General features: G+C 38.7%; 10 protein-coding genes across 10 annotated transcripts; 5 read left to right on the forward strand and 5 right to left on the reverse strand.

The window, feature by feature from the left end:
- Positions 1 to 34353: 34353 nt before the first annotated feature.
- On the reverse strand, positions 34354 to 34917 carry K441DRAFT_545318 (uncharacterized protein; the record flags this gene model as incomplete). The annotated part of the gene is made up of 1 exon (XM_067642806.1): positions 34354 to 34917. One exon carries the CDS (start codon positions 34915 to 34917, stop codon positions 34354 to 34356), a length of 564 nt encoding a protein of 187 aa, XP_067507367.1.
- A 982-nt stretch (positions 34918 to 35899) lies between these two features.
- On the forward strand, positions 35900 to 36674 carry K441DRAFT_545612 (uncharacterized protein; the record flags this gene model as incomplete). Its single annotated transcript, XM_067642817.1, has 2 exons — positions 35900 to 36407; positions 36517 to 36674. 2 exons carry the CDS (start codon positions 35900 to 35902, stop codon positions 36672 to 36674), a joined length of 666 nt encoding a protein of 221 aa, XP_067507368.1.
- Positions 36675 to 37513: 839 nt separating this feature from the next.
- K441DRAFT_654701 (phenylalanyl-tRNA synthetase alpha chain) lies at positions 37514 to 39585 on the forward strand. The gene is made up of 4 exons (XM_067647726.1): positions 37514 to 37901; positions 37932 to 37934; positions 38056 to 38507; positions 38562 to 39585. The coding sequence occupies exons 1-4, from the start codon at positions 37521 to 37523 to the stop codon at positions 39400 to 39402; spliced, it is 1677 nt and encodes a 558-aa protein (XP_067507369.1). The 5' UTR covers positions 37514 to 37520; the 3' UTR covers positions 39403 to 39585.
- A 158-nt stretch (positions 39586 to 39743) lies between these two features.
- Positions 39744 to 40623, forward strand: K441DRAFT_654703 (uncharacterized protein). Its single transcript, XM_067647727.1, has 3 exons — positions 39744 to 39832; positions 39969 to 40117; positions 40313 to 40623. Exons 1-3 carry the CDS (start codon positions 39825 to 39827, stop codon positions 40507 to 40509), a joined length of 354 nt encoding a protein of 117 aa, XP_067507370.1. The 5' UTR covers positions 39744 to 39824; the 3' UTR covers positions 40510 to 40623.
- A 1946-nt stretch (positions 40624 to 42569) lies between these two features.
- On the forward strand, positions 42570 to 44774 carry K441DRAFT_544957 (uncharacterized protein; the record flags this gene model as incomplete). The annotated part of the gene is made up of 2 exons (XM_067642788.1): positions 42570 to 42889; positions 42947 to 44774. 2 exons carry the CDS (start codon positions 42570 to 42572, stop codon positions 44772 to 44774), a joined length of 2148 nt encoding a protein of 715 aa, XP_067507371.1.
- Positions 44775 to 44861: 87 nt separating this feature from the next.
- On the forward strand, positions 44862 to 45483 carry K441DRAFT_337775 (uncharacterized protein). The gene is made up of 2 exons (XM_067641247.1): positions 44862 to 45214; positions 45270 to 45483. Exons 1-2 carry the CDS (start codon positions 44949 to 44951, stop codon positions 45388 to 45390), a joined length of 387 nt encoding a protein of 128 aa, XP_067507372.1. The 5' UTR covers positions 44862 to 44948; the 3' UTR covers positions 45391 to 45483.
- Positions 45484 to 46747: 1264 nt separating this feature from the next.
- Positions 46748 to 48487, reverse strand: K441DRAFT_545346 (uncharacterized protein; the record flags this gene model as incomplete). Its single annotated transcript, XM_067642807.1, has 5 exons — positions 46748 to 47047; positions 47107 to 48045; positions 48102 to 48210; positions 48263 to 48390; positions 48446 to 48487. Coding segments are annotated over 5 exons (1518 nt in total), but the record flags the coding sequence as incomplete, so codon positions are not given.
- Positions 48400 to 50334, reverse strand: K441DRAFT_629648 (uncharacterized protein). The gene is made up of 5 exons (XM_067646242.1): positions 50105 to 50334; positions 49661 to 50040; positions 49468 to 49603; positions 48983 to 49356; positions 48400 to 48904 (listed from the first exon to the last, which is right to left on the reverse strand). The coding sequence occupies exons 2-5, from the start codon at positions 49922 to 49924 to the stop codon at positions 48557 to 48559; spliced, it is 1122 nt and encodes a 373-aa protein (XP_067507374.1). The 5' UTR covers positions 49925 to 50040; positions 50105 to 50334; the 3' UTR covers positions 48400 to 48556.
- An 884-nt stretch (positions 50335 to 51218) lies between these two features.
- K441DRAFT_674570 (uncharacterized protein) lies at positions 51219 to 54239 on the reverse strand (the record flags this gene model as incomplete). Its single annotated transcript, XM_067650766.1, has 2 exons — positions 51219 to 53024; positions 53082 to 54239. 2 exons carry the CDS (start codon positions 54237 to 54239, stop codon positions 51219 to 51221), a joined length of 2964 nt encoding a protein of 987 aa, XP_067507375.1.
- Positions 54240 to 55418: 1179 nt separating this feature from the next.
- K441DRAFT_654708 (uncharacterized protein) lies at positions 55419 to 55781 on the reverse strand (the record flags this gene model as incomplete). Its single annotated transcript, XM_067647728.1, has 1 exon — positions 55419 to 55781. A coding segment is annotated over one exon (363 nt), but the record flags the coding sequence as incomplete, so codon positions are not given.
- Between the last annotated feature and the right edge of the window lie 12502 nt (positions 55782 to 68283).

Genomic DNA, 68283 nt, shown 5'->3' on the forward strand with positions numbered 1-68283 from the left:
GCACTCTAATCGCCATAAACGCTCTTATGCTGGTCTTACCCCGTGCTCCTAAAGGCCCTTCCTACTACTTCTTAATTGTAAGATTAAAGTTAATTAAGAATGCCGGCTAAGAAGGATTATTGTCTTCCTTATTTATTATAAGGTTACCTATTAAAATATTATATTAGATAATGCCGGCCCGCGTATATAAAGACTTATATCCTTTAATGCCACCCTTTAGTGTAGTAAGCATTATAGCCTAAGAGCTTGCCTTGTAAAGAGGCTTTCTATAGTCCCTAGTAATAATATGTTAATGCACTTAATTTAGGGTTATAAGGCGCCTTCCGCCTTTAAGTAAAGAGCCCGAATATATACGCTTGCTAAGTAGTAATAGGGCGTTAGTATAGCTGGACGACCTCTTTCTACTAAAACTTTGGCCTTACCTTATACTAATTTTTACTCCAGCCGGTTTTGGAGGCATTATTAAGTCTTCTAGCTTATAGTTTGTCGCTTTTATAATATCCAGCCCCTTATGGACGTTATTGTAAATATTATCTTCTTTACTGCCTATATAAACTGTCTCGTGGTAATAGTACCTGGCTATATTAACTACTTCTTTCTCTGTTACCTTATATAGTAGTTTGCCTTCTTTCTTACGCTATAGGTACTGCTACAAGTCTTTAATAATAAGGGGTATTTTAGAGGTATCCCCCTTATAGTATACTTTCTAGTAAGTAGTCGCTTGACTGGCGATATAGCGTGCCTACTTTATAGGTTCGTTAAGGATAAGACGCTTAGTCTAATTATTGCGTATAACTTTAATATATTACTTACTATCTAATATTAGAATAGTAGGGTTAAACCTAAGCTGCTTTTTATTTATCTAGAGAAACCCTAATATCGCTAAGGTAAATTATAGTCCGTCTTTATTAATATTAAATAGTGATAATATAATGCCTCCTACCTGGTTATACTCCTATAGCTATATAATAGATCTATAGAGGGTAAAGCTTAGGATAAAGCGATGAGTGTCCTAAGTGGCAAAAACTTCTCTTATATATTTTCCCAAATTAAACTATGCCTGTAAGGCTATATTAGTGTTTAGATTACTTTTTAGCTCTCCTAGTATAAGTATATACAACTAATAGCATTAAGAACTTTTGCTGGTTATTAGATTATCTATAAAACCGATATTTAGCTTTTGCTTTGCTGTAGACCCTTATAAGGGCTGCTTAGTATATGCGACGAGCGTTTGTTATATCTTTAGGGCAGACCTATACTCCTCTATAAAGCCCAAAAATGATTTAATTAGGTTATTAAACTACTCTAGGATATTATTTTGCTCTGCGCTTCTAGGCTAGTCACGCTAGCCGCCCTTAGCGTATAGTAGATTGTCCCCTTCCTTATATTTCTTAAAAATGGCGGCGCTTGCCTTTTTAAGACCTTCTACCCCTCTAAAGAATGCTTTATATAAGCTAGGAATCCCTATATAAAAAAGGCCTAGCTCTTCCTTTAGAATATAATCCACGTATTTCCTATATTTAAACGAGTTGGTAAAGCTGCTTATATTGCGTAGATATAGGGTTTAAACGTAGAATAGTAGCGGTTAGGGAGGAGGCGTAGACTCTATTATGGTGGTGTATACCTTTTCCTAGATAACCTTATTAGGTTTAATCTAAAGGATTGCATTTAGAAGAGGTAGGAACTGTTTAATATCGAAGTCATTAGAACCGACTACTGAATTAAGTCTTAATAGATTAATAAGAAGGCTTTTATTGCCGCCGTTAGATAGTAATAAATAAGAAGCGGAAAGGCCCTATAGAGCTAGTATTAGATTAAGCAAAATATTCTTTAGTTCTGTAAGCGTTAGATAGAAACTTATAATAGGTATATTAGTAATTACCTTTATTACCTATCTAGTGTAATAAGTCTAAAGAGCTTAAGATGTCTAAATCCTAATAAGCCAAGTTAAATAAATTGCGAAAGTTATTCAGTCCTTCTCTAATAGGTTTCGTTTTAATTATCTCTAATTAGGAGAAATTTGCTATTATAAGTGAACGCGCTAAGAGCTATATTAGGAGGGCTAATATAATAGGCGGGTAGGTAGATAAGAAGGGGAGATTAAAGAGGCTAGTATATAACAGATAATATGATGGCAGATAAGTATAGGGAGGTTAAGTATACGTTGAGCGCGTCTTATAATAAGGAAATAACTAAGGAGAAAAGTGTAAGGAAGAAAGCAAGGTACGAGCGAACGCGAGGATTAAAGATTAGGTGTGGAAAAGTTAAGCCAACCTAATATGGCTTAGACTAAGGCTTTATAGGGCTTAGTTAAATGCTAAGCTATAATAACCTAAAGTAGAAAGTTATAGGTAGCATTTATTAGTAATTATAGTTATTAGCTTTTAGTTTATTCTATAATATATAAGGCTTAAATAAAGTAAGGCTCTAATGCAGCGATACTAAAAGGTGCTAGGTAAGGTATAGCTGGCGACAGTGGGTTAATTATTAGGTTGGTTATGTAAGCACCCACGATCAATTACGTAGCTAGTTTTGAAATGAGCTAAACCTAATATACTAAATATAGATATAGCCAACCCTATTTTATAGCGCTTAATTAACCTATTTCCTGTAACTAGGATCTAGTTCTTAGAACTAGATCCTTTTTTAGGATCGCGCCCTTTTTATAGTAGTTAATTGGTCTGCTTTGTAAACCTAAATTAAGATCTTGGTTTTAGAATTAGATTCCGTTCCTAGAATTGTAACTTAAGCTATAACTAAAAATAGCTTCTTTCTTCCAAGACTATTAAACCGCTTGGCTTAACGCTATACCTTTTTAGCTATGTTTGGTACGTTTAGCTTAGAATTAGGATAGGATATAGTCTTTAGAATTGGATCTAGTTCTTAAAATAAGATCCCATTTTTAATATTAAAAGAGATATCCTGTATTTATCCTTAATATTCCTACCTTATTAATATAAAATTTAGAGTTAACCTATACCCTAGTTACCTATAAAAACGCCAGAGACTATAATATCTTGACTTTAATTCTTTATAGAGGCTAACTTATCGCTACTAAGTATATAAAGGTGGAGGACTTATAAGCTTACTATAAGCGAGTTCTTAATTTTAATTTAACGTACAGGTAAATGATAATGAGATACTCTTAATATAGAAGTAACTAGATAGAAAAACAATACCAAGCTAAGGAAATCCTAATTAGCGCCTTAATTCTTAGCGCTAGAAAATATAAACGTGATTGCAAAAATCTTTTTTTATAAGAAATTTCTCATTTCTTTGGCTTCTTAGAGGCTCTATTTATGGTGCAATTTACCTTTCTTTTACGTGTCCCTTTTATTAATAGATTTTTTAAATAATTATCTAGCGCCTCTCCTAGTTGGTCTCTTTGCTTATATAGTTTACCCCTCTAAGCTATCTCTATTATAACATCTTTAAGNNGTTTATATATCCTAGNATAANAATAAAGGTGACNNNGGTTNTTAGTATAGTATAATATAAGTCTCTTATGCGGTATACCCGCGGGTAAAACCTAGGTAGGATACTAGGATACTATTATAATAGGACTATATATAGATATAACTAATCTATATTTAAGGTTTTGAAGACGCTTTAAGTCCTCTATTATATAGCAAGTTAGTAACTATAATAAGAGATATTTTAGTTATCCGCCCGAAATTGTAGCATTGGAAATTGTTAACACTTTAGTTGGGGGAGGTATATCTCTAAGGAAGTTTGTAGGATTGGCTAAACTATTCTTTGCTTAATTATTAGTATTGCTAAATAATATAACGTATTCTATAAGCGAGTGAGCCACACAAGCGAGTGAGCCACCCTTAAAACTCACCAAAAATTAGAAAAATCGCACCTTAATATCTCGACAACCACTTAATAATAAATTCTAAAAATTCATATTTAGGCTTTTATATATACTCTATAGCTTCTATTAAGGTTATATAGTAAATAGTTTAGTAGTTTTTAAGATATAGTAGTTTAGCCTTAGTTTAGCCACTAAATTTTAATATCTTAAAAACTACTAAACTATTTACTATATAACCTTAATAGAAGCTATAGAGTATATATAAAAGCCTAAATATAAAATTTTAGAATTTATTATTCAGTGGTTGTCGAGATATTAAGGTGCGATTTTTCCAATTTTTGGTGATGGCTCACTCGCTTGTGTGGCTCACTCGCTTATAGAATACGTTATAGGTGTTTTATAAACATACCTAGAGGTATTAGTAAACCTTTAATATAAACCTCTTTTGGTTAAGATAAGTCTGTCTTAGCCTCGCTATAGCTCTCTATTGGCTTAGGTAAGACTATCTTAGTTTCACTACGGCCTTCTAGGCTCTTAAGGTAATTGGTATATATTTCCATATCCTCTTATATATTACCCTCCGTATTATTGTTAATTTTATAAGAGTTAACCTCCTTAGGTATTTAAGTAGGTGTATAAGGCATCTATTTCTGCATAGGGTCGGAAAGCTACAATTATTTCTCCTCCCCGCTACTGGATGCTGTGTCTTTATTATTAATACGATTTTAGGATAATTTAAGGTTTCTAATAGGTTGATAATTAGGTATATTATCTTTAGGGCAATAGTATATTGTGATGTTTTTATAAGCACTAATTGAGGACCTATAGGTTATGTTAGCAATATATTTAAGCTTAATTGAGGTAATATATATAATGTCTGGTATTTTTATAAGGATAGTAAGGGATATATAGTTAAGAGGTTAGATTTAAAGGTAAGTCGAATTAATGGTATATAAGAACCAGGAGTATAACGTTTATATTCCATTTCTCTCCTAAGGCGGAGTTAGGATAAAAGGTAGAAGGAAAAGGCGGAGTATACCAGCCGCCCCTTTTCACTTTATATGGTGTCTATAGTACAATATTTAGTGGCTGTAATTACTCTTAGCTTATATATCGTCTGTGCCCGAGACTATAGGTACCTAAAGTAATCTATAAGTAAGGCATTATTGGGGGTATCTATTGGCTAAGCTGCTGCTGAACTTAAATAGCTAATAATCCCTAACGGACGCCGCATACCTTAGTAGGGTTTAGAAGCATTTATATAAAGTTGTAAACTGGAATTAGAAGTTAACAATAACCGCTAATAACGCCTTTCTTAGTAGGAATAGCATTATATAATCCACTTCCAACGCCCGTTCTTCTTAGGGCAAGACACTACCTAAGCAGTAGACTTATCCTAGCTAGTTAATCTTATATATTAACCCCCCATCTATAGCAAAGGAGCTATTAGTGCCTTTAGGGTGGTTTAATTGCCATTTTGGCTAAGCCCTTTATAAACGCTCCGCCTTATACGGGTGGTAATCAACTCCTATTAATCTGCCTTGCGTTAGGGGGGATCTTTTACTTAAAGCGCTAAGCAGCCGGTACTTAGAGGTTTATAGGCTTGTTCTATATCCTAATAACATTAACCATAATTTCTCCTTAAGTAGTATCTGTAACCCTAAGTACCTATAAGCGCAGCGTCCCTAAATTATTAGCTAGTAAGTAGGCGTTTATAGATAAAGAAACTAACTTTAGAGATGACGGCAATGTAGAGGCGTTAGCTAGTTAGGAAAGTAACTTTAGTAATAAGGATTAAGAATGGGACGCAGAGATATTATATGATAGAGAAAATGGTTTTAGTACTAAAGATTAAGAAATAGGAGTAAACAACAATAAAGAGATGTTAAGTGATAAGGCTATATAGGCGACAGTTGGATACAGTGGCCTTAGCTTTATAGTCTTAAATTTATAAGTATAGGATATAAATATAAAGAAGATTTCTAATAAAAGCTGGTAAAAGGGTTAAAACTTTAGCCACTTTTTGTTTAGCCTATCGCGAAATAAAATAATATTTCACTATTCCTACTAGAGTCTCTGCCCGCTTGACTTATAGCGAGCTATAAAGCATTTACAATAATCTATGCTTTTACTTGGATAAATTTATTTACTACCTTAAAAGCGATAATGGAAGGAAAATCTATACTAACGACTTAGAATTTTTTAAATTTCTTATGGACCTAGGACGCATGCTACCTTAGCAACTATTAGTTGTATTTAAGACTACGGTACTTATAGATTTATATCTTAAGGATATAAACATATTTTTTTATAGTGTTTTCTTTTTATTTAAATTATTTCTCTGCTTATAATATATAGCGGTTATTTATTTATTCTGGTGTAGTAGGGAGGGATAGTTAGGTTACGCGAGAGGGCTTAGACTTATGGCTATGCTTATAGGGCTGTTTATATAGGAACTTCTCTAAGTATATATAAGGGGTCTTTATATAGGAACTTCTTTAATATTTCTAGATCTGGGACTTATATATTTCTTTTTTTTATAGTTTTAGTATTTTCCTAATATTTACTTCCTATTTATATGCTAGGCGTTAATAGAGGGCGCTAGGTCAGATCACCCTGCTTATACAATTACTCTGCTTGCATAATTACTCTACTTATATAATCGCCTAGCTCGCACAATTACCTAGTTTGTATAATCGCCTAGCTTACATAATTACCTAGCTCGCATAATTACCCAGTTTGTATAATTGCCTAGCTTGCATAATTACCTAGCTTATAGGATTGCCCAGCTCTTATAAGCACTATACTTATACGGTCACTTAGCTCGTATAATTACCTAGCTTATAGGATTGCCTAGCTCCCATAAGCATTATGCTTGCACAATTACCTAGCTCGTAGGATCGGCTAGCTCCTATAAGTATTTAGCTCGCATAATCGCCTAGCTCGTAGGATTAAAGCCGCGAAAGTTATTAAACCTATTAATACCCTATTTACACGCTAGGTATTAATTAGAGGGTGCTAGGTTAGACTATTATACTTGTATAATTACCTACCTTATAGGATCCCCTAGCTCCCACGAGCCCCTAGCTTCTATAACCTCCTAGCTTATAGGACTGAAGCTATAGCCGCTAAATCCGCTAAGATCCTAGCTATATATTTGGAGGGCGCTACGCCTAATTACCTAGCTCGCTCTTTTTATAAAATTCCTTAATTAATTAATAGTGCCTTAAAGGAAATCGTTATAGAGGAAGTAAGGAATAATAGTTGGAGTAGTGGAATATAGATATAGGAGTATTCGTAAGCGCGCATTAAATTTATCCTCTAATAGCTAGCACTATTTAATTTTGATTTAATAAACTACGCCGAATATATAGTGCTCTTTAACTCTAAGACTAAAGATAAACCATAACTAGATCCTTATTACTACTACCCCTCTTATTTACAGCTCCCGGTATTAGTATTATAGCTACCTTCCCTAATAAAACTTGTATTCGTACCTAGAATAATAGGGGTACGTATATTTATAAACTTTAATAGGTCCTTTAATAGGTCTATATCTAGCTTGATATTGACACTCTCTTATTATTAGTAGTGCTATATAAATATAAGCAGGTATACTTATATAGTACCAAGTTTTTATATCTAATATATCTAACTCTTTATACGGTATGCCTATAACGCACCAAGTTGTTATATCCGACTCTATATTTAGCTCTTTTTCTATTTCCACCGGATAGTCTGTATAGGCTTTATGTTTATATATATATGTTATTCCACGTTTTAGCAGACCATCTCCGTAGTAACACTAGCAGCGATTATAATAAGCTTAATAATTAAAAAGGCCAGACTTATATAATACCAGACTAGATAGCTAGATATAGGAGACTAAGAGTGGCTAGCTTCTGTAACTTCTGTTACGGGAAATCTATATGGCCTATATTAGCACCACTAAAATAGTAATAGTGGTTGATTCTTATATAGGTTTACACTATACGCATATTAAATGCCTATAATTGGGGCACCTTTCTCTAAGTCTAACTCCGTTATAACAGTGCTATACCTTCTATTAGACCATTTAATATTATTATAGAAGGATATATATACAAGTCTAACGTTTCTATAGCGGCTGAAATTGTTATTATAGAGCCTATAGAATTACTTAATAGCAAAACTTATAATATGTGGTTTATAACTCTTAGGTTTAACGAGCGTATTTTTTTCCTAGTTAGATCTGGTACTAAGATTAAGCTTTTTAAGTTATCCTAACAGTTGCGTATAATTTTCTATACTAGATATTCTTTGCTAGGATTAAGAATAGGAAGGCTAAAAGTCTAGAACTTATAGGTGGATATATAGGGCAGTTTAAAAGGCAGAAGTCTTAGTATATTATATAAACTTTTATATTTGGCGGGCTGTATATTATTTATAGCTACTAACGTAGAGATCTATAAGGCGTACTATACTCGCTATAAGGCGTACTAGCTATCTATAAGGCGTATATGCTATCTGCAAGGCGTATATACTAGCTTCTAACCCCCTCCGTTTTGTTTATATTATCTATTACTATCTATATTTCGTAGTATAATCTATATTAGTTAAGCAACTTAGTATGACTTCCCCTTTCTTTTATTTCTCCGTTTTCCAAGAAAATAATTTTATTAGTACCCTTAACTATACTAAAACAATAAGCAATAGTTAAAATTATTTAACCTTTCCCTTAACTTTTAAGCGATTCGCGAATTAATTTCTCCGTTATATTATCTATAGTAGATGTAGCTTTGTTAAGAAGTAAAATCTTTAAATTTTTAAGAAAGGCCCTTGCGATAGTAATATGTTAATACTCGCCACTTAAGAGTTTAATACCTCCTTCCCTAACTACTATATTATATCTAGCATTGTAATATATAATCCGTTTATATATAGAAGCGGCTTTATAGCTTTCTGTAATTTTAGTATTATTAGCATGGAGCCTATACAATACGATTTCCCTAATTAACTTATTTAGTACTTTAAGATTTTAGGGTATAACTGCTATATTTTCTCGCAGACTTTTTAGTATAACATTACTAATATTTTAGCTATTAATTTTAATGCTCCCTTTATTAGGGTTAATGAACCGCTTTAGGAGATTAAGAAGTGTAGACTTGCTGCTCCTAGTTAATCTAATAAGCGTAATAGTCTTTCCGCCCTTAACTATAAAACTAATCTTCTTTATCGTTGGCTCCTCGTCGGCGTAAGAAAATAAGATATTGTTAAATTTAACGCGACCGGCGGTAACCTTAAGGTATATTACTCCTTCTTTGTTAATAATAGATGGCTTAGTTTAAAGAAGTTTGGAAAAGTATTCTCCTATATTAAGGTAACCTATTAGCATATTATACGTTTATATAAGATAGCCTATAAATGCAAATATGTTTAGCCAGGAACCGATTAAAATAAATAAGCCGCCTATACTTGCGGTATCCTATATAAGGCGAAGAAGTAAGACTAGTACTAAGATTGCTAGGCTAATTGCTTTTAATCCCTCTCCTAATAGATTAGTAAAAAGTTATAGATACTTTATCTATAATCCTAGTTTATTGCTGTCTATTAATATAGAGGAATATCCGCGCCACTCCTGATCTTAATAATTAGCTGTTTTTACTAGATCCTAGTATATAACTATGTCGTACTTAATCTGGCTTTCCTTATACCTATTTGTACTATAGTCTTAATATATCCGAAAAAGCTTAGGATTCTTAATGAGCTCAGTCTAGATATAAATGACGATTACGTTAATTATAATAAGTCCTATGTATGTATTAATAAAGTGTGAGAAATAAACCATAAAGGTGATAATATTAATTGCGGAAGGTATTAAATTAAGGATTAGACTGTCCGTAAGATGGATATACCGTTCTCCTAAGACTATAACCTCTAAGACTTCCCTAGAGCTATTATTACTATAAAAGTCTATTAAGAGTGTTATGATGTGTCTTAAGGCGTACTCTTTCAGGTTATGTATTAAACATTCTATAACGTGCCCCTTTATATATAAGTTAAACCGGTTTAGAATAAAGGTAAGTAGCGTTATTACCTATAAGACAAATTCTTGAACAGAAATGGAACCTTTAGCGGTTAGTTAATACTACTTAGAAAGGATAAGAATATAAACTAGATCTATCTATAGTAGCATCTATAAGTGCACCCGTTTATATTAATGGCAATATTATTAATAGCCTAGCTAAGACTTATAGGACACCTACTAGGTAAAGCAATAACTATGTTTTTAAGTCCTTTGGCCGTAGGTACGGTATAACTACTAAGAGATCCTCTATATAATCCTGCTAGCTTTTAATATCACTAGCTTAAGGCTGCTTAAGTAGCGGTTCCACTTTACTTGCTAGGTAAGGTGTTTTATATAGGATAGAGAGCCTAACTAATAGAAATATCCTCAGAATTAGTATTGTAAGGCGTATAACTTAGTAGACATTAATTAATTAGTTAATGGCGAGGACGATAAAATAGGCGACTTTGAGGGTATAGGTAATTAGGTAAGAGCCAAAATAAGAATACCTTAGGTGAATTAATTCGAGTTAAAAAAGGATCCAAATAGTACTCTATATAAGTATTAAACTTTCTATAAAGACCTAAATATCTAGTTAATATAGAACAACAATTTTATATAGGGACGTTATATATATACGTATAGAGTAATTTGCTAGTATACGGCCTAGAGAATACCTTTTGTACCCTGCCTATTATTAAATAAGCTTATAGTTGCAGAATTTAAACACTTATATAGCTGGCTATAATTCCTACCACCATCTATAATACCTAAGTTAGCCGCTTCCTACGTATAACTAGTAACAACTATAATCTTATAGATTACACGGTATAGTAAAGGAAAGAAACAACTAGAAGGACGGAATAAATATAGTTAATAGTCTTAAATAGCTATATAATTTATGGTTTTATAGAATAAGATATATTCACTATTATAATTTTTTAAGCAAGACAGCTTGCTAGATCTTTTGCACTTAGTTTTCCCTAAATAGTTAAAGAACTAAAAATAAGATAAAATTGTTACTAAAACCCGATATTAGATTGGGGCCTAGATACCAAATAAGAACGTATATGGAGCAAAATTATCCAATAGATAGGGACTAGGATAGTAGCAACTCTTAGTTAGTATCTGGTAGAGCGTGGGCGTGTATAGCAGATTCTATATATGTTAGGGGAGTTGGAATAAGGTGGATAGAGGAGGGCTATATAGTAAACTAGTATTAGGTAGTATTAATCTAACGCTTTAGGATAGAATCCCCCTTCTACTAAATACCCGCTTTATGTTGGTTCTTCACCCACCTTATATATCCTTGCCCTAGCTATTTATTACTTATTCCCGCTCTTTATAGGATCCTAAGGCAGCTTATATGGTGTTTTGGGTTTAATACTTAATTAGTTTATAGGATCCTAAGGCTTATCCAGCGTCTTAGATTAACTATTTAATTGGCTTGTCTCTTATTATACTAAAACTTAAATAAGTATTTATATTAACTATTTATAACTAAAACTAACCAGATGGAATTGTGCCCTAGGATTGTGCCCTAGGGAAATTGCTTTTAATAGCCTATAATATACGCTATTAAAAAACCTTATTATGTATTAGGGATATCTTCGCTTCCCGTAGCTTGTCTACTATATGGTTTTAAACCTCCCCCTAGATAAGTGGAGGAACCCGTAACTAAGAGTTATAGGTTTTAGTAAGATCCTTAGCTTTGTTACGCGATAAGAGCTGCCTAGTATTAACTAAGACTTGTAGTGCGCACAATATATAGCTTACTAGGAAGTATCTCCATTCTTTCTCTATATATCCTGTAGCGGTATATACGTCTAGGCTGGACTTATAAGATATAGTGGCGTTAAAACGGAAGATTAGGATAATGTAATATAACTTAAGTAGGGTTATAAGACGAAGACCTAACTATTCTAACTAATTATATTACTTTAACTAATCTAACTATTTTAACTATCTTAACCATTCTAACTATTCTAACCGTTTTAACCGGTATAACCCGCTTACTGTCCCCAGACGCCACCAATAAAGCCTTAAGTTAGTGTAAAAATCCTGCCCTTGGTAACTTTCGCCTTAATACGCCTTTTTATATCCCTAATGCTTGTAAATAAGGGATAACTAAGCTGTAGAGGTTAAGATGCCGATTATAGCCCTATGACAATATAAGCGTTAAATTTAGCTTGATTGATTGGCTAGTTTTTATTAATAATCGTTAGACGCGAATTGATGGGTTAAGGGATAAGTGCGGTTTTGATATAAAATGCTCTTAACTAATCGCCATAAACGCTATAAACGCTATAATAGATACTACCCTAGCCTAAGTACTAGTGTAAAGAAGCGGATATTTAAATAGCTTTAGATATTAGAGTTTCTATCTCTAATCCTGTTACTTTCCTATAATTTATAATTCTAAAAACCTATATATTTTAATAAAGATATTACCGTAAACGTTGCAACGTATACCCACTACCTTATATTAGAGGATTTCTTTAGAGGTTAGATAATTTACTTATTAAAAGGTAATAATCTATCTAAGACAAGATAAGGAGAATTAAACTTATTATAGCTAGAAAAAAGCTAATAGTTGCACTAAGTATAATTATCTGCGATGCTTTATCTAACTAGATCTGTTTTACTATAACCTAGGAAGATATATTATAGTCTAAACGCGTATACTACTTTTACTCTATAACGAGTTAGGCTGTAGTAAATAGAACCTATACTAAGACGCTTCCTAAAGCTGTTAAAACGCGTACTAAAAGTTGGCTTAATATTAAGAATAATAGCACTATACCAGAAGGCTAAAGTAGGGAAGGGAATAAAATGGCGATAATAAGCACCTAGCGTGCTAGGTGGGGGCTTTAGTAGTATTGCTTATAGGAGTTCCATAAACTTATAACCTAGTTCCCTATTAGTGGATTTCTTTAATATAGTGGCCTTATAAACCTGGATAACTAATATAAGTAATAATAGAGACTCTAGTAACTAAGTTATTGGCTATAATAAGTCTTAGGGTAGGTAGACTTTTTAGAGCTTCTTATACTGCTAAATAAGAAGCCTAATAGTAAGTTTAGGAAAAATAAAAAGGAGGAGTACCTAAAGCAAAAGATGCTCCTAGAAGTGGCTTAGCTGGTAGTACTAATAAAGTATAATATGGAATAGTATAAAGTAATAAAAGAACTGTATATAGAAATACGTAGCGTAGGCAAACTGATAATTGTGTATTTTATAACCAAAATAACTAAGAGCGGTAAAGGGAGAAGGTAACTGTATCCTTGCCCTGGTTAACCTGCCGCCCTTATATCTATACTAGTAATACCAGAACTTATAGGGAAGTGGCCTTGGATATCCTATTGCGACTTATGGAAAAACTAATATAATATTAGAAATGCTTTTCTAGGGGGTTGTATACTATTTCCTAAGGTAAATAAAGTTAGTATAAGACTATAGATATATTGGGGCAGGTGGGACGGGCTGACTTTAGGGGGCTAGGGGAGGTATTTTATGCGGTAACTACTAAATCCTAGACGTAGTGTACCGCGACTATTAAATTATAGACGCCTTTGTACTGTAACCACTAAATTATAGACACCTTTATACTATAACTACTAAATTATAGGATATACTGAAAATTAGAGCCGCTACTTACGGCTAATATAGTAATCACCACCTTTTTTAGCTAAGTATATTTAAATCCAAATCCATAGCTTCAATATAGTTGTTATCCCTTAATTAAAGATTAAATGAGCTAGCAATTACAAACAAGGATTAAAATCTATAAGTAAATATTAAAGTAATACTAAGTTATAACTAAATCCGGCGCCTAGGATAAAACTCTATAATATCTAGAAAATACTAATTAATACTAGTTAGAGATATGGTTAGATAGCTGCTATTAAGTAGGAAAGGTTATATAAAAATAAGCTACCGCCTTATTTCTAAGCAGTTAAATTAGTATATAATAAGTCCCGCTTAACCTTTAATCCTTCTTATAAGTTAGGTGTAAGGCTTAAAGGCTAAGTTCTATTAATGGTTACCTTATATATATAAGAGCTGTCTACCTCTTTAGGTACACCATTAGGCTGACTTGCGTTTTAAGTACATATATATAAAGTGGACGCAATAATGAATTTAGTGCTTTTTAGTTATTGAGCCTTTATTATACTAATACCCTAGATTAACTAGATATACTATAGAACTAAAATAAGGTTAGTAATATATATATAGCTAGATAATTACGGAATACTAAGCTAATTACTAGAAAATGCTATTTTAAATAGTAATAAATGACTCCGCTATAAGTGTTTTTTAGTAGTCGGATATAATGCGCTAGGTAGTTATATACCTAGTATATAGTAATAAGAACTAAGAGTATATTGCTGAATATATAGCATATAGGGAGCGCCTTATTATTAGATAAATAAAAGCTTTATTGGGGTATGGGCTGTTTCTTAATTAAATTTTGCTCTTATTTACATATTTAGTTTTCTAGTTCTCTTAGCATTAGTAAGGCAACTGGCCCTAAATTTAAATCGCGTTATATAAAGGTTAAGATTTTTTCTAAGTTAAAGATATAAGTTCTTTTGCCCTTAAAGTCTATAGATACTAAGAGGAGTAGTCGCTAGACCTATTTAATAAGAACTCTACCCGTTTTATCTTGCAGCTTCTGTGAGATTAAGGTATTATAGTCCTTAAAGGCGCAACCGATGCTATTTTAAAGTGGCTGTAAATTAACGACAATAAGGTTATGCTAGTTTTCTTTCCTTTAAGAAAAAAAAGCTCTGCTTATTGATACCTTTAAAGTTTATAAATGCCCTTATTAGTTCTACTAGGGATGGTAGTTTTTAAATCTTATATGTTAAAGAATACGATTTCCCTTAATATGCCCTATTTTTAATTGGATAATTACTAGATTAGAAGCAGCTAGCTAATAATGACAATATTATTGCCATCAGTTGCTATCACCTTAGAGGAGACATTAATTAGAGATGGATTGTGTAGTACAACCTAGCCCTTTAAAAGGAAGAGACTAATAGTATATCTATTATTAAAGCATACGGAGGGGATAAATAAGTAATTGCGCCTACTAATTAAGCCAGCTCTTATTAAAATCAGTATTATTTAAAATAGGTAGCTGAGACAATTAAATCTAACTCCTACTGTTAGAGAAGGGAAAGTAATAGTAGTTTATTATATGTAGAATGGGAATAAGCCTATTTAATAAGTAGCAAGACGTAACTTATTTGCGTTATTTAAGATATATTTTATCTAATCTCTTTACTAAGAGTCCTAAAGCTGTAACTATTAACCCTAGCCCGCTCTAAATATAAGATTATTAAAGGGAATGTTAGCGGCGTAAGGTTCTATCCTAAATTTAAAAATTCCCTTACTATAACCCCCTAGTTTACCTGCTGGAAACTCTATATATAGAGCTATATATCTAAAATCCCTTTTAGCACCATTTCTACTAAACCTAACTATAGCGGCACTTAGTAACCTTAACCTGAAGTCCCTTCTAGCTTTAGGTTTAATAGAAAAATTGGTCTATAGATCTATAGTAAATCTAAAACCCTCTTTAGTAGTGCTCGGTACTATAGAGAACTTAAATACCCTTTTACCCCCTTATACTTTAGGTTTAATCGCATATAGTATAGTACTTGGTACTATAGTGAATTTAAAGTCTCCTCCTATAAAAGACGTTGGGATAGGTATCTAAGTGCTATCTTTAGCTTTTAAAGTTAAGGGGCCTATTTTAGCGCTTAGAGGAATGGATTCTCCTTAATTACCACTATTAAAGCTAGGTTTTAGCGAGTCTATATAAGGCGTATAAATAGTAAAGTCTTCCATTTATTTTATTTAATTACTAGCCTCCGCCAATTGTAAGTCTATATCTTATAAGCATTTCTAAAATAATATAATCTTATAACGTACTCTTCTTAATATACGTTATAAATAGTATAAATATTTAAGTTTGTAATAAAGCTTCTATACTATAAGCTTTCCACTTATATTAAAGAAGACCAGCAAAAGAGTTAAATTAGTGGCCGTATAGTAGGCACGTATCCTAGTTAAGATAACGCTTTAGAATCTTATACCTAAACCCCTCTATAGTTTTAATATGCTTATGATATAAATCTAGACGCTGGTAAATTCTATTGTAATCTTTAATAGGATAATCCCACCCTCCTTTTAACTTTAAGGGTTGAAAATGTTTAGCTCCTATATAATGCTTAAGGGTAAGAATATAACTGGTGACGGCCTCAATAAAGGCGGCTTCGTCTACTTATATTATAGGCGATAGCCTAAATATCTCCTCTAAAACGCTAACTTATGTAGTGAGATCTTTATATAATATAAATAAACGGTATTATAGGTCGGCATTTTTTCTCTTTAATAGATATTAACGTTTAGCACGTCAGGGGTAAGGTAGAGGTGTTTTAACGGATGTATTTATTATATATATTAGTTTCTTTATAAATGTTAGTATATATGCCGTCTATAGCGTACAAAGAGCTACTTACTATTATCTCTATTTAAAAGCTATTGGATATGTTTAATAGGTGGGCGGTTAGTAGAATGTTATAAGTATATATACTAAGGTTTACCTAGCCTATGTCCGAGGTCTCACTATCTAGGGGCTGAGGCTTAGTGCGTTAAGTTAGGTGGAATTTAGCAGCGCTAACCGCCTAATTTTGGCTATAACTAAGCTATAAGCCGGATATACACAATAACTAGACTTATTGCTAGGTTTAGAATATATTAAATGCTTTATTAGAGATAGTTTGGTTTCTTTACCCTAAATACTTATTTATAGTGTATCTATAAAGAAGAGAGTTGTACACGCCCTTTACCAGTAATGCGCAGCCCCCCTCGCGTTCGTTAAATAATTTCCTCCTTTGCCTTCTTATGTATATTTAAGTAAGCCTCTTAGTTTAATATATCTTTACAGTCGCCTAAAAGAAATTCTTATATAAGCTTTTTGGGCCTTTATATAGACCTATAGAGGCGCACCACAGTTTTTATTAAGCCTATATTTACTATAATAGAAAATTAGTTATGTATTAATGGCTTAGGTATTTGCTTTTATATTACGACAACGTTTACTAGATATCTTTTCTGTGTCTCCTAGTATTTTATACACTAAGCTTTTACAGTATAGCGGAGATAAGTATACTTGTAGTGAACCTAGGTATAATTATATATTGCTAGTAGTAAATAAAAGGGAATGGATATTAAAGGATATTAAATAATAGCAATAAAATTAAGCATTTTATTTTTAAATAAAAAGGATTACCGATTAAAAGAACGTATATCGCTTTAAGTATTAAAGAAGTAGGGTACCTAAGATCCCTGTTGCTACTAAAGAGTGCTAGGAACTAACAAAGTATTTATATAGGAGCTCGTATTACGCAACACCGTATAGGGACCTCTGGACAAATACTAGATAAGTATTAAGTACATCCCCTCTACTATCTCAAGCTACTAGGATCTATTACTAATACTGTTAAATCTAGTACGCATATTATAATTGGATTAGATCTTGATATGGGGCTCCTTATACTAGTGCTTACGGTATAAAGCGTCTATAATTTGGTAGTCCTAGTGCAAAAGTGTCTATAATTTAGTAGTTATAATGCGAAGGCGTCTATAATTTGGTGGTTGCGGTACAAAGGCGTCTAGAATTTAGTAGGTATTGTGAGCTACTAAACTATTTGGGGTTCTGCTATAAATTAGATAAGAGCTGATTAAGAAGCTAATATTACTTTTTTTCCTCTTAATATTATCCCGGACATAATCTAAGCTAAATTATGGGAGATCCTTAAGGTTAGATAACCCAAGCCTTATTCTGCGACTCCTTACATTCTATAAGCCTTAAATATAATCATTTAACAGGCTTAGTAGGAGCTAATTAGATTTATCCCTAAAGCTTATTACCTATTTAAGAAGATAAGCCGTCTTAAAACTGAAATAATTTAGGAGTATATATACTCTAAATAATAGTAATAAGTATGGCGCGTGTTCCCTATAAGCATTATAGGTAATTAATATAGCCCTTTTTCCTCGCTCGCTCCTTTTACCTATGTAATGTTTCCTAGATATAAGACTCTCTAAAACTTCTAGAGGTTCAGCTTAATAGTCCGCTCCCTAACAGTCTATCTTTTTAACTTTTTATATTCTACTCTTCTACTATCTAGAACGTAAAATAGTAGGATACCTTACGCTTTAAATAGAAACCAGGGTTCTATATTAGGAATACTTATATCGTTATATTAATCGTCAATACGCTAGATTATTCTATATATAATATTGGTATTAACGCTATATTAATACGTGGAAACTTTATATCCCGCCTCCTCTTAGTAGTCTACATCTTTAATTCTATATCTTTCTGCATTTTAAACCTCTTCGATATCGTATATAAACTTAACTGTCTACTTTTAACCACTAACTACCGCGATAAAATAGAAATAGGTGAGTAAAAGGATACTCTGCCCTATAGTTATTAGAGTTAACAGTTTACTTATAGAGGGGCAGCTACCAAATTAGAAAATTTATGTGTATAACTATAGCAATTGTATAAGAAGTTTTATTTAAGTGGGGCACTTAAACTAATACTAAAAATCCTGTAAGTCTCTGCTTTATTTAACCGCAGCATATTATAAACGCTTTAAGTACAATGTTATGACTACTTAGAGAAGAGACGGAAGAAGCTAGTTGGTTAATTTAGACACGGTCCGGAATGGAGCCAATAGAACCATGTGACGAGGAATGGTAACCGAGGTTATATGATGTGCTACGTATTAAACGAGAGGAATAAGAGGAACTTACGTACCTTATATATAAGACGTATATTATATATAAGAAGGATTTTATAGGAGTACGGTTGTGTATTTAAGGACCCTTAGTCCCTACCTAGATAGTTTCTTTTTTGTAGTAATTCTTAGAATATAATTAAAGTTAATCTATTAGGCAACTACTCCACCAGTTATTATTACGTTGTTAACTTTTGTACTTACATTTCCTATATACCTAGCCTATTAACAAACCTATTGTAGTTCTTGCTATAAGGTTCCGTTATACAATTACTACCTAGTTATAGTATTAATATAAGAAGTTAAATAATATGCTACTAAAAGCAGCCACTATAACGCTATTAACGGCAGCAACTACTTTAAGGATAGGAGGTAACACTAGTATGGCGGATACTAACTTATAGCAACCTGTAACGGTCGGATAGCTATAGGAAATAGTTAACTAGCTAACAGCTAATAATATAGTGTTAGAAGAAAGACTTAATAGGATAGGAGTAGTAAAGATTAAGCTACTATTAATTGAGAGATTTATAGGAGAGAGGTTAAAGCTTAAAGGATTCCTTACGTAGATGCATTTTAAGGTCTTATAGGAGGGAGTAAAGTTACCTATACCTGTGGATCAGATAGCCTATACAGGACTATTTTTATTAGGGAAAGCACTTAAGTGGTTTAAATCTTACCTTACGGAGATATAGGTAAATGGAATGACGACCACTAACTAAGACGTGCGATTTATGTTCTTAAGTTAGGAAGGATTCGCGAAATAACTTACGCAGATATTTAGAGACCCGGAAGAAAAAACTATAGTAGAAAGAAAACTCTAGAACCTTATATAATAAACTTTAGTAATTAAGTATATAATATAGTTCTAAACACTAGTAATATAAGTAAAGTAGAATAATAGGGCGCTTATGGTATAGTATAAATAGGGACTTAAGGCTAAAGTCTAGGATGTAATTATCCTAATGGAAGATGCGGATACCCTAAGGGAACTAATAGATTAGGCGATTAAGATTAATAATTAGATCTACTAAAGGGAATAGGCTAAGAAAGGCTAGGATAGAGTTTTATAGTTATATAAGGCGCAGAGTACGTAACAATAAAAGCTAAGTTAGAAACTATGGTATAGCGTAAAGCTAATAGACCTAAGTGGTACTAAAGAAGCCTATAAGAAATAGAGTAAACTATGGAAACCTAGGGGATAAGGATTAAGTAATTAAAAGTCTAAGGAGCAGAGGCTAAATTAGGGATTTTAATAGTAGAAGATATTTAGGCGGACTCTATAACAAGAGAAATGGTTTAAAGAAGGAGCTTATATAAATTGCGGAAAATAGGGTTATTACGTTAGAGACTGTAGAAGTGGGTAGAGTTACTATATAGTAAAAGGCACGAGACTAGTAGACGATATATACGTATAAAGGGATAATAATGTGCTGCGAGGAACAAAAGAGTGTTTAATTAGAAGTTTTGCGTTTTATTATAATAATGTATGCTAAATTTATAAGGATGCTAAGTACGGCGTAAGCTATTAGCTATAAGAGCTAGCACCTATAGGATATAAAGGAACTAATGAACTAGTTCGCAGATCGGATATTAAGGATAATAAATTTAACCTAGGCGAAATATTCCGTGATAATAAGGTAATAAGGGCCGCTTACTAGGAGTAAGTAGACCTTAGAGATGTTATACTAGAGGTAGAGAATAATTCTATTATAGAATAAGGAATATTAGTAGGGATCGAAACCCTATTAGATATAATGTCTATCGCTTTATAAGACGTAAGAGAAGTAGGATAGTAAACTACTTTGGCACTTAATAAAGGCAAAAGGCTAAAGGCTTAAGATTCTTAAGATGAGATAAAAGACGACTAAGATTCTTAAGATGAGATAAGGTAAGCTTAAGGACCTATAACGGACAGAAACTGATAGAGTAGAGTAGTAGCTTAGTTTAAAGATATATAAATAAGCTTAGAATAAGAATTCCTAATGGTATAAGACTTTTAAGACAAGATAAGTAAGATCTAGGACTCTTAAGATGAGATAAGGACATTAGTTAAGCCTAGTTGGACTAAGGTAGGGGCTAAGCTTAAGTTAGAAGTAAGCTTGGGATTAAAGAACCTAAGGGGTTAAGAATTTGGAGTATAAATTAGGACACCTATAGATAAGAGGCTAGGAGCTTCTTTATAGATTAGAGAATCTATGGTATAAATAGTAATTAGACTAGGAGACGAATATATAGACCTAGAAGACTTACTAGTTAAATAAAGTGTTTGGACTAAAGATTGAAAAGCTAATATTAGGATTAAGAAGTAAGACGATTTTAAGGATTAAAGTATAAGGCGTAAACTAAAAGAAACTATAGAAGAGTTTAGATAAAGAATTATCGCATAGTAAGAATAGAAACTAGACAAAAGATCTAGTATATTGGGACGTATAAAGGACAGAGTACTAGTATAAAGAATTACTAATAGGCCGAGAGTAGGTACACTAAGAGCTAAGTAGCTTACTAAACTGGAATAAGAAGAGGATCTAGGGATTCCTACTAGGTTTGAGGAACGATATACTAAAGGCTATTATAACATAGTAATAAAGAGATATTTTCTTATAAACAGACCGTATATACTCTAGTAGCTGTACTAAAAGTGGTATAGGCAACAACGTAATAATGAGTAGGAAGATTTCTATATATAGTTGGATGAAAAAGTTATCCAGGACTACCCAATTATAGAGAAGGCCATAATATATATTAAAGGAGCCTTAATTATAATGTTAAAGGATCTAGAGGAACGTTTAGAGGACTAGAGAAGCGAGAGATGTATCTTAGTACCTGCGAATAAAGTTATAACGTTTAGATTAGCATAATAAAGGTTTAAACTTAGGGATAAAAACGAGTTAAGAGTTAACTTAAAGCACCTAGTATACTACATGATATTATAGATTGCGTGCGTGGACGATATGTATAAAATACATAAGAATCTAAAAGAAAAGAATTGGAAATACCCTATAAGGATATATTAGATAATAGACGAGCAATAATATAGGAATGCTAAATATATATATGGATAGCATTTAATAGAGATCTAAGAGGAAGGAAGTTTAGTACTTTAACTAGGAAGATTCCTTATAGAAGAATGCTTAGAAGGATAATAGTAGTAGGAATACCTAAAAAATATGTATTTATGGTATATTAAAGATAAAAAGCGAACTAGGTATTGGCTAAAAAATAAGCTAAGTGCACTAGGATTAAGCAGCTAATAATTAGGAAAAGTAGAGGCCTATAGGACTAGAGGGAGCTAGTGGTAGAGCCTTAGACCCTTAAAGGAATTTAAGGATAACACCTGAATTTATAAGTTAATTAGTAAGATTAGTAGTTTAAAGCGCTAATAGATAGTAGAGTGATACGAAACTATATCTTACTAGTAGCAGTTAAGAGAATGGAATTACCTTATAGATAAAAGGAGCAACCTTACCTATTAGTTATGATTTTAGGAGATCTAATAACCTATAGAGGAGGGATTATTAATCTTAAAACAGGACCTATTTAGATAACTATTAAAGGGAGATAAATTAAGATGTCTTTTAATATCCTACTATTGGGATAGGATAAGGCAGTATTAGGTATGCCTTGGTTATAGGAATATAATCTAAGGATTGATTAGATTATAGGTTAGGTTGATATTAAAGATACTTGACGCCGTAAGATGCGATAATAAGCTAAGTTGGTATGGTACTAAGTAGGAGCAACCTATAAAGAAACAGAAAAAGGACTAAGCCATATACTAAAGAAATACTATAAGTATGGTAAGAAACTATAGTTACTGGAAAGTAAAAAGCTATTAGAATATGTAGCATAGGACTATAAAATAGAGTTAGAACTAGGAATAAGTTTAAAGTTCTTTCTAATCTATAAGCTTACTAAAGAAGAAGGTAGAGCGTTAAAAGAGTTTATCTAGGAAAATCTATAAAAGGGATATATTAGACCATCGCAGTTATTAGCAGGTTATCTAGTACTATTTGTATTAAAGAAGAATAGTAAACTAAGGCTGTATATTGACTATAGATAGTTAAATAGTATTACTAGGAAGGATAGGTATCTTTTACCCTTAATTAGCGAGATCTAAGATAGGATAGGTAATGTGTAAATCTTCACGAAGATAGATCTAAGATAGGTATACTATTAGATTAGGATTAAGGAAGGTAATAAATAGAAGGCAGCCTTTAGGTTAAAGGAAGGATTATATAAACCATTAGTTATACAATTCGGGCTTATAAACGCACTAGTAATATTCTAGAAGCGTATTAACAATATATTAGGAGAATACTTAGATGAATTTATTATGGTATATCTTAATGATATTATTATCTACTTAATAACTAAGGAAGAATATAGGGAATATGTTAAATGGGTCTTAAAGAGACTATAAGAAGAATAGATGCTAGTAGTAATTAAGAAATGCGAGTTCTTTACTAGGAAGACTAATTTTATAGGATTTATTATTAAACTAGGCTAACTTAGTATAGATCTAAAGAAGATTAAGGCTATAGTAAATTAGTAGGAACTAGAGAACGTTACGCAGTTAAGATTGTTCTTAGGGTTTTGCAATTACTATAGAAGGTTTATAGCATAATGGTTAAAGGATATTAAGCCATTTACACGGTTAATAAAGAAAGAAGAACTATAGGTATAGGGGGAAGAGTAAAGAGAACTCTTTAAGAAAGTTAAAGAGTTGTTTACCTAGGAGCCAGTTCTTAAGATCTATTAACTAGGACTAGAGACGGTTGTAGAAATAGATATATTAGACTATACACTAAGGGCGTACTTTATATAAAGGTATTAAGATAGATAGCACCTAGTGGCATACTATAGTCGGAAGATAACACCACCGGAGTTAAACTATAATATCTATAATAAGGAGTTATTAGGTATAGTTGCAGCATTAAAGGAATAAAGAGTATTCTTATAAGGTATAAAGAAACTATTTATAGTTAAAACAGATTATAAGAACCTAATAGGATTCCTAATAATAAAGGAACTTAACTAAAGATAGGTTAGATAGGCAGAGATACTTGCGGAATACTATTTTAAGATTTAGTATACTAAAGGTACAGATAATACGCGGGCAGATGCTCTAAGCTATAAAGCTAAACTATAAAATAAGAAAAAGCCATTAGGGGCTTTATTACAAAAAGATATAGACGGATTAATTAGGTATAATTATCCAAAAATTGCAGCAACTTAAGAAGATAACGAACTAGAGAAAGTCTACAAGACACTAGAAAGCTTTTAGGTATAAAGAATTCTAGAAGCATAGCTAGAAGATCTATAAATGGATATATACGAGAATTAAGAAGTAAAGTATATCCTAAGAAGCATAGTAGAGTAATTTATGGAAGACTTCTATAAGGGACTAACCTAAGGACATAATAGAGCTATAAGCTTAGTGTTAAGACTTTAAGAGGAGTATATTATTAACGGAATCTAGAGAATAGCTAGAAAGGTTATAAAGGAATATCTAGATTACTAAAGNAATAAACTAACGAGGNATAAGCTATANNNAGGGCTATAACCTNTTAAAANACTAGAGAGACNATNGGANGTTATATTATAGGACTTTATTATTAAGTTGCTAAAATTAAAAGATCCTATTACTGGATAAGATTATAACGTGATCTTAGTGATAGTAGACAAGCTTATAAAGTGGGGATACTTTATAGTATATATAGAAGAAATCTTAGCGGAAGATGTCGCTAGAATCTATGTTAAAGAAGTATTTATAAGATATAGAGTACTAAGCAAAATTATATTAGATAGAGATCTAAGATTTATAGCAGTATTCTAGGAAGTATTCTTAGCGAAGTAAGGAGTTTAAGCAGCAACTTTTACTATATATTATCCACAAACAGATAGTTAAATAGAAAGGTTAAATTAGATGCTAGAGCAGTACCTAAGGCATTATATTAATTATGCATAAAATAATTAGGTATCGCTATTACTAGTTATATAATTTATATATAATATAACACCTTAAGAAGGAATAGGCACGTTACTATTTAAGGTAAATTATAGATATAAGCTAAGAATATTATTATTATTACGGTAAGTGAAAAAAATAAGTAGTATAGCTAAAGAGAGAATAAAGACATTAATGAATCTTTATGTAGACCTTATAGAATTAGTAAAGAAAGTATAAGAGAGAATGAAAAAGTACTATAATACTAAGAGATCTAAGGGACCAGATCTTAAGGAGGGAGATAAAGTATGGCTACTATACAAAAATTTTAAGAGTTAATAATTAAGTAAGAAATTAGACTATATTAGACTAGGACCTTTTAAAATTATATAAAGGATTTTACTGGTTACGTTTAAGTTAAACCTACTAGCCAAAATAAAGATCTACCCTATACAGTATATCGCAATGCTAGAGCTAGCACGTGGGAATGTTAAGCCACCGGTCTATAAAGTAGACATATATAGAGAACAAGAAGAAGATAAATGGTAAGTATTAAAGATTATTAATTATAAGAACATCGACGACGAGATATGGTATAAGGTTAAGTAGATAGGCTATACTAAGACTACCTAGGAACTACTAGAGAATTTAAAGAACGCTATAGGAAAGGTATAGGAGTATTAAAAGAGATTAGGTTAGGCAGTATTAATAAAGAAGGATCGCTAAAGAATAAGTCACCTAAGGGGGACCTAAGAAGAGCAGTTGCTAAACTACTCGGATTTATTTCCTTCTCTATTAGAAGAGAATCTATTCTTTTATTACCTAGTTCTTGTAGACCTTATTCTATAAGTTTCTACTCCTTAGAATAAACCTTCTTATAAACCTTTTTAAGACGAAGCAGATAAGCAGATGCCATAATTTAAGTATTTAGGGCCTTCTGTTCCGCATTACGGGAACGTTCTAACTTAGTAAGGGCTTACAATAGTTTACTATTTAGCCGCGCAGTAGTAGATTAAACATAAGACCCTAAGACAAATTAATTAGGGAACTAGACGACTATTAAGAGTAATAGGTCGCGTATATTTAGTATTAGAAGTAGAGTGAATGTTATAGGATAAACAAACATTTGCTTTAGTATACTCTAAGCAAGAGAACGGTTATCGCAAAGATAGGTTCACCAACGTAATATAAACCAACCCCTCTTTTAAACAACAAGAATATAGAGACGGTATAATCTCACTAAGAGATAATATTACAACAATAGTGCGAGCACGACGTTGGGCGTGTAAAGAAGAAATTGCTTTAGGTATAATAAGCAATAATATTAACTAAATTAATTAAACGGATATTATACCTCTAATAAATAACTTAGAGATGTTTTAAATCTTTAAGGATAAAAATAAAGAGGAGGGAGATGGTATTACGGACGCTTTAAGTATAATATTACAACTACTTAGAGAAGAGACGGAAGAAGCTAGTTAGTTAATTTAGGCACGGTCCAGAATGGAGCTAATAGAATCATGTGATGAGGAATAGTAACTAAGGTTATATAATATGCTACGTATTAAACAAGAGGAATAAGAGAAACTTATGTACCTTATATATAAGACGTATATTACGTATAAGAAGGATTTTATAGGAGTACGGTTATGTATTTAAGGACCCTTAGTCCCTACCTAGATAGTTCCTTCCTTATAGTAATTCTTAGAATACAATTGGAGTTAATCTATTAGGCAACCACTCCACCAGTTATTATTACGTTGTTGACTTTTGTACTTGCATTTCCTACACACCTAGCCCATTGACGAACCCATCGTAGTTCTTGCTACAAGGTTCCGTTACACAGCGTATATTCCTAACTCTTATAAACGCTAAAAAGCTAACCCACTATTATAATAAATGCTCTAGAGCTTTCTTTTAAGGTGACCTCCTTAAGTTATATAAGAGGCGTTATAAAAAAAGGACTGTTGCCGGCTATAGTTAAGACTTGCGAATTCCAGTGCTAAGGAGAATAAAATTGTGCTTTTAATGCTCCTTAAAGAAACTTAAGTGTAATAGCGATAGCGATAAACCTTGCTTAAGATACTTACTAGCGGGTTTATAATGCGTTTATAAGTAAAGGCGTAACTAGGTAACTCTTCTAGAAGAATTAAAGGAGGCTAGAAAACTAGTAGAAGAGATAGATAGGAGAATAATAGGAAATAAAGAGGATAAATTAATGCTAGGAGTTTAGTTCTACTCCCCATCCTTAGGTTTATCTACTATCCTATCTTCCTTAAACTCCTTAGCGGCCTTACCTAAATAATAGCATTACTTAAAACCAAATTTTCTCCTTAAAAGCATCTCTTAGTGCTGGATTTGCTTATATCTAGGGTTCTCTAAAAAGACTAAAACATCGCCGTATAGGTGCGGCTATGTAAGGGATGAGTACTATAGCAATATAGAGTATGGTTAGGCTCCTTTAGGTTTTATGCCTCTGTAGATATACGATACTGCATTATATACCTCTTCCGTTACTTTTTAGCATTGTTCTTTAGTGCCCTTAGCTAATTTTGGTATGTATAAGCCCTCTATAATATACGTAAAATGTTAAATAAATATCTAATATACTAGGAGAGTTCCCTCCACTAATAATAAAGGAAGGTGAATTATTTCCTAAAAAACATTTTGTCAATGCTAATAATAGTAAAGTTATAAAATTCTAAGGTATCTTAAATATGCTGAAGTATTATATAATTACTCTTTATACTAGATCCTATTAATTTAGGAAATGTATTTTTATTTACTAAGCTTTATATAGTAGTATATTCGCGAGGTTAGTTTTATTAATTTACTTGCTTAGTTAGCGAGTTGTTAGTAGGGAATATACTATCTTTAAGACTTATAGAGTAATTAACTAAGAATTAAGTTAGTGCCCCTTATCTAAAAAGTATACTTTAACTAGCCGATAATAAGAAGGTTAGCTAGGAAACCGCTCTTAGAGGCGTAGGAATAGTATAATTAGTAGGCTGGTACGCAGGAATATAATACTATTTAACTTTACTTAATATGGCTTAGAGGAGTGTAGAGCCTCAACCTAAGCTATGGGAATATGTCCTCTAACTAAGCCTCTATTATATAACCTAACTGCTTTTAGGCGCTGCGGCTAACCCTACTACTTACCCTTTTTAGAACTTTAGAAGTTATACTAGTCCTTAGTTAAGCGACTAACGTTTAAAGCTCTAACTAACTAGCTAAATCTGTCGCAGATTAGATAAAGCTAATAATGACTTCTTAATGTATATATAGAGGCTTTAGAGCCATGTTTAATAAAGCAAAGTTCTTATTCTTAATCGTTCTGTTTAATACTAAATCACTCCCTTAAATATTGCTTAAGGCGTAGTTAAAACTAGAGAAATATACCATCTAAGAGTGCTCTATTTAGCTTAGCGCAGCTTATAAACAGCGAGAAATATAGCGACTTAAAACTTATATGCTAGGGGCTGGAGTTTAAAGTCTATAAAGCGATTATATATACTTAATCTCCTATACTTACAGCTGCCTGTAATAAACGCTTTTAGGTAAAATCTAACTAAATATTTAGTGGAATTAACCCTAACTAATTAACTAATGGGTAGAAGGTGGTAACTAATATTATAAATATTAACGAGTTTAATTCTAGTACTATTAAGAGGATAATCTAATTTATATATAAGAGAGACTATAAGAATGGTAAGGAGGAGTAAGGATCTAATATTAACGACGCTAATACCTTATCGCTATCTAAACTAGATAATAGCGGTAGCGATAATAAAGATATAACGATACGGCTAACGACGGCCTATATTACACTTCGTCATATTTATATTAATACAATTACCGATTACTACAATATACTATAGCTAAAAGAGCTTATGAATATAAAAATCTAATATATTTTAGGAACTAGCTGGTCCGCAAACGGGTTTCCTAATATTATTAAGGATGTCTTTAGCCTAATAGGTGACTTAGCATTATATAATATAATTACCTTAATAGCGGCTAAGTATATTAAAGAGCTTATTAAACTTAAGGACTTTATAAAGCTAGATGTTATAGGCGATTTCGCTATTAGCATTATATAGATAGCGATTACCGCATCTAAGGATATGGAGGAAATTTTTATACTAAAACTTTAAGCTATCTAATCTTAGCTATAACAAACAAAATCACTGCTTTAATCCGCTAAGGCGAGGTATACCACGGCTAAGCGTAAAAGTGAAAACATTAATAACTGTCTTAATACCCTTTATATAACTAGGACCTGTTATAATATCGGTTATAAAGCCAAGTTTATATATTATATTAAGGATAGTAGTTATCTATCCAACCCTAATTATCCTTATATACTTTGTTGCAAAAGGTGCGAGCATTATATATAAGTAAAGATATATAGCTTAGGAGATCGGCTTAGGTAGGAAGTTATTATATAATACTTCTCTTCCTTTCTTTGTTTAGGTTAATTTAAGAAATTCGAATATATATCTTGTCTATAATCGGTCCGTTAGATATTATGTAACTATATTATCTATCTTCTATTAGCCTCCCCTTACCTTACCTCTTACTCTACCCTTTATCTCATCCTTTACCTCATTTTTACCCTCACCCTTACCCTTATCTATTACCCCTTGCCCCCCTAAATGAATTATAAAATCCTAGTCATTATATTTATTCTACTAAATACTAGAATAGGATTGGATAATAATAGACTAAAATAAAATAAAAAGTGGTAAAGAATAATAAGATAAGCGTAAAATAACTAGGAAAAGGTCCTATATATAAGGAACGTATAGTTTTAAATTTACTAGTTATATGCCTTTCTATAGGTACTAGAGGGTTAGTATAGGATTCTTGTATAGGTAAGGCGACTTACCTAGCGGTGCCTCTTAATTGGATGCTATACGCTATGTATAAGGGCTGCGTGATTTTTAAAATACTTAAGTTTTTTAATTTACTCTAAGTAATAAGGATACTTATAGTAGAACCCCTACCTAAATACTCCTTCTGTAACGTGATTATTAAGATACTTCTATAATATATCCTTCTTCGTAAATAGGCGGGTCTACCTTAGTATTAAGAGTTAGTTATTACTAATATAGATAAGATAAATAAGATTAGTAAACGTTATAGGATACGGTAGCTATATTATCTTAACACCCTCTTCCTTAATTAGGACCGCGCTCCGCGTCTTATTTAGGTTTTCTTAAAAAGGCGAGTCTAAGCTAATCTATTCTTTCTACTGCTTTGCCTGCTAATAGGTACTAGTATTGGCGTTACTTATACCTCTTTTTATGCCTATTATACTTTGGTTTACTTTAGACCTAAGTTAAAATCTAATAGTTTTGCTTAGGATCCTATTTTACTAACTCTCTTATTAATTATAATACTTAACGAGATTACGGATAAACTTTATACGGAGTTTTATAGCGTGTCCTTCTTTAAGCTTATTTAGCGGCTAAGATAGTAGTTTGGTAATAGTAGCACGTTTATAAAATTTATACTATATAGCTAAATAGGTGGGAATTTCCGTCCTAACGCTACTACTAAGCTATCTTTTAATATTATAATCGTTAATAGTGTTATAAAAATTGAGAATAACCTAGTCCTCTTTTTGTTTATATAGAACGTTTATAATACTATAAAGTTTACGTTTAGCTTTATTATAACGGTTGTATAGTTTTGTTCCCTTCGCGGTATTAATAGGGTAATATCCCTAGCTCCTAATCTTTTGCTTATATTGCTCTTATTTTTAGTAAAGCTGTAGAATATTAGGGCGTTAATTAAGTTTTAGCTAGAATTTAAGCTTTTACTTATTAGTTAGACCTATAGGGGCCTGCTTATTCCTTAAGATCCCTATCCATACGGTATGTTGGATAAGGTCATCCTATAATAAAGTCCCGAAGTAAATTAACTGGAAATCGCGCTTAATTAAATTAGGTAAATAAAACCGTTAGTAAGTATTACTATAATAACCTATCGTCTAATTTCGCTCTTCTAGAGTAAGGGCGCCTAGAAAACTTAGTTAATATATATACTTATATTAAATTAAACACTTATTGTTTAATTTCCTTCCGGACACTTATTATAGCTAGTAAAGTTTAAGCGATTTTTTAAACCCGGCCACTTGGCCTAACTATATATAGTAATTACGGCATTTCTGGTAAGGGAATGCTTTGGTGTCTGATACTCCCCTATAACTAGCCATTATCTTAATATCTTAAAAGATGGGTTATTTCTCTATCTCCTTCTTAAACTTTACTTTAAGACTCTCTTTTTTTACTAGGATTTTAAGTCTAAAAATCTCTTCTGGTAAAGTATAACGGCGTTAAAATATATTATTTGCGATGGCAAGGCTTATAAGATAGGATAGGATATAAAAAGCTAAGATACTTTTAAGACGGAAAATAAACCTCTTACTATAGGTCTATTAGCACCATTCGCGCTATCTTTAATTAATATTACTATATACTATCTGCCTATACCTTTAGAATTCTTAATATATACGAGACTTATAAGGGTAATAGTTGTAGTTTAATTAAAGTTTTTTGCATTGTAAACTCTTAGGATTATAATATATTTATATAAAAGCGCTTTATTAGAGCCTTTTACGCTTAAACTTTTAATAAGAGCTTAGGGTCTTATTGCCGTAGCACCAGAGAGGAGGAGGATTGCTCCTATCTGCACTTGAAAACAACTATAGTAAGGCTTCGCGTCTATTGTCTAATAGGTATTAATAATTGTATATAAGTCCTATATATATATAGCATCCTTTTCTTTCTTTAACGTGTCTAGCTTATATATTGGCGTTAAGTAGGTTAGGATCCACTATAATAAATTAGCTAGGATTTTTTTTTAAAAAATTAAAGATTACCTATATCTTGTATATTAAGTTCTGCGCCATTATTTATACTATAGCCTGCTATATCTATAAATTTATATAGTATTCGTCTCTAGTATAACTAGATTATACTTTCCTTCTTAATTTAAGAATTCTTCACGCGCTATTTAAGGTATATTTTAAATATATCGGCCGCGCACTAATAAAGGGCCTTAGTTAGGTTAGACTTAACTTTTAGGCAGAACCTAAATATAAATTATTAGTATTATAAGGTGAATTTTAGTTTAAATATAAATAAACTTTTCCTAATTTTAGAACTTATACTTAATAAGAGAAGTAGACTAGGGCTTCTGTTTTAACTTTACCCTTCCTTAGTCCTTATAATACGCAATCCTCTACTATAAATATTCCCCCTTAGAATTGGCGTCTTCCCTAGCTCTAGAGTTAGAGCTTAAATCTAAGTCTAAAGCTGGCTTAGAATAAAACGGCTTACCTAGTTTAGAGTTTAAGCTAGAGGCTAGATTTATATTTCGCTATTTCTTACTTTAAGAGGGCATAGTGGTTAAACGTATAGTATCTTAGTGCTTTAGTAGCTGCCAGTTGCTTATACATAGAAGCTAGCTTAAGAGCAACTGCTATTAATAGGAATGCTGAAAAAGGCTTTATGGGAGATTGGCGTTCTTAAGAGCGGGATAAGGCAAAAAAATCTTATAGGTAGAAACCTAGAAATTAAGTATTAGAAGTAAATAATATAATAGTAGGGGAAAATGCATATATAGCTACTATGGGAAAAGGGTTAAAGGAGTGTAGTGCAGAAGGGAGGTTTCGTTGTGTGAGGGTAGTGCTTTTGGCGAAGGATAAGGATAAAGGTAGGTAGTGGATGTCTATAGCTTCTTAAATAACGTTAGCTGCTGAGGGACGTTTGGGGAGCTTTTAGGTTTAGTAGGTAAATGAGGAAGACCCTGCCGTTCTTGGTATGCTTAGTATGTTGCAAAAGTGGTAATAGATATAGGTCTAAGCGAGGAGAAATAGCCTCCTAAAACAGGGGGGAGGAGCCTCCAAATCCGGCTGCGTCTTCCCTAATAATAAGATTCTATAAGTTATATACCGCTATTAGTGTATATATTAAAAGAACCTATGTTAATAAAGGGAAGTTCTGCCTTATTAACTTAAAATATTAAAACCGTATCTTAAAGACTTTAAAGGTACGCTTAATAATATTCCTTAGTAATAAATAATATAGATTAAATAGCTTCTTTATATTCCGTAGCTTTATATTTACTTAGGCCTACTTATAAAGATAATACTAAACGCCCTAGTATGGAGTAAACGTTATAGGCGTATTTAAGTACCCAGTATTAGCAATATAATATTAACCTAGTAAAGCTTTAAAGCCCTTCCTCTTCGCTAAATTTATTACTCTATAGTTATAAATAGAGCCTTTTTATCCTACTTAAACGTATACAAAGTTTATCTTAAAATTAACGGCCGCTAGGACGTTTTGCGATAAGCTACTTTTCCTACTATACTAGGGAGCTTACTTTCTATGCCCGCCCTTAATTACCACTAGTAGATATATACTGTTAAGCGCTTTAATATAATTGGCAAAAAATGGATACTACTTTAGATTATCTATAACCTTATCTAGTGTATTATTTTTAGGTAACTTAATGACTTCCTTATATAGCTATATAAGGTTAGGAAGAGCCTTATATACCGCTCTATTTACTAAATTAGCGCTAGTAAAAGACTATTATATAAAAGGTATATATTGCCTACTCCTTAATTATTAATAAGGCGTGCTGCGTCTCCTTATAAACTAGCCTATATAACTAATTGTTACTAAATATTAGCATAAATATTAGCAGCTTTTTTGCCGCTAATAGAAGCTTTATATTATATAAGCCGCTATAAAGCTAAAGCTATTTAAGCAGCTTCCTAAATACGTCCGGCCGCATCCTTGTTAAATTACAGAGCCTCTATAGGTGACTATAGAGTAGCTGCGTCGTCTATGTTGTTCCGCGCTATATATTAGTGTATTAAATACGAACGCCGCTAGGTTGGAGTTTTACCGCAACAGCGAGGACTAAGAGGAGGACGTTGTATAGGGCCTGCAGCTGCTGCAGTAGTATCGTTGCTGGGGGTGGTAGAGGTATATTGGGTGGGGTAGGTAATCGGGCGCACATATGAGCAGAGCTCTAACTCGTAGTTGGTATATAAAGATGGAATTTGGACCTTTATATTGATATGACGCTAAGAGCTCTATTTTAACTACTATATATGGTATAGCTTGCGGGTTTAACGCGGTAGCCGATATGGAGGAGCTCCATGTGGAAAAGTCGCCATATCAACCGAACACTACCCTCCAGATCATATGGGGGCTCCAGATCAACTTCAATATGAGGCCCTCATATCGCATATGACGCCGCAACCGAACAGACCCTAAGCTTTCTTTTAAGGCGCCTCTCATTTCAACCACGAATCATTTATATTCTCATCATCTCTACGCTTGGAATTAATATTTCATGATACAGCCGGATGGAAGGGTGGACTCATAAACTTTTTGCAGGGTCTGGATCCTGCAGATATTAGGATTAAATAAGAATATTTACGATTTTAGTCAGCGAATTCAACAGCGGCAGGAATATTACAGAAGTCTTTGGTTATTCTTTACCTATATTGCACTCGGCTGGTTGACTTAAACTGATGTCCTTTGGGAGCCACTACACCATGGTCTTCTCTAATACTCCTGCAAAAGCCATGTGAACGCCTTGCAATGCAAATGAATGAACACCACAGCAACCAAGCTAGTTCCCCTCGACAATGAGCACATATTCTCATAAATTCTAGGGACATTATCAATTATCCAACGAACTCCTTCCTTCCTCCTACATCACCAGTATTCTCAACTCCATATGCATCCTCATAAGCCGGGATGATCACATCCCAGTTCTCCTCCTTCTCACCCAGCCTCACCTCTACATCCTCATCCCCTTCGTCCTCCTCGTCCTTTCCCCTCCACTTGAATGCCAGAACAGCACCGTCCCTCAGCCCCGCTCCCTTTAAACAGTCCTTAGCCCCCATTCCCTCTCCAGCAATGCTCTTTCTCTTACCCTTGCCCTTCCCCGCCCCCTCGCTCTCACCGGCATCAAGCCCGCCCCGCGCTTTCTCCCATTCGCCTAGCAAGAAGCCTTCCTCAGGATTGTTTAAGTCGACAGGGCGGCCTAGTATAATTTCGTGGGGTGAAGAGGGCAGAACCCGATTGTTTAGCGTGCCGTCGGGGTTGGTTTCGTTGAGGGCAGCGAGGAGTGCGGTCTTGATTGACTGGAATGTTTGGAGCGGGTCGCAGTGGAGGAGGACGGTGGTTTTGTGGTGTTTCAGGCGGAGCGTCCAGGTTAGCGGGGAGGGAGCGGTGGAGGTGGACATGGTTTGGTGGGCGTGATTAAGTAGGAGAGGGTGACTGCGAGTGAGAAGGTAGTCTGGGTCGAGGGCCTCGTCACGTTTTAAAATCTGTATTTGCACGAGAAGTCCACGCGACGGTGTGGCAGGAGTATGTGTCGAGATTGAGATGGACGGAGGATTGGGTTAGGTTGTTAACCAAATTCCGGGTTGCTGCCTGCGATCACGCTATCCAATGTTACGAAACAAAAGCCCACACATTAATAGAGGCCATTGAATCTTTCTATCTCCTTAATACCCCGTAATGCAGTTCTATTGATCTCTGTTCTGCGGCGATGCCCTACCGCTTTATCAACTCTTCCGCTTTGCTGGTAGCCGAAAGTTAAGTGAGATCGGTAATGAAGAAGCGTCAAGGAGAAGAGACTCTGGATTTTCTTGTGGGGTCTTTGGGAGTCACAATACAGCTGGATGGTTTGACAGTAGTCGCGTTTCTTCCCTTCGTGGGGCTGATTGCAATAACGTTCTTCCGTGGCTTGACCTGAAGTTTGAGCTGTATGCAATCTTCTTTCCGCAGCTTTGGTGTGAAATGATTGAAGTCACCTCTTTTAGTCAATAATTATTTTGATATAGAAAGGAGGCAATTTAACACATATTTAATTGAGACATATGAAAATAAGAATTGTTTGTGACGAGACCTAGAGGAAATCAGCGTGGGTGTCTAGCTAGACATTGCAGTTCCATTGGCATACCATTAAAAGACTCTTAGGTAAGTCATCTCTCATATTTCGAACGTCTCAAATAATCTAATGATATTTCCTCAGGTTTCATTGCCACAAACTTCCCGCTAATAGGGTTTTCCAGACTCTTCGCCAGCTCACCGCGCGAACCGTTCCGTCGAGAGTTTAGACGAATTCAAGAGTCGACCGACTCTTTGATAATACGATTTCTTTTGAAGATAGACCAATTGAGCTCTACATTGCCATAATTTTTTTCTACAATACAAGCCGAAATGGCCACCACCCCGCCCTCTATACCTCCCACCTTAGCTCCCACCGAAGCCACCTCAGTCCTGACCCGCCGCTCCTCCGACCGTCTCAGTATGTCATTCGAACAACGCCTCACCCTCTCTACAATCTCCGGCTTTCTCTGTGGCCTCATCCTCGGCTCCTCCCACGGTGGTAGGCTCGCCGGCCTACGCTTCCGCGCCGAAAACGCGCACCGTCTCCCTACCTCGTCCACCGGATGGTACCTCTACCACAAGTCCAAGAACTACTATCGCATGCGCGGCGGGCTGCGGGAAGGGGTGAGAAAGGGTACAATGCTGGCGGCGTGGGTTGGTGTTTTTATTGTATGCGAGGAAAGCGCGGATGTGTTTCGGGCGACATTGCGGGCAGGGCGGAGTGTGGGCAATCTTGACGGGTTAGGTGAGGTGGGAGAGGAGGATATGGGACGGAGTAGAGATTTTGTGAGTACCGTTTGTGCGGGGTTGGGCACGAGCGGATTGTGGAGTTTATGGAGTGAGTATTACGCGTTCTATCATCATCCATCCTATTCAGAGATTTGGAGTGGGTTTTTTGTATTTGGACTTGGTTTTGATGTATTGCTGATACAGTTTTGACTTGGTAGATAAATTCCAACTCCCAACCGCTGCACGCACGGCAAAAATGGGCTTAGTGGTCGGACTTGGGTATGGGTTAACGCAGGACGTGTTAACGCTTCTCAAAGGGCAGAGGGTAGGGTACGTGGATTGGGTGCGGGGCCTTGCAACCAATTACCGGATGTAGAAAGACAAGAGGAATGAACAGCTCGAGGAGAAGACTGAACAGTATAGAAACCGCAAGAATCCATAAGAGATTTGGAACTAGATTTTTAGGCTCAATAGGGGGATTAGGTGAGGCTCAGTAGCAATGGAAGTATCCCTCACGGCATGCTTTGGACAGACGAGAAGCATGCGCACGTGCAGCTGGAACAGTTCTGGAATACCAAAATATCGATCTGCGGTTGGGGGTTGCGCCTATGATACAGTGTTGGAACTATACACTGCAGAAAGTACTGAGCTAGGGTTTGCTTAGCAGTGCATTCTTGAAAGTGAGTCTTTTCCTATGAAACATGTGATTCCGAGCTAACTACCCAGGTGCAAGGCATGGAATTTGCAGTTTAAAAGCTACGGATCTCAATCCCTTCGAGATTAAACTTAACATCTACCCACACGTGATAAGTCCCACCGTTGTATTTAGAATTGCTTAATTCGTAAAGCAAAAATGTGTCGGGAGGGTGCGACTGTGGAAATGAGAGACATTTTAATACAGAGAATACAGCCGAAGAAGCCATGGGTTCCCCTTTTATGCGTCGTGCAGTGTCCTGTCAGCATTAACCATCTGTAATTATCGACCAAGAAAAACGGGCAAGAGTACCCACCTAGCCAATATAGAGCTCCAAGCCCTGGAAGGACGCATTAGAGAGATACTGGGCGGGCTGCGAACCTAGAAGTTCTTGCTTAGAACGGGCGCTGGTTGAAGGCTGAACATGAAAGGCTTGGTGTGGCTTGTCCGGGCTGGGGGAGGGGTCGACGTATGTATCCCGGCAGAATTTCGGAGTCTCAGATAGTAAAGTTGGACTCATACTCACCAATGTGCTCACATCCAAAACCCACTTCAAACACTACAATTTCTGCTGCTGCTGACCGAATCGCAATCATGCCCGGCACCCGTGGCCCAGTGCCAGTGCCGCTGCGCGATGATAAACGCGATATCACCCAGGATGTGCTTAATCTGCTCGACAAAAAACCCACAATACATACAAGCGAAGACTTTCCACAAATACCACAACCTGAGATCAAAGCGGCGCTGGATAGATTAAAGTCGCGGTCAATGATACAGTATGAGACTGCGGACTCGGAACAAGTGCTTCTGACCGGGGAAGCGAAGACCATTTGCGACGAAGGAAGTCATGAGTACAAGGTGTGGGACGCAGTGCGGCAGAATGGCAAGCTGAGCATAAAGGAGCTCCCGGTAGGCTTCTTACGACCAGTCCTCATATCCAAACTGAGGAGACAGTTCATTGTTCTGACAAACACGCTTTTAGAAACATGTCGGTGCGGATTCAGCAAAGGTGGGGCAGGGCAATGCCTTTCGAAACAGGTGGATAAAGAAGGATGGAGATGCTCATGTCGGTGCGGATTCAGCAAAGGTGGGGCAGGGCAATGCCTTTCGAAACAGGTGGATAAAGAAGGATGGAGATGCTCTAGTGCTGTTAGCAAAAGAGGTGGAAGATTCCACGCGGAATCTTCTGCAAAAAGTTCAAGAGACGAAATCACTGGAGGATTCCAAAGTGCTGGCGGATCTCAAGAAACGGAAGCTAGTTACGTTGTCCAAGGTCATAAGCTACACAGTCATCAAAGGCCCAAAATATGCGAAAGAGATACCAGTCGAGGTTACGGATTTGACAGCAGAAATACTTCAGAGTGGGGAGTGGGAAACTGCCAATTTCAAACCATATAACTTTAACGCTCTGGGTGCATCGCAGAACTCTGGAGCATTGCATCCTCTGAATAAAGTTCGGACTGAGTTCCGCAATATTTTCTTCAACCAAGGCTTCGTCGAGATGCCTACTGGACAGTAAGGCAGTCTTCGTCTTATGCCCTGCAATAAATGCGCTGACGAGTACCATAGCTTCGTTGACTCAGGTTTCTGGAACTTTGACGCTCTCTTCGTTCCACAGCAGCATCCCGCTCGCGACGTGCAAGACACTTTCTTTATCTCCGACCCACCAAAGGCTGACAAACCACGTGCTGATCCGGCCACTGAAGCCCAAATGGAAGAAATGGAAGCGGGATCACGCAAGCTCTTCGCCGCTCCCACCAAGAAAGAGCCCAAGCCGCGGGACTATGAGAAATACTGGAATAGCATCAAAGAAGTCCACCAAAACGGCGCTTTCGGTTCCATCGGCTACCGATACCCTTGGTCTGAAGATGAATGTCTGCGCCTGGTCCTTCGAACACACACAACAGCAGTCTCAGCCTGGGTACTACACCGCCTAGCTGAAGATCCACGGCCGGCTCGTTACTTCTCCATCGACCGCGTCTTCCGTAACGAAACAGTTGACGCAACGCATCTTGCTGAGTTCCACCAAATTGAAGGTGTCATTGCCGATTTTGGACTCACTCTCGGCGGCCTGATGAAGTTCCTCGAAGATTTCTTCTCCAAGATGGGAATCGAGGGGCTACGCTTCAAACCCGCCTATAACCCCTACACTGAGCCGAGCATGGAGGTATTCGGATACCACATTGGACTCGGAAAGTGGGTGGAAATTGGAAATAGCGGCATGTTCAGACCAGAAATGCTGGAACCCATGGGCTTGCCAAAGGATCTGAGGGTGTATGGCTTTGGATTGAGTTTGGAGAGGCCGACCATGATTAAGTATGGGGTTAGCAATATTAGAGATTTGTTGGGGCACAAGGTCGATTTAGGATTTATTAAGAGCAATGCCGCTGTGCGGCTCGACAAGAACTAGAGTCTTTGAATCTAGATAGATAAAAGCATTTTTAGGGTCTCAGACGTAGACTAAGGAGCTTATTAGAGTCGGTTATAGTACTGTTTCAGGGGCTTCAGTCTTGCGAATGCTAGAAGATATCTACGAGCAGGAACAACAAAAGCACAAGCATGAGCAAATGACCTCTAATTCCTACTTCACGTGCCTAATTTCACAGTGATTCGTCAATCTCAAAAGGGACCATCGTGATGACTTCCCGATTCTTTTGAATGCAGACCCCGCGTCACCTCTGAAGTCATAGCGCAGGGATACGTCAATCGTCGTAGCCCTTAAGAAAAGGTGAGCATCTCTTGAGAGGTCTTCTCTCTCCAAAGTCCAGAAATCTGGCAATTCGAGTTTTTACTGCTAGCATCGAGCTCATCATAGTTCTAATACAACCCAAAATGTCTAGGTACATATCTCGCCACACTTCCTCACGCTTCTCCTACGCCGCCAAATTTGAGCCAGAATGCTGTCTATGAAGACAGTTTATCTTATTGCAATGGGTATTGCAAGATGGCATGGGCTAACTGATAACTTGAAAGCAGCGAAGCAGCTAACGACGCATACCTCTCTGGTACCAAAATCCAGCCCCTTGACTCAGGAACAAAACGCCACGTGCCGCACACCGACCACGGCGTTGTGGGGGAAGACAGCGACATCAACCAGGGGCGTATCGATCCTTTGGGCGGTAGAGGTACGGTACTCTTAATTATCTCCCTTTCCCGTGTTGTTTTTGAATCATTTCCTCTTATCATGCGATAGCTCAACATCAATTATTTCACGTTGCTATTGTCCCATTTTCCCCTACAATCAACTTTCCTCTTCGAGTAGAGAGGAGTCTACGAAAGCAGCAACTTCGAGCTCTTCACTAATAATGTGCGTTGGATAGGTCAATACCAACATCCCGCTCCGCACGCCGACAGCCAAGGCGTCGTGGGCCGTGACAATATCTTGCAGGGAGCTAAGATCGCGCCGATGGAAGGCGGATTCAAGCAAGCTGGATGCGAAAACCAGGGACTTGATGATGAGACTATTGATGGAGCGAGGATTCGCCCAGTGGGAAGCGTCAGAGAAGAGAAGTCCTAGGCTAGTAGAATGGAATGAAGAAGAGGAAAAAGATATAGTATATGAGGCATTAACGGAGCGGAGATGTGGAAATTGGCGAGCTGGCTGGGAATTCGGCGTCGAAAAGTATGGGCGAAATTTAATTAATAAAATTGTATTTGTATGACTATATTAAGCCCGCATTGTATTGATACATGCACGTTTTTTGGATTACACTATTGGGGGAAACCATAGCACAGCTTTTGGAGGAAATTGTGGAGAGAACTCACGTCTCTCAAGATAGTAACAGGTTTCCATCGCAAGTAATTAGGTGTCAGTGTTGGAGCCACTTCGTTACACGCTTGGTTAAAGCAATGTTCGCTTGGCCGAAACCTGAGAAACCATGAGCTATTAATAAGTTTCTAGAAAGCGAAAACAGACGGCTGCTCCTGCAAGATGATGCACGTAACGGTTACGGTGGTGGTTTCGTGGTGGTGACCCCGGTGAACTTACGCATGGATTATCTTAACATTCCCTCTACGGAAAACGTAGGGGACATGGTAAATTGACAAAGCGGTCTAAGGCACAGCATAGTTAGTTATTCTCGCGTTATACGAATATTAGATAAGTGTTTAAATGCCTTCAGAGCGGGATGTAAAGTAGCCATCGGTAGTTAGCTTTCTCAGTTCATACCCACGTAAATGGCTTTAAAATCGTTTAGCAGCGCTTTGAGGGGATTGCGGCAGAGTATTACAGACATCTTTGCTTACTTAAGAGAACTATATAACTATTTTAGAGACCTTTGATAGCATGTTGTGACAACTACTTAACGAGCTGTCCCTCAGCTTATCATCAAAATCGGTTTCAGGTGTAACTACTTTAAAGGAAATCGGGACTAGGTGAGTTCCAAAAGGAGGACGAGAGAAATCAAGAAATATGCCGATATGACTGATGGGATCGGGGTTGGCCGATCCAAACTCTCCATCGTGATCAACACTGGAAAGATCGCAGACGATCTCAGTGATTCCAGAAGCAAGCTAAACACGCCAACGTCGCAAAACAGACCAGGAGACGTCATTGCTGTATCGGAGTGTTTTCTTATACAGGCAGCCTGCTTTGTGCACAGGACATAAAGGTGAAGATCATTCCAAACGCTGACAACACAGGTTACAAAGCGGCAGATCGGTCCCACGTGCTCGAATTTCTTTTGGAGAAATCTCTGGCGCGCGATCACTCCCAATTCGTGATTGGTGCAATGGAGATGGGGCTTCTGGCGGCTTTATGTTTTGTCAGGGGCTCGTCAATCGGAACTAACACCGTCGCTAAAATGACGCAGGGCTCGTGTACATAGCGGAAGAAACTCGTCGACGTTCGTTTGGGGTATGGGAGCATGGCATGCACTGCAGCTGAAGGGAAGTACACCGGGCGACTGGTTCTCGAGCTTATTCTCTGGCCAATTACTATGCAGGCCCCCCACGCGAGCGAAAGGGCCGAGAGGCTGCCGAGAAGTGGGGCGTGGAGAGACGAGATATGATGCCGGGGCCTTTCCAGGGTACGACTTGCCAAATTCAATTCTTCTAATATTGGCTGCGAGTCTTCTTGTCATGACTCGAAGAGATATACCTAATGCTAGATAGACGACGCGTTGCATGGAGAGGTGGTAGGCTTGGCGTGGCAGGCGCAGGCTCGTTCTTTGCCGGACGGACTCGCCAGGCGCGAAAAGGTTTGAGGGTCGCTCATTGCTAGCGCGCCACCCCAAGAGACTAAAGCTACTGCGATAAGACCTCTGGCTGGCCCTCATCGAAGACTGGCCAGCTCCAACGGCTTCGTCCAATGATAGCTCCGTGCTGCTCGTCTCCCTATTTTCCGCAACTTCACAACTCCCACACGCCGCCGCTCGGTGCCGCTCGAATCCTTCATCTCTGTAACCAGCCTCCTCCTTCTGACTCTTGATGTCTCGCTCGTTTGATTCAAGAAACATTATCCACTCATTTAAATAATATTCGCCCAAACCGGCTTCAATCACCGTACACCACTCCCAGCAACCGAATCGAGATACATAACCTCCAAGTAATGCAGCAGCCATAAGCCATAAGTCCACCATGTCGTCGCGATTGTCAAAGTTAGACCCTCGAAAACTCTTCGTCCGCACCCGCTTCTCCTATGAAAAACTGCCAGGTGGCGATAGCCAGAACGGCTCTCCTTTTACTGTACCCATCAGGTTCAGATGGAGGAACCGAAGTTCAGGATCTGACCGCTGCTGGCACTGGCCTAGGCTGTCCCTCACCAAATTTGTCCTCCTAGTGGCAATAGCGTTTCTCACGGTTTCGTTAATGGGCACCGGCATGTACAGAAGACACAAGTGGAGAGAAGACGAGAAAAAGGGGCAGAGGGAGTTGTATCATTGGGAACACTTCCCACGGTGAGATACTGAGCATTGAATCTTCGCGATGAAAAATGCTAATTCCTATACTCTCAGACTTAACGGCTTCTACAGCGGAATCCGTAATCTTGTCCCTTTTTCTGATTGGATCTCTGAACAAGCTTTCATAAAAAATGCTGAGACCAACGGTTCACCTACAAAGGCACTTCCAAAGTCCTCAGAGCCAGGCAAGGAACCTCCTCTCGACCCTGTACCATTCAACCCGTACCCAGATTACAACTCATACGAGTATCTACAGGAATACAGCCCAGTCCGCGCTTGCTATTTGGATGAAGAAGGAAAGGTCGATCTACCTGACATTTACGCATATCCGGGAGTACCCCAGAACATGACTGATCCATTCTTTGGTTCATACCAAGAGCTTGGCATATCGGATGGTATATGCTATGATCGTTTTGGCAGGCTAGGGCCTTATGGCTATGGATTTTCACGCGAGGAGGGAGGTCTTGGTTTATCTGGGAAGTCAGAGAGTGTAGGTGCTGAGAAAATATGGAGCTGGGAGACGAAGGTTGATTACAGGAATGTTGACTGGGCGAAAGCACAGCAGAAGTGCTTTCAAAAGAACAAAATCCGGTTTGATAAGAACGCGCTTACGGAGGATGCCAAGAAACCTGACCCGGAGAAGAAGACCGTCCCCCGACATGCGTACATCCTACGGACCTGGACTGGGTATGAGTATACCGACTACCAGATTCTGACACTCCGTGCCATGATTAACGAGCTCAGTCTCAAGTCGGGAGGGGAATACGATGTCCACTTCCTTGTCCATGTCAAAGATGACAGCATCCCGATCTGGGCTTCAGATGAGGTCTACCAAAAGACTTTGGAAGAGAATGTTCCGGAAGAGTTCTGGGGTCTTGCGACTTTGTGGTCTGAACAGCAGATGCGAATGTACTACCCTGAGCCCTTTCCCGATAACGTCTTCAACCACGCCAAAGCTCCGGTACATTCCGTATACCGAAGTGCTCACTTTGCTCTACAATGGTTTTCCCAGACGCGCCCCGAATACGATTTCTATTGGAACTGGGAAATGGACATTCGGTATACTGGCCACTATTACGAATTCAACACACAGATTGGCAAATGGGCAAAGCAACAACCGCGGAAAGGAATCTGGGAGCGCAGCGCCCGCTACTACATTCCAGAGCAACACGGCACCTGGAAGAATTTCACCGATATGGTTGAAGAGGAGATCTTCCAAGGTGAGGAAAAGCCCGTCTGGGGTCCACCGAAATTTGAAAATACTGGTATGCTCGAGTCTCCCCCAGAGACTACTCCGCCTACTACCTACATGGCCGACAAATATGAATGGGGCGTTGGAGAAGATGCTGATATCATCGTCTTCAACCCCATTTTCGACCCTGCTACCACTAATTGGGTGTTCCGCGACGACGTTTCGGGATATGATCTCGGTCTTCCTACACCGCCTCGTCGTGTTGCCATCATTACGGTCGCGCGTCTATCCAAACGTCTCCTTGATCTTATGCACACCGAAACGTACAAGATGAGGCATCACATGTTCCCAGAAATGTGGCCACCTTCCGTGGCGTTCCACCACGGTCTCAAAGCAGTATATGTACCACACCCGGTCTTCTTCGACCGCAACTGGCCACTAGAGACTCTAGACAACACCTTCAACCACCCGTCGCAACCACAGGACAGTGTCTTTGGCGGGGGTGAACACAACCAACTCGGCAGCAGCTTCTACTATAACTCTGGCTTTTCCGCAGCGCTGTGGAGACGATGGCTCGGCTCCCGAGAGAACAATGAAGGCGGCACGGAGGAGGAGGAGGAGGGGAGCGGAAGGATGTGTTTGAGGCCAATGCTCTTTCACCCCATTAAGAAGGAGATGGGCGCTGAGTGATTGGACTTCCTGATCGACATCATAACCATTATTCGAGGAACGTTAGACCTGCCATCCCGTCCGATCTTTTCTCTCGGCTCAAACACCCATCCTGTAGGAGTTAGGCTTATATCCACCGGAGGAAAGCCTTTATACCAGACACGTTTCTCTCCCTTAGCTGCGCCATTATCAAGCATGGACTTTTTTTTTTCTCTGCTTTCTATTGCATCAGCTGCGCTGTTCGGACTTTTCACACTCATATTTCACATCAGCACTCAATCATTGGGAGGCGTTACAAGGAGTCGTTTCTATCAGTCCTTAGTTGCTAGGTTTATCGCACGTAAATTTCCGCACAGGCCGATTGCAGGGTTGTCTATATACCTGCTTCAGGAGGCTACATCCTCGAATACCTGCTCTGCTTCACAGAGGGCTTACAAACTCGATTATGTAATGAGCTCTCGGTGAGTCTTGCGCAGCGCTAAGCTTTTTACTTTCCTAATGTGCGAATCGAGTTAGGAGGAAGAGTCCTTGTGTGTCAAATATCTTGCATTCTGTTCTGGAGTACATTGCTTTGCGCTTAATCATGCGCCTTTTGCTTATATTTGTTTGCATTCCTCAGGTGTTCTCGTCGCTGTGAGCATCCTGATGGACAGGCTGGGTGGCATAACGGCGCTTTCTTCTACAGGGTACCGGATCTAAATGGTCCCGAGGGGCGTGTGTGTAGATACTTGGCTGGGGCTGAGGAGCTAGTGTAGATCATGGATAGGGTAATATACTTGTTGCCAGTATCTATCTCTTTGAACATGCTTTCTTGAGTGAATAATCATGCGATATCAGGCGCCGAGCTGAAATCAAGACCTGGACAATTTAGCCTTCTAGAGAGGAAGGCAAAGCTGGAGATGCCGCATATTTCTATACGAACATAGAAATTCTTGGGGTCTGAGTTGATAGGCCTAACTAGAATGAATAAACTAATTGACAATTGACCCCTCCTACACATTTTGGTGTTAGCACCATGGATAAGGCTATTCACAGCCCTAGCTCTTTGCATATGATCATCAACACTACGATATTAGAAAGATTCTCATTCCTTGCCGCCTCCCCATAGCCTTATTTCTGGCCACAACAGTTTCCTCATTTAGTTGGTCATATCAGGGAAGAAAATTTAATGATATGACTATACAAGTTGCGCTGAGAATTAAACTAATACTTTAGGACATGTTGAGATCGAAGGCGCTACTGGAGGTTTCGGTTTCGCATCACTATGCACGACTTTAGTATTTACCGCGCCTAGCTACTGCTGAACCTCGGTTGCCACCGTGCCACCGAAATCTACGCGAAGTGCCGTACTTTTTGGCTTGTTTGATCGTGCATCACTCACGTGTCCTCTTCTTCTAGCCAGCTGGCGTCCACGAACTCCTCCCTGTTTACTACAAGGGGTAACACGTACGGGGAAGACGCCCTCCCTGCTGGTATGCTAGCAGAATAATACAGCCCAACCATTTTGTAAGGGCTTGCTTATTTTGAAAATATACTAGCAAGGAGGGCATCTGCCCCCTTGTAGGTCCGTAACGGTGACCGATTGGGTTAGGGGGCCGAGCTCAGGGGTAGCCGAGCTCTTAGGGTCCGAGCTTAATGATGTTAATGTTAAATTTAATATCGATATCAATGCCATCAGCTCTTTGGCTTTCGGGCATTGAATTAATCCCAGCTAGTCTTCTGCGAAACCATTTCGTACTTAACCTACTCATTCCACCTCGACTGATGACGAGGAACCTCGCATTTTCTATAAACCCCCATTTTGCAGAACATCTATAGTATGTGTAATACTAAAAGGTTGTGTGGCACTAAAGTGTATAATATCACGTTGCTATACGGTTCCTAAATCAGCATGCTGAGTATATCCTAGCTACCTACTATGAAGGCAGAACTTCCTCTCTTCAATAACTGAACCTTACCAGCTCGAAACCGAAAGTATTACCTGGCCCGGTTCACTAGAAGAGAGCTGAGAGGAATCCCTTCGGATAATCATACCATTTCGTTGGTTTATTCGCCTCTAGGCTCATCACGCTCTGTCGACGCTGTTCCCCTGGAACTCCCTCCCCAGAGATAATGAGCTGGCCCTCACGCATACCGGTATAGAGGTCAATATCCTTGCTGCGCACAAAGAGTGGCCGGTGCGCCGGGTATTTGAACCAGGAGTAGACTTTCCAGATGACATAGAGGGCAACGATGAGTGGGAGAGCAAGGTAAGATTCGAAGAAGGCTTCGGCGTTGGGTTTACCGCCAATAGGCTAGAAGAGCGTTAGAAATATTCTAGTCGTGTTAGCGAGGAGGGAGCCTTTTAACTCACCCAAAGTGCAACATAGAACTGGGCTGCAAGGCAAAGGAAGTTGAGTAATACGCCGAGCCAGCTACCCCAGATACCAAAAGCGGCACGGAAAGGGAGCTCCTCGACAGAGTGACCCTTCATCTTCCAGACCTTGCGGAAGCGAATGTGAGCAAGACAAATGCTACCATAAACGAAGAAATTGACAATGCCCGAGAGGGCAAGCAGCCAGCTAAAAACCGTAGAGCCAGTGGAAGAGGCCTCGTTAATAAAGGCCAAGAGGCCGAAAAGGAGCTGAAGAACGATGGTCGGAATTGGGCGACCCTTCTTGTCAACATATGCCAAAAATTTGGGAGCCATGCCATTCATGGCCAAGGCCTGAATGGTGCGTGTAGAGGCATAAGTAGCAGAATTCGCGACGCTTATGACGGATATGGTGATGACCGCATTGAAGACGGATGGCAGTCCGTGAACACCGGCTAGTTGGATGGCAAGCACAAAAGGAGAGGCTTTGGTGTTAGTGCCTGAAGATCCAAGGAGAACGTCTGAGCTTGAAGGGACGATAAGGCCTAAGATGAACAGATTGACGACATAGAAGAAGGTAATACGCCATAACACCTGCTTAGTTGCCTTGGGAATTTGCCTGACGGGGTCTGCGGACTCCGCTGCCGCGAGGCCTGTGAGTTCAGTACCCCCAAAAGCAAACGAAGCCGTCACAAACACAGTGCAGAAGCCCTTGAATCCGTTGCGGAAAGCCTGCTCCGGGGAGTGCCAATACCGAGCTCCAATATAACCACGGTTATCTGTAGGAACGCCGCCGCAGTTGACAATGATACCGAAGATAATAAAACCTATGCACGCGGCGATCTTGATCATACTGAGTACGAATTCGACTTCACCATATCCACGGACGCCAAAGATTTGGATCAGGGACAGGACAGTCAAGAAGACAGCAATCCAGATCTGCACGACTCATCAGCCAAGAATCATTGTGAGCATTCATGTCTAGTGGCACGCACACCAATGTTATATGTGTGCCAGTAGTCTATGGTAATGCCTGCTGCAGTGATCTCGAAGGGCAGGATAGTGAGCCATTGGATAGCGTAGTCCCAGCCCATAGCAAAACCCCTTTGGAGGGCATTAGAGGCTACCCGTTTGAAAAAAGCTAGTGGAGACGTACCACGAAGGATCAATAAATCGCACAATGTACTGATAAAATGCACCGTTGACTGGGTACATGACAGCCAATTCTCCCAGAGCTTGCATCATCATGAGCATCATCAAACCGATGATCATGAAGCATATAAGCTGGGCTTTGTGATAAGCTTGACGTGCTCAAAGCAAGAGCTTTATACGACCTTACCAAACTTCCGGGTCCACCGCTATGCAAGGCACCTCCAGAACCGAAGGAGTATCAAATATACGCTTAGCCAAATGATAATTCTACAGGCCCAAATATTGCCATCATCTATAATCAAACCGCCCTCCTCTCCCCAAGCTCCACCCCCGACTCCTGCAAGCTCTCCCACCCATTCCCGTGCTCATCCTGTGGTGTGCTCCCTTTCCCCTTCTTCGCCATCTTCTTCTCAGCTTTTGCAGCCTTGTTCTGTGCCTTGAGCAATTTCTTCTCTTTCCGGCTTAACTTTGGAAACTCGCTGTCCGGCCCAACCAACACGCGGCCTGGGTGCATGATGTTGAGAATGAAAATGGCGAGGAACATAGGTAAGCCGTCGAGAGCATAAGTGTAGGCTTCATGGAAGGGGAGCGGGTTTGAGGGATTTGTGCCACGCGAGTACTCAATTAAGCGATATATTATTCGGGTCTGTAGCGAAACACGTCAGGAACTGTGATTGAATAGGAGTATGGGGGGGAGCAATGGACATCAGCGAACAAAACTTACCGAGATCAGAAGAAGAACTGCGTAGAGCGTCCACACAAGACCTCTCCATCTCTCCCTGCCGAGCCTTACTTCGCCCTTTCGTTCTACTTCGAGCATGTCGCGCTGAAACTTCACGATGAGGCCGATGAAGACGATGATAAAACCTTCTTGCAGGCCAACACCAGCCATATACGTGTCTAGCCCAATTTTCATAGTCTGCGCAGAGTTGCCAGGAGAGAGCATGGAACCGCCAGTTCCTTGAACCAGGAAAGAGACGACATCGGCCCAGACGAAGTACTTGGCGACGGATGAGCCTTTGACACGCCCCACGCGTTGTGAGGGGTGGAAGAAATGAATCATGCGGCCAACTATCATATAGGCGAAAGCATTAACCCCTATAGGAGCGTTAGTATAAAGAAGGTGAACTAACAAAAGAACAATCCTCGATATTTTGAGGGCGACATCTAATAATACAAAAAGACGTGGGGGAAGGGAGTCAGACGCACATAATGGGGCTAGGAGAAGGAGCAACTGGGAAACGATAACTAGAGTTTGGCTCTGTTGATTATGCGCTCCCAAAGCTCGAGTGATAAAAGAAGCAAGTTCCCATGCAGCGCCCATGATGAGTACCCAGCAGAATCTCTACTCACGCATTAGCAACTCATAAACTGTCTCACGATCAGCAAAACCATTACCCACCTTTTTGTATAGGAATGCTTCAACGATATGTCCGGCTGTCACGATGCCAAACAAGACTGAGAATGCAACAGCGGCGGAGTATGAGGGGTTAAAGTTCCATTGAGCATTGCAGGCAGTTGGATTTACATAGCCATACTTTCCAGGTACGGCAGTTGTGCAGGTTACGGTTGCTAAGGTGGTACTGGACACCGGAGATGGAGCATGGGTGATAGTTGCCGAAGCAATAGTGGTGAAAGAGCTGGCTAGGGTTGTCGAAGACACCATTCTTCGGGATGTGATATTGAGCTGCCGGCTGGCGTCGCGCTGCTTCAGCTCAGAGTTCTACAGCAGAAAGGTGTATGTTTGATCCTTCAGAACGATGTCCGGGAATGTTTTAGAGTCTTTAATTGTTGGGTTGATATGTTAGTAGTGTTTGGAGGCTCTTTAGGATCTAGTGATGAATACCCGTACGGTGACAATAGATATCCGAGGCAAAAGCAGTGGGGGTTTAAAACGGGTGGAGACGTAGGAAATAAGGCTATTTGAACTAAATAGAAGTGGGTATAAAGGTTGTTGGAAAGTAGGATGCGGTCTGAGGGTTTGTCTAAGGTGGATATATTTATATCAAACACACAGACAGGAGTATCGTACGGGCCGTGAGTCTTCCCAAGGCTGGGTAGACCTGGCGCCGTGGGTACGCATTCCTTGTTTAGACTGACACAGTGCTGTGTTACATGTTACGCACACAGGGCTGCATTTTTCTATCAGTGGTAGTAAAAGTTGTCAAGCTACGGCTTAGGCTCGCAAGCTCCGCCAAAATCGGAGGCTGTGATCGGATAATGCGAAGAGAGCATGGGCCCAGCCATCTAAACTAACGTGGTCTAGCAGTAGCAGAGATTGAATACGCTGTAAGACGGGGTCTGCCACATCGCGTGTTTCCCGCAAAGGGTTTAGGCTGTTACGGGAGCTTGTTGTGTACCAAAAGGCTGCAAGGCGAAGCTTGTCGTGATTGGTCCGATCGTTTACGCGTCAACATTTCGAGGCTGAGCAGGGGACACGCCGCGCTGCACAAAGACTCATTGGTGACAAAGCCGTCCACTTGGAAGGATTGATGGTCGACCCTGCCTGTAGGGCTTGATCCTAATTAGTGGTTAAAGGCGAAGTAGCCTGAGGCTCAGGTCGCAGTTTCCGAGTAACCCGAAGTTGTAATTCGCCCGCTCGCTCACTGCGTGAAGAGACCAGGCTGTGGCAGTGAAAAATCCTACGAATTTTAACATCAGAGTATTGTGAAATAAGCCTACCAGAATTGTCGCACTAAATGGCGAACAATACCGCGAAGCTAATGTTCACAACGATTACCTAAAATCGAACTTCCACAGCAGAGACGGCGTAGATTTACTAAATGCAGACAGTTGGCAAGAGTCAAAAGCCGTACTCGTGACTCGTTTTGCTCCTCATATGACATCGAAGAGTCATTTTCATCATCCGCAAAGACATAGCTAAAAACACGCCTCCCTTTTCCGCCCTGCTGGTTCTGCAGATTCCAGAGCCATGATGCCGGGAGGCAAACCCTGATTCCCTAATATCTACTCTTTACCCCTCCCCTCAGCCCCTCCCGCCACAAACAACATACGCTCTTCTCCTCACACCACTTCTGCACCATCCAAGTCTCGAGTTCTTTATCTACTACCTGTGCTTTATTAACTTCATTGTTTTGCCGTTCTTTCACCTTCTTCTTCCCCTTCTCTTTTCTAATACCCTTTACGGCTGGTGCCTTCTTTGGAATGCGTAGGCCTTGCTCGTTAAGCCAGGCTGTTAAATCTTCCAATACAATCGGGTCGTACATCAGTATTTTCTCATACCAGCTTGGATTGCTGGGATCCACGCTTCGTGGGGCGTTTTTGACGGCAGTGGTAATTTGCGGGAAGAGAGTAAGCCGTGTGGTCGCCCAGGCCAGGCTAGTAGCTGTAGCCAGTGGTAAATCTCTCGAACTGGATTGGCTTGAGCATAATTTGAGGGGCGGTGAAGCACTGCAATATACTGGCACCAGGGGCGGCGTAGGCGTAGGTTCGCTTTCGGAGTCTGAAATTTCATCTATGTGGGTGAACTTCAGTTGAGTAACGCTCTTCTTTGACGTGTTGAAAGTGGAGTGTGAGATTTGGGAAGGCTCTAAACATTTCTTCGCGTCCTTTTGATTCGTTGGTAATGAAGAAGAGAGGTCAGTAACGATTGATTTGCGAGAACGGGCACTAGGCATCTTGGACAGAGTATGTTGAGTGTTCATGGCTGGTTGCTTTGATAACGCATCTCTAACAGCAATTTTAGGGATGTCTTTGGCTAATTTCCTGCATGCGGCCGTTTTTGTCAATGAAGCTATCACAGACCTGTTAGTTAGTGATGATATTACGCTCTCCTTCCCTGTAGGGATACGGGCTGCAGTCACAGAATTTTGGCCTTGTGCAACTGAAGCAGCATGCTGCCGAAAGTCTTCGATATCTAAGAAGTCTGGGAGTCTAACAGATTTTCGTGGAGTGGTATTCCCAAACTCATCAATATCAGTGAAGGCTTGTGGGTTTGGTACAATTTCAGCCTGAGGTTGAGCAGCAAAACTTCCGGATCGTTCAACGTCGAAAATGCTAGATTTCGGCTTGTCGGTTGTTGGAGTGAAGTCTTTACGCGACTGACTGCTATTTAAATTTTCAGGTCCACACCCGTCTTGTGATACGCTGTTAAATTTAGTTTTAGATGGCGAAGGTGGTTTATATAGGGATCCTTCTGCAGCCAAGGTGTTGTTTCCAAAGTCCCTTGCTGCTGCTGCCCACAAACTACGAGTTGCTTTGACAAGTGAAAGGCCTGTGCTATGATGTAGATTTTCGACTAGGTCGTTATTTTTATTAGCGACTTCTGCCTCAGATTCACATATAGCTTGCTGAATTTTTTGGATGAAAGAAGGCGATTCCTCTTGTGCTAACTGACTTGATGTTCCAAAGAGAATATCTTGTTTGTTCATCTTCCTAATTGCTGACCCAGGCGACAGCAGTTTAGCGGCAGCGAGCTTTGGTTTCGCCTTGGATTTGGGTGGAACCCTCTCTTTTTTCGTGTCTCCTCTGGAAGGCCTTTGTCCGGTGGCCTTTTGACGAGCGGGCTTAATGGACACCGAGTCACTTGCATGTGTAGAAACTGTATCCGAGTTTTTATCAACTCGAGTAGCGAAAAAGTCGCTTGTTGTAGCTGGTACGGCGAGTTGCGCGTCCCTCCTCACATACTGAGCGGTCACGAGATCTGTGATTGTCCTTGCTTTCTTCTTTGGCGCCTTTGCCTTCTCCAATTGAACGTGATTAGATACTGCGGCTATTGAAGCTTGATCCGTGGATAAGCCAATAAGCTAGATAGATAATCAGCAGTTGGATCGAAAAAATTATTGACTCATCGGCGCTCATACCTCAATACGACGACGCTTGGTCAATGCTGCGCCCGAAGCATACCCCATAGAGATTGCAGCACAATCGGGTTCCGTGTTTTCTGAATAAGCATAATCTACAAGACGATTCGCAAATGAATTCTTGGCGGACAATGGTGATAGCGATTCGGTCTCCTGTTTGGTAGACCCAGTATCTTCTGTCTCAACTGGCTCCGTATCTTTTATTGGTGTCCAGTTCGTCCTCCGCTTAAGCGCCCTTTCAGATGTTGATGCTTCTTCAACAGTGATAGCCGACTTTGCTTCCTTCAATATTTCTCTCAATACATTGGTATGGGGACGATGTGTGGGATTAATCGAGTCAGCCATTGCCCCCTTTCCAAAGCCCTCTACCGTTGGTGGGCTTTCAGTCTTTAATATTTGATAGTCATTGTTTCGGGTTACGCCTGGAGACTGCTTTCGAAGAAAATGCTTTGCGACAGCTCCCGTTAACTTTACCTCGATCGCACCGTCCTGACTGAGATCGATATTTTTCGAAGGCATACTACGCCCACCTGGCTTCGTAATCCTGCCCTTCTTCAGTTTCGTTTGTGCTTCCGACTTAGCCTTCGGCCGCCTCGGCTTGCGTTGTTTTGATGGTGCAGACTTCGGGGCGGAAATGTCGACCTCCTCAATGCTAGCAGGAATAGAAGCCTCACTAAGTTTCGTCGTGGCCAACGGGCAATCGAACGTGCGTATATTACTATGGTCTTTGTCAAGGATGCCGGCATCCTTCTTTCTAGGTCTTTTGGGTATAGAGTCGTCGTTGGGCTGCGGCGCTTTGGTTGTGGACCGCTTGGTTTGTTTCTTGGGGGGTGCCCTAGTGTTAGCATCGACTTGAGCAAGTGAACCCCTTTGTCGCTTTGCTTTCTGCTCGGCGGGGAATTCTTCCACAGACAAGCTTAGTTGGTGGCTTTCAATCAAGCTTGAAGCGGTTGCAAAGCCTGTAATTGCACCATCAGGAACCTGAGCAGCTCTTGAACCGCTCCTTAACGCGCTGCTGACCTTCCTCGAAAAGAAAGTAGAAGGCGAAGGTAGATCCGGCGACGACGAAGACATAATAACGCGATGTTGATTGCACGGAGGTGGCGTGCAACCTCTAACAACGGGCCTAGGCGGAGAGGAGAGAATAACAAGCTCCATGATTGTGGTCGTGAGTTCTCATTGCTCTATGAAAACTCGTGGCGCCAGGAATGAGATTCACAAGGCAGGGAGAAGTAGGACATTCATTGTGTTTATCCTCCTCTGAAAGTCCGAAAAGGGAATGCCGATTGTCGCTGGGTCAGCAGGCTCAGACATGATTCCGTGGGTCCGGATTTTTAATCGGTCCGCAAGCTGACTAAATACGTTTGTGCGAAACAACCGGAATCACGTGTGAGGCTGTTTTCTAGCACTTGTTAAGCGCATTTTATGATTTTCCCTATATTCGCGGTCGAATTTCTTGACCATAACGGCTTACAGTGCATTGCACGACCAGCTTCCTTTAGCGAGCGCTACGAAATTTCAAATTCGGTACGCGCATCCAATCTCGCCTGACTGCCACCAACTGTACATAGTAATTGTAGCGAACGGCTGTGGCTATACTAAGAACTTTCTGGTTGCCATAGAGAAATCGCCTTGGTTGGCTAGGAGAACCAAAATGAAGACGTACGCTTCTTCTCCCCCCCTTAACTACCCCTCCCGTTGTGCCCGCAAACACGAGTACAACGCTGTCTATGCAGAGAGGCCGATGGAATTTGGCATGTCGGACGGGTGAAAGCCTCACGAATATTTGATAAAGACAACGACACTGCGGAGGAGGCCGATCCACAAGTCCGCCAGAAGTCAAAGTTCTGCAGCCAAGCATACGCTTTTGGTGGCGATTTGGCGAGCCGCGTACCGAAGCGAAATATACTTTTTTTTCAAGGGGGGGAAGCTGGTCGTGCAAATGTACTGTAACCATACTACATAAAAGTTAATTAATTAAGAGATGACCCGATATTTCATGAATATTGGGCCAAATTAACCGCAACCGCCCAAAGTCGAGAATATTTCGTTAAAACCCCCCCCCCCTGGTTGTTAGGATAGTAGGCTTATAACGTTGAACGGACGTCGCAATAGGTGCATATATATAGCCCAAAAGTTATTCTTAATAGATCTACGGAGGTAGCGGTCAAAATAGTCGGCCCCCTGCGCCACCGATGCGCCACCAATAACCCACAAATTTCTTTCTTGGCGTTCGAATTAGGAAGGAGGCTAGTATGGAAGATGGATTTGGCTCTCTACGACGAAAGTGTAGATATATGACATCATGGTGGATATATAGGATTACTCTTCTGCCCACTAGCTAGCCACCACCTCGTCCACACACCGTCCACCACCTCGTCCACCACCTCGTCCACCACCTCGTCCACCACCTCGTCCACCACCTCCGCCACCACCCACACCTCGTCCACCACCTCGTCCACCACCTCGTCCACCACCTCGTCCACCACCTCGTCCACCACCTCGTCCACCACCTTGTCTACCACCTCGTCCACCACCTCGCCCACTACCTCGCCGTAGCTTCTTTCCTTTTAATGACTCAGCCTGCTGCTGCTGTAGCTCCTGCTGCTGTTGTGGCTCTTGTTTGGGCTTAATAAACGTTTCATTGAGTAGCTTAATTGGTAGGCGGCGTCGTAGGTTCCGTCGTGGCTCCGGAGGTAGAGCTTAAGGTGGTTTAGGAGGTGATTCGGGAGGTGGCTCTAGAGGCTCTTGGGGTGGCTCTTGGGGTAGTTCTTGAGGTAGCTTATAAGCTTCTTGTATCGCGAAGATAGTAGTAAGAGCAGCACTAGCAGCGCTCTTAGCTACTAGTGCCTTTTTTAGAGCACGCTATCGTGGCTTTAGCTGCGGCTCTTCCTCCTTAATATTAGATATATCCTCCCAATCGTGCTGCGGAACTTGGTGTTCTGGTGGCCCTGGTTAATATAGCTTATCTAATAAGCCTTCGCGATACTCGTTGCTTCCTTTAAGCCTTATTATCTCCTGTATATAGCGAGGGATCCTCTTAATTTAACGCTGGATTCGCTACTGCTTTAGCTCCCTCTATGCTTTATACTAGGCTTTCTTAGTAGGCTTTTAAGCTATAAGGGCGCCCTTCTTAGTAGTAACTCTCTTAAGGTGTGGCTATGCTAGCTCTATTATATTTATATCGGGCGAATTACCACACTAGGTAAGGCATTAAACTTCTATAGCGCTTATTAAAAGGTTGTAATACTTAGCAACATAAGAGGGAGCCTTATCTTCTTAAATTAGCGTATTTAGAAGATTCTTTTAGCAAGCTTAAGCAAACGGAATTAGCTTTAGTGTGAGGATAAACGTTATATAGCGATACTAATTAACTCCTTTGCCACTACCTCTTATGAGCTTACCGTGACTTTTGTCCCATTTCTATATAGGTTTCTTACCTACAAGATTTTGAATTCCTGTTCTTTTTATAGTAGTAGTAAGCTCCTATTCTGCTCTTGCGATAGGTTTAAGTTCGGCGTTAATTCTAATAAGATTAGCTGTTGCAGTAGCTCGTTGTTATATTGTCTTAGGGGTCCAAATATAGCAGGGGCCCTTCCTATAATATAAGAAGCTGCCCTAAAATATAAACTCTAAATAGCCTTTCTACTGAGGTCTTATTATAGATCTAAGAAAGCGTTCTTCTGGCTGCCTCTATACGCGATAGCCTCTAAGGCGATAACCAAGAATAACTAAGGTTTTATTACTCTAGATAACGTTCATCTAATCCTCTAAAGTCCAGTCCTTATAGCGAAGGCAGAACTTAAGCCTATCCTTCTTTATCTACGCTAAAAGACCAGGCTTACGAGTAGCCTTAGTCTTATAGAAGTTTTGCGACTTAAGGATTCGCTATATAGTTTTAGCGCTAAGATTAGTGTTAAGAGCAAGTTGCTCGGTACTCTTTTCCCTGCCATAGCGGTCACGACGGACCTTCTTAATAACTTCTTAAATCTTAGCGGACGTACATTTAGTTAAACGCCCTAATTAAGGTGCATCTCTAAGGTAGATATCAAGAATTATGCGGCTTTTGGTCTCGTCAAAGCCGCGTTTTCGTGCTTCTTAGACGACCGATTTAATACAGGAGACGCTCATTCCAGTAGCGGCTTAAATATCGGCATTTGTGCTGCCGTAAATCTTTATAGTAAGGGCCTAAGCCCTTATACAGATGTTGTATGAGTTACCCATTATAAATAGTAAGATATAATAAGGATTTGATGTATTTTAAAAGCTTATAGAGTATAGTATTGAGGGGAGAGTCGCATACGCCGCAACCCCGCAGTGCGCGCCAAGCATCGCTTACGCCACACTAAGCCACTAAAGGCTAGCGCAAATGACAGGGGGGGCCAGGAACTTTTGACCGCTACCTCCGTAGCTCTTGCGATTATTTTAAGCCTATATATAGCCCTAGACCTTACGTAGGTGGCTTTAATAATTTTGTTAAAGATTATAATAAATTTAGACAACACAAAACCTAACACAAAACCTAGCGCGAGACCCAGCTATAACGTCGCAACGGGCGCGTATATAAGGCCCAAAAGTTAATTGATTATAGACCTAGCTCTACGGATCGATTTAACCGTATTTTTGAGATAAGAGCTATTGTAGGGGTACAGTGCATTGCACGACCAGCTTCCCCTTTAGCGACATTCAAATTCGCTCAATCACCACCAACTGTACGTAGTAATTGTAGCGAACGGTTGTGGCTACACGCAAGGACCTTTTTGGTTGCCATAGAGAATCGCCTTGGTTGGCCAGGAGAATCAAATTGAAGACGTACACTTCCTCTTCTCCCCCTTCTCCCCCTTAACTACGCCTCCCTTGTGGCCGCCAAAACGTGAACACAACGCTGTCTCTGCAGAGAGGTCGATGAAATTTGGCAATATCGTACAGGTGGAAACCTTACGATATTTGACAAAGATCACGGCACTGCGGAAGAATGTTGCCAGAGCAAGGTTCTTGCAGCCAAGTATACGGCTTCGCTACAATTACCACGTGCAGTTGGTAGCAATCAAGCGAGATTAGATACGCGTACCGAATTTGATATTTCGCAGCGCTCGCTAAAGGGGGGGAAGCTGGTCGTGCAATGCACTGTAAAGATTTTATTAACTCTATGTGATTCTACAGCCTCAAATCGAGGCTTGGCAATAGTGGATTTCTGTAAGGGATATTATTGCGGTCACCTCGGGTTGCCCTCAGGACAACCCCCGGACACCCCTCGGATAGCTGTCGGTCACGTGCCGGAGGCACGTGCCCATAGTATATACAGTAAAGCCGCGTTTTAACGTTATCTTGGTACACCGTTTATCTACGGTATACCGGTCAATAGCCAGGTACAGTTGATTTTACTATAAGGGGTGTAAGTCTTTACGTTTAAATTTGATACGCCGTTACGTTCAAAGCTTTCTTATACAAGAACGGTATAGCGCGAGCTATTGTGGTGTTGGAAACCCTATTTTGGAGCTGATTTGGGCGCCTAAGGATTAGGAACAACCATTCTTTAACGGAATTGCTTAATTCTTAATGGAGGTTAACTGTATATATCTGCTTTATTAATCTATAGTTTAACTAACTAGTGAATATATATCTATAGATTATTATAGGGGTGGTTTATATTCCATCTCTACTAGGCGCAATATAGCGCCATGCATTAACCCTTTACTTTTAAGCCTATAAACCAGCACCGCTGCCATCAATATTTATTAATTTAACACCCCTCTTGCCCTATATAATGGCGAAGTCTAAGGACCTTAAGCGCCTTCACCGCCATGGTATTTTAGAGCGTAAGAGGCAGCAGATCCGGGTATACTGCTGTAAGAACCCTTAAAAACCTCAGAGACGCTGCTCACTTTTTTACTAATTAATTTTAACGCCCTTATATAATACGCCAGATAACAAGGAAAGCGATAATAAGGTTAAGCTATAGGTTATTGACCCGAGGTACGAGTGGTCTATATATTCGGGTTGGGGGGTCCTGGAATTTAAACTTCCGCCAAGCCAGCTTCTGATTGGTTAGAAAGCCGGCTTCTCATTGGTTAGAAAAAAAGTTGCGCGCGGTAAGTTATAGCAGAATCTACGTGACGAATATTAAAATATTATAAACATTAAAATATCCTACTAAGGTAGTATTACGCCTTCCTTTTTATTAATACCTCTATTAATACCAATGTATATATTATAAATACAGCAGATCCTACTGTAATTAAGTGCAGTAAGTGCTATATCTATAAGCCCCGCCTTAACTTTGTTAAAGACGGCCCTTTAAAGAAGATTTTAAAGCTGTGCCAGTGATGTCGATTAAAGGCGCGTTTTCCTTATATATTACTTCTACTTCTGCTTACTTTTCTAGGCCTCCAAATATGATTTAAATAAGCGAAGAGCTCTTATAGAGTTAGGTTTTACTACTAAGAATCGTCCTACAAGGCGCTAGCGAACTACTCTACCTAAAAATAATACCGAGAACGCCTTCCTACCTCGCGGCCAGAACAGTTAAGATACCCCTAAAATGGCTTAATAACGGAAGATAATTAGGGTAATATAACGGGAGCACCGTATTCTTAATTAGCGGGGTAAAGCTTACTTACTTACTCCTCTGCTATATACCATAGATAAAGCTCCGTATAGTAGAAGAGATACTCTAGATAGCCTAAATGCGTCCTTGCTGGAACTAGCTCCTATACCTACTCTACCGCTAATACCTACCCTACCTCCAATACCTACTCTACCACTAATACCACCTTCCTTGCGGCAAGCTCCCTTACAGCAGGCTCCCTCACAGCAGGCTCCCTTACGGCAGGCTCCCTCACGGCAGGCTCCCTTACAGCAGGCTCCCTTACGGCAGGCTCCCTCACGGCAGGCTCCCTTACGGCAGGCTCCTTTACGGCAAGCTCCCTTACGGTAGGCTCCCTTACGGCAAGCTCCCTTACGGCAAGCTTCGTCGCGGCAAGCTCTAACTACAGCCACACTACTACCCATTTTAGCTGTTAATTGGGAGCGAATTAAGAAGTTTAGGAGTATACTATAGGCTAAATATATAGAGACGTACAGCTGTTATAAGGAGTGGTAGTTTTAAATAGGCCTAGCTATAGAGGGTGATAATATAGGTATATATAAAGCCTGCATTAAGGACGCCAATAGCCTTAAATATCTAACCCTTTCTCCCCTATTTAGTAAAAGCAATAAGCTTAATCTAGGGCCTGTTCCTAGCTTCTTACCTATACTTACTACAGTAGAGGAGCTTCTAATTACGCGTGTATACGTTTATCTATAAGTCGTGCGTATACGCGGCTAGTAATATCGCTATACTAGTTACGTCTACTGCTTTAGCCAGAACACACTAAAGACTTAGAGGTAGCTACTACAGCTACCTACTAAACTTAATATACTAGTCGTGAGGCCTATAGTAGTAGAGGGTGGCGAATATCTAAGTTAACGGTTTACTAAGCGGTATACTATAAGGCGCTCTGCTATATTACTATAGCTTTACTTTTTAAAGGTTAATTATCCTAATTATTATAATGTTAAAATATATAGCACCTAGCTAACTAACTTACCTAAAAATGGCTCTATATTAGATTAGCTACCTTATATTAATAAGTTAGAGTCTAATTCTAGTAGCCTAATAGCGTACCCTACTACTCCTATATAATGTCCTACTATTAATCCTCTACTTACTAAGCTTAGTACTAATATACTAGACAGCGAATTTAATAATAATATACTAGATACTTTAGTTCCTAATCTAGTGCCTAACCTTAATAAATTAGAGCTTTTAGGTCGTAAGGTTTAATACTAATAAAACCTATAAGCGGGCCTAGAGGTTCCTACTGTGCGATAGATACCTCTCTCTAAGTAATCAGCTAGTTTTATTATACACAGCGCCTTTTCTACTCTATTTCCTTATAGTAAAGCCAATTTTAACATACTACGAAGCCGTATAGTTACCCTAGCTACGTACGCCAAGTATATACTTAAGTATTAGGACGGTTAGTTTAGCCGCTACCCCTTATTTTACTACTATATATTTAATTAGATTATAAAAGAGCAAGCCCTTAACGCTACCCGCTTCCTCTATAGCTAATTAAATAAAAATAGTCTATCTTTAAATAAGCTTAGTAATCTTATAAATAGTAATAGGGGTGGCTAGTTACTAAATAAGATTATATGGTATATACGGAACCTTAAGGGTACTAGACCTTACTAGAGGTAGAAGAGAAATAAGCTTACGGCTTATACTAAGAATATTAAGAGCGGGTCTCTATTCTTTACACTTAGCGCTATTAATTTATATTGGTATAATCTATACTCTTATATACCTTTATTTAACAAATATAAGGCTGCTAATAAGGCTTAGCGTTACTAGATTGCTTCTTAAAATCTTAATAATAATCCGCATATTGCTGCTTACTGGCTATATCGCCGCTTTGATCTGTTTAGGAAGCACGTACTTATAGGTCTATTTAATAGCACTAACTTTTAGTCCTAATTTAAGTAGTAGGTATAAGGTAGCGGCTATATATATAGCTTTTTATAGAGTTTAATAGCCCTAAGGCTAGATCCGTTAGCTAGTAAATTAAGGGCGGTTTTTGCTAAGTACTAAACTACTTTTATATTTGTAATAAATCCTAATTAATCTAAGCCTCCTAATCTCTAATATTCTTCTACTCTTAGCTATAAAGAACAGCTTAATACTAGTGAGCTTCTTACTGCCTACCTTAATTAATTTTAACGGTACCGTAATTACACCAAATCTTACTGCTTAAGATTAAAGAAAGGCTCTACTAGAGTAAAGGAGTGCCGCTTTTATTTTCTACGCTCTCTCCGTAATAAGGCCGCTGTATTAAAGGATTAAAATCTATATTACTGGACGTTCTATCTATAGCATAACGATAAGCTTCTTAATAGTTATAACGCAGCTATAATATTGGCGTGGATGGCGAATATTAATACGTCACCCGCTATAAGCGTATTAGTAATAGTTAACTATATAGGCAAATATTGCAGTAAGAAAGAGAAGAAGTTAACTTCCTACTAAGAGCTATTTTAATTAGTATAGCCGCACGCTAATAGCCTTTATGCCTTTAGTTTGGTTATGGCTAGGTTTATAAATAAGCTTATTGCTAAATATAATTAGTTAGCGTAGGAGGTATACTATTGTGGTGGGGTAAAATGGGCCACTACTTAGTGCCTTGGCATTTTCCTGTATATATCGAGCCTTCGGCTTCTCTCCTTCTCTCGACATCACGACCTACCGAGAATACATTCTTTCCTTTCTTCTTACTGACTGCTTTCCTACTGATTGATTACGACTGACGACCGACCGACCGACCGACCGACCGACNGACAGACAGACGGCACTGTGACTTTCCTATCTGAGAGTGGTCGTACCCTCCCACACTATCTACTTCTTAATATTCCCCTTTACGAAGGCTCTAGGAATATAGTAACTTTAAACTACTACTAGGAGGACGATTGAAGCGCTATATATAAGCTTAATAATAGGCAACTAAGAGGGTGTGGGCTGTCTAACTATAAGAAATATAAGCGCCGTCTAGATAGGGTAGAGGACGTTACTTTCCTTAATTTTCTACTCTATTTTAATTACTTTACTTATAAGTGTCGGCTAAGAGTAAGGCCTTAAGTTATATTATACTTTCCGCAATATAACAGTAATCGTTCCTATTTATAGTATCCTAAGTTCTGCTATATAAAGCTTATTCTTTATTACCCGTAGAGGGAGTATAAGGAAGTAGCTACTTATACTAATGGATTTAGGGCCCCTAATTATATAGCTTCCTATTAGGCTTATATTAACTCTTATTAGTATCCACCTAACTACTTCTATAATTAGAAACTAGAGAAAGGTCGCGAAACTACTAATAATATTAATAAGTTTAAGGGCGATTTTATAGACGACTTGGAGCTATACTAGTCCTTTAAGGCCCTATATACCCGTATTTAAAATACTAACAGAGTTAAAATTAAGGATTCTAATAGGCTTAGTAATAGGGAGCTTAATTATAACTATAACTGGAGTATATATTAGGGTACGTACCCGCAGCTTAATAAAAGAACTTATTAGTAGGAAGCACGGCTATAGCCTCTACCGTTAAGCCGCCTATCCTAAATAGTAACCCTGTCCTCCTTATAACTAGGTTAGCGTTATATCTATAACGCTATAGTTAATTACTATAGGCAGATTTAAGTGGGCCTTAGCCCCCCCCTATTGCGGATTAACGTTAATAGAGAGGTAGAAACCGGCAAATTGTATCTTATTACTATCCTCTCTACTACGCTCTATAATATAGTAAGGGCTAATAGTAAGCTATTACTATTAGCTTAAGCCGCCCCTACTAGGGTAGCTGCCTTTAGTATTAACGGCAGAACTATATATAATCTATTAAGGTTATTAGTAAACCGTCCGTTTGATAAATTACCTGCTACTAGTCTTACGCCTCTATAATAAGCTTTTAAGGATATTCACTATCTTATCCTTAATAAGAAATCTATAATTAGGTAAGTATATCTAGCTTAGATTAATTACCGCCTCCGTTAAATCTACCCTATGCGTAACAATAACTACTTTAGAGGCTTAAATATTTTACTAGTAGGCGATTTCTATTAGCTTCCCCTTGTAGGTTAGGCGGCCTTATATAGCAATTTACCTGCTAGGCCGTCAGAGCTAGCTAGCTATAGAAAGGAAGCCTATAAGGCGATTAACCGAATAGCTGTCTTAGATTAAGTTATGCGGTAGGGCGGTAATAATACTAAAAGCTTTATATTTAGGACCGCCCTTATAGAGCTACGTAGTAATTTTATAAGTGATTTAACCTAAAAGCTTCTTTTAACTAGGTATAAGTAAGGCCTATCTACCAATAAGGTTGCGGGCTTTAATAACGTAATTCGGCTATATAGCATACGCGCTGCTATAGGTAAGTATAATACTATTCGGCTTTATAACCTTTTACAGCTAGTAGTAGCTATTAAGTTAGTTAACACTAGTATAGGTGCGCGAAAAGTTACTCCTAATTAGTGCGATACTATAGAGAATCTAGCCCTATATATTAGCGCGAAAGTAATACTAATATAGAATATTTAGGTTAAACTAGGCTTAGTAAATAGTACTACTAATATAGTTAAAGATATTGTATAGAAGGGACACGCGGATATTAAAAAGGATTAGCCTTAGTTACTATTAATTACGGTAGATAGGTATAACGGACCTGCCCTATTTACTCGGTAGGATAGTAAGAAAGTTATCCTTATATTTTCTATGCTTTATTGACCCGAGGTATAAGTAGTCTATTATATTCGGGTCCTGGAATTCAAACTCTCGCTAAGCCGGCTTCTAATTGGTTAGATGAAAAAGCGTGCGTAGTAAGTTGTGGCAGAATCCACGTGACGAACATTAAAATATCCTAGTATTGCGCCTTCCTTTTTGTTAACACCTCTATTAATACTACTATATACATTATAAATATGGCAGATCCTACTGTAATTCAGTATAGCAAGTGCTATATTTATAAGCCCCGCCTTAGCTTTGTTAAAGACGGCCCTTTAAAGAAGCTTTTAAAGCTATACCAGTTATATTAGTCAAAGGCGCGTCTTCCCTATATATTACTTCTACCTCTACTTACTTTTCTAGATCTCTAAATATAATTTAAATAAGCGGAGAGCTTTTGTAGAGTTAGGTTCTACTAAGACTCGTCCTATAAGGCGCTAGCGAACTACTCTACCTGAAAACAATACCGAGAATGCCTTCCTACCTCGCGGCCAGAATAGCTAAGATACCCCTAAGATAGCTTAACGGCGGAAGACAATTAGGGCAATACAATGGGAGCACCGCATTCTTAATCGGCGGGGTGAAGCTCACTCGCCTACCCCTCCGCTATATACTATAGATGAAGCTCCGTGCAGCAAAGGCACTCCAGATGGCCTAAATACGTCCTTGCCAGAACTAGCTCCTATGCCTGCTCTACTGCCAATACCTACCCTTCCGCCAATACCTACCCTTCCGCTAATACCTACCCTACCGCCAATACCACCTTTCTCGCGGCAAGCTCCGACTACGGCTATACCACTACCTGTTTTAGCTGTCGATTGGGAGCGAATTAAGAAGTTTAGGAGTATACTATAGGCTAAATGTATGGAGACGTGCAGTTATTGTAAGGAGCGGTGGTTCTAAATAGGCCTAGCTACGAAGGGTGATAATATAGGTATATATAAAGCCTGTATTAAGGACGCCAATAGCCTTAAAAATCTAACCCTTTTACCCCTATTTGGTGAAAGCAACGGGCTTAATCCGGGGCCTGTTCCTGGCTTCCTACCTATACTTACCGTGGTGGAGGAGCTTCTAATTACGCGCGTATACGTTTATCTATAAGTTATGCGTATACGCGGCCAGTAATATCGCTATACTAGCTATGTCTACTGCTTTGGCCAGAATATATTAAAGACTTAGAGGCAGCTACTATGGCTACCTACTAAACTCGATATACTGGTCGTAAGGCCTACGGTAGTAGAGGGTGGTAAATACCTAAGTCGGCGGTTTACCAAGCGGTATGCTATAAGGCGCTCTGCTATAGTATAGTGGCTTTCCTTTCTAAAGGTTAATTATCCTAATTATCGCGACGTTAAAATATGTAGCACCTAGCTTATAAGCTTACCCAAAAATGGCTCTATATTAGATTAGCTATCTTATATTAATAAGTTAGAGTCTAATTTTAGTGGCCCGACGGCTTACCCTACTACTTCTATATAATATCCTTATGCTGTTAATCCTCTACCTACCGAGCTTGGCAGTAATATACTGGACGGCGAATTTAATAATAATATACTAGATACTTTGGTTCCTAATCTAGTGCCTAACCTTAATAAATTGGAGCTTTTAGGTCGCGAGGTTTAATACTAATAAGACCTATAAGCGGGCTTAGAGGTTCCTACTATGTAATAAACACCTCTTTCTAAGCGATTAGCTAGTTTTATTATGCGCGGCGCCTTTCCTACTCTGTTTCCTTATAGTAAAGCCGATTTTGATATACTACAAAGCCATATAGTTACCCTGGCTGCGTACGCTAAGTATATGCTTAAGTATTAGGACGGTTAGTTTAGCCGCCACCCCTTATTTCACTACTATGTATTTAATCGGATTATAAGAAAGCAAGCCCTTAGCGCCACCCGCTTCCTTTACGGCCAATTAAATAAAAATAGTCTATCTTTAAATAAGCTTAGTAATCTTATAAATAGTAATAGGGGTAGCTAGTTGCTGAATAAGATTGTACAGTATATATAAAACCTTAAGGGTATTAGACCTTACTAGAGGCAGAAGAGAAATAAGCTTATAGCTTATACTAAGAATATTAAGAGCGGGTCTCTATTCTTTACACTTAGCGCTACTAATCTATATTGGTATAATCTACACTCTTATATGCCTCTATTTAACGAATATAAGGCTGCTAATAAGGCTTAGCGCTACCGGATTGCTTCTTAAAATCTTAACAATAATCCGCATATTNCTGCTTACTAGCTNNATTGCCGCTTTAATCTATTTAGGAAGCACGTGCTTATNGGCCTATTTAATAGCATAGACTTTTAGTCCCNATATAAGTGGNAGGTATAAGNTAGNGGCCATATATATAGCTTCTTATGGAGTTTAACAGCCCTAAGGCCAGATCCGTTAGCTAGTAAGTTAAGGGCGGCTTTTGCTAAGTACTGGACTACTTTTATATCCGTAGTTAATCCTAATTAATCTAGGCCTCCCGATCTCTAATATTTTTTTACTCTTAGCTATAAAGAACAGCTTAATACTAGTGAGCTTCTTACTGCCTACCTTAATCGATTTTAACGGCACCGTAATTACACCGAATCTTACTGCTTAAGATTAAAGAAAGGCTCCACTAAAGCAAAGGAGTGCCGCTTCTATTTTCCACGCTCTTTCTATAATAAGGCCGCTGTATTAAAGGATTAAAATCTATATTACTAGACGTTCTGTCCGTAGCGTAATAATAAGCTTTTTAATGGTTACAATGCAGCTATAATATTAGCGTGGATGGCGAATATTGATATATCACCCGCTATAAGTATATTAGTAATAGTTAACTATATAGGCAAATATTACAGTAAGGAAGAGAAGAAGTTAACTTCCTATTAGGAGTTACTCTAATTAGTATAGCCGTACGCTAATAGCCTTTATGCCTTTAGTTTGGTTGTAGCTAGGTTTATAAATAAGCTTATTACTAAACGCAATTAGTTAGCGTAGGAGGTATACTATCTACTTCTTAACATTTCCCTTTATAAAGGCTTTAGAAATCTAGTAACTTTAGACTACCGCTAGGAGGATAATTAAAGCGCTACGTATAAGCTTAATAATGGGCAACTAAGAGGGTGCGGACTGTCTAACTATAAGAAATATAAGCGCCGCCTAGATGGGGTAGAGGACGTTACTTTCTTCAATTTTCTACTCTATTTTAATTACTCTACTTATAAGCGTCGGCTAAGAGTAAGGCCTTAAGTTATATCGTACTTTCCGCGATATAACGGTAATCGTTCCTATTTATAGTATCCTAGGTTCTACTATATAAAGCTTATTCTTTATTACCTGTAGAGGGAGTATAAGGAAGTAGCTACTTATACTAATAGATTTGGGGCCCCTAATTATATAGCTTCCTATTAGGCTTGCGTTAACTCTTATTAGTACCCACCCAACTACTTTTATAATTAAAAACTAGAGGAAGGTCGCGAAACTACTAATAATATTAATGAGTTTAAGGACGATTTTGTAGACGACTTAGAGCTATACTAGTCCTTTAAAGCCCTGCATACCCGCGTTTAAAATATTAATGGAGTTAAAATTAAGGATTTTAATAGGCTTAGTAATAGGGAGCTTAATTATAACTATAACTAGAGTACGCATTAGGGTATATACCCGCAGCTTAATAAGAGGACTTATTGGTAGGAAGTACGGCTATAGCCTCTACCATAAAGCCGCCTATCCTAAATAGTAACTCCATCCTCCTTATAACTAGGTTAGCGTTATATCTATAATATTATAGTTAATTACTACAGGCAGATCTAAGTGGGCCTTAGCCCCCCCCTACTGCGGATTAATATTAATGGAGAGGTAGGAACCGGCAAATTATATCTTATTGCTGTCCTCTTTACTATGCTC

Source organism: Cenococcum geophilum (genome assembly GCF_001692895.1).
Source record: "Cenococcum geophilum 1.58 unplaced genomic scaffold K441scaffold_8, whole genome shotgun sequence".
NCBI classification, from domain to species: Eukaryota; Fungi; Ascomycota; class Dothideomycetes; order Gloniales; family Gloniaceae; genus Cenococcum; species Cenococcum geophilum.

Coding starts and splice junctions, on each gene's coding strand:
- K441DRAFT_654701 (XM_067647726.1), top strand. CDS start 37,521: ATGTGCTCACATCCAAAACCCACTTCAAACACTACAATTTCTGCTGCT. Junction 38,508..38,561: donor GTCGAGATGCCTACTGGACA/GTAAGGCAGTCT, acceptor CGAGTACCATAG/CTTCGTTGACTCAGGTTTCT.
- K441DRAFT_654703 (XM_067647727.1), top strand. Junction 40,118..40,312: donor CGATCCTTTGGGCGGTAGAG/GTACGGTACTCT, acceptor TGCGTTGGATAG/GTCAATACCAACATCCCGCT.
- K441DRAFT_337775 (XM_067641247.1), top strand. CDS start 44,949: ATGGACTTTTTTTTTTCTCTGCTTTCTATTGCATCAGCTGCGCTGTTC. Junction 45,215..45,269: donor GATTATGTAATGAGCTCTCG/GTGAGTCTTGCG, acceptor GAATCGAGTTAG/GAGGAAGAGTCCTTGTGTGT.
- K441DRAFT_629648 (XM_067646242.1), bottom strand. CDS start 49,924: ATGGTGTCTTCGACAACCCTAGCCAGCTCTTTCACCACTATTGCTTCG. Junction 49,604..49,660: donor AAGCATTCCTATACAAAAAG/GTGGGTAATGGT, acceptor ATGCGTGAGTAG/AGATTCTGCTGGGTACTCAT. Junction 49,357..49,467: donor CCTTCTCCTAGCCCCATTAT/GTGCGTCTGACT, acceptor ACGCTCCTATAG/GGGTTAATGCTTTCGCCTAT.